This window comes from Mytilus trossulus, chromosome 9, assembly GCF_036588685.1.
Source record: "Mytilus trossulus isolate FHL-02 chromosome 9, PNRI_Mtr1.1.1.hap1, whole genome shotgun sequence".
Lineage (NCBI taxonomy): Eukaryota > Metazoa > Mollusca > Bivalvia > Mytilida > Mytilidae > Mytilus > Mytilus trossulus.
The window spans coordinates 3,546,720-3,618,808 of record NC_086381.1 but is presented as its reverse complement, the minus strand read 5'-3'; the positions used below and the strand labels follow the sequence as shown (position 1 = coordinate 3,618,808).

Sequence of the window (72,089 nt, the reverse complement as noted above, 5' to 3'; positions counted from 1 at the left end):
ATTTTACGGGGAAATAAAAATGTTAAGAAACACTTACAATAAGCTAATGCTAGTTGGTGTGTTATTGGACTAGCATAAACATATACCATTATTATTCTCAATTTTATCATTATTATGGACTTAATATATCAGTCCCCTCCATCATGGTTCATTGACGTTTACATATTACCATATTTAGGTTTTTGATTATATGAGAAAATTTATTCGAGAGATAAACAAAAAGTGCGGATAAGTCAGTTTAAGAGGAAAACCTATATTAAGTTAATGATACTTTGTATGTAGTTGTATAAATATTTGTATATCATTTGGCGCTGTACTATGGTAAGGGTTATTGACTTTGAAAAGTTCCATAGTTTACATAAATTCATTATACCAGGCTTAGATTCTTGTAAGAATGATGTCAGTTTCATTTTAACATTTAGTAAAACAAAACAAAATTTAAGAAATGCATCGGTGTTACCCGTTTATAATATAAAAAAAACGGAATAGAAGTGATTGACAAATGAACACAACTAATAAAAAAATAAACGACACAAAGTACTGATCTGAAAAGACTCGGGGATTGCGGAAAGATAATCCAACTAAAATCAACCAAACAAAAGCTTGTTTCCCAAACCTATCTTTTATATTTTTTTAATCTTATTTTGTTTGAAATTCAAATATAATAACGTTATCAGACTTAATGCAGTTTATTGTTTAACTCTTTTTCTACATAACTATTAAAATATATAATAAGAAATTGCCTTACACGTAAAGTGGGAAAATAGTTACGAATACCTGATAAAATATATAAACAATATCAGACAATAGATAGTAAAAATTCCGTAATTACGTAATATGAGGAAACTGTAAAAAAAAAAATTGTCAATGTATTTATATATTATTACTATATTATAACTGTATAACTAATCAAATTTGATATATATTAATTTCATTGTATAGTCTCTCTGGTTGTTTAACTAATTTACAGGGATACCCGACTGAATGCTGTGAGTCGAGTAAGTTGTAATTAGCAGAGAAATGTGCAATAAATGATTTATTTTATTAAAAAAAAAAACGAATACCTGATAATTGATTGCTTTTAAAAATATTCAACTCACCGTTTGCTAGATATATATGAATCAACAAAAGAGTCACAATAGCCGATGTCTTCATTGTTATCTCCCAAACAACTTTACGATAATGTTAATTATTTCAACTTTTTTTCGTTTTATATCGTCATCTTCGCGCCATCGTATAGTATGACAATGAAATATTTCAATTCAATCAATAGACGTTTTTCATTGGTTAATGCATCTTAAACGTCAGGTGATATCATCATTGACAATCATCGTTTTGACAGAGGATAACTACCGTACAAATTCATCTATAATTAGCATGTAAATAATGACATATTTATGATAAATGTACGTATATTTTGTTAAGATCCAATACGTTTTTTACCTGATCATCTCCCACAAGGTATTTAATGGATAATGATATATTGTTTTTCTGTAAGACCTTTCATTAACCTTAAAGAAAACTGGGAAATTACCACAATTTTTTAAAATAGTCGTCTTAGCTTACATTTATATATAAATTATGTCTTCTCATGTCTTGTATAACAAAGTAAATTGAATGGTATAGTAATCTTTAATGCCACTCCTGTTTTCTCTAGAACTGTTCCACGAAGCTAATTATAGAAGGAGTGAGACTATTTGTCATTCGGTTTATTTGAAGTATATATATCATATTTCGGTCAACGGTTTCGGTACTAATACATCTTCGGATTTCAAATGTTTGGCTTTGAGCGTTCCTGGTGAAGGTAAATCCAGAAAAGCGCGTCAGACGCATAGCATTATTAAACGTGGTGTTTTCAGTTTTTAATAGGAAACGTGATGTTGAATAAGAACAACATGTGAATAAAAAAAATTGTGCGGTATATGTTGTAAATTTAGAATGCGTGTATTCAGTATTGCGATGTTGTCATTTTGGACTTAGGTTTGATTTTTGTTTTTGTGATTTGAACAAAAATCCAAATTTAATTAATATGAAAGGTACTAAAATGCAAATTTAAATTATTGCGATTATAATTCTGTTGCAGTTTTCGCAATAATAAAAACATCGAAATAATTTCTAAATTTACAGTATGAAAGAAACAATATCCCATACACAATCAAACTTAATACTTCTGTCTTCAGCAATAGATAGGTGTGTGTCTGTGAAATATCATAATTTTTTAATCATCCTGTGTGAATACAAAAATGTAATGTTATTGATTGGATAATTCATAAGCTTTTCCCATTTATTATTTTTATGGTATAATGGAGTTCATACTTTTGTTTATCGTGAAATATTTACTAGTAGAGTTAAACAGCATAAAGCTTGTCACAAAACAAAAAGATGATCCATGCATGTTATAAATTGTTAGCTCACCAGACGAAATAAAAGTATGCATTGCTTTGAGTGCTATTTCATGAGAAATCGCAGCTACAGAAACTACCCGTAATGCGGGCATATGATAGCCAGCGAGAGATAAACCAATTTAAATACGACATTGCTTAAATGCAAGCTCATCGGATTGAATAGGAGTATGAAGAAGTATGGACAATGCGTTACCTAAATTGTAATTGAAATTAAGGCAACAGAAGTATACCGGTGTTCAAAAGTCATAAATCGATTGAGAGAAAACAAATCGGGCTTTGGACCAAAACCGATGGAAACACATCATTTAAAAATACCAACAGGAACACCTAGGTGAAACAAAAACAATCGCCAAAAAAAACAAACATAAAAGCGAAATTTTATATAATAACTGCATATTCCTGACTTAGTACAAGAAATATTTAGAAAGAATGGTGGGTAGAATCTGGTTTAATGACATGCAATACATACCGCTTTATGACAATGTTAAAATTTATCACTAAAATATTATATACATTTATGTATCTGATGAAAATTCAGTAGATTGTATAGGAAATGAAACCAATAGCATGAAAATACTAAAATTCAATTACTAAAATAATTACAAAATATTATACAATTACTGTCTTTTGATGAGGTAAATATGTGGTTTTATTGACTTTTGAAAAACTGATATTCACTGAGGCCAACGGCCGAAGTGAATATCAGTTTTCAAAAGTCAATTAAACCACATATTTACCGAAACAAAAGACAGTAAATGTTTTATTCCATATTCCAAGAAAAATGAATGTTATGGAAAATATTTACCAAAATCAATTGTAGATCAAACGTTTTTTACCAAAATTAAACATGTAAAAGCACGCGACGTTTTGCGCGGTGAATATCCTTTTTACGCAGGTGAATATGCTTATTTATTCAAAATCACATTCATATAAAAATAAAACCTACTCAAATTTTATCAATATGGAATAATAGAAATTATTATAAATTAAGGAATGTATCTCCCTCATGCAAAGCTCTGATTCCTTTCATGGATTTGGCTATAATTTTTGGAACTTTTGGATTATAGCTCTTTATCTTTTATATAAGCTTTGGATTTTACATATTTTGGCCACGAGCATCACTGAAGAGACATGCATTGTCGAAATGCGCATCTGGTGCAGAAAAAATGGTACCGTTAATGTTCCTACATTCCCTACATTGTGAGCTAACATCATTGTCAATTTTTTCTCTGGTATGCATAGTTGTCTTGTTGGGAGGCCGTATCTTGACCAATGATAGTTTACTGTTTATAAATTGTTACTTGGATAGAAAAAAATAGGTTTGAAAAACAAACCATTACGCAATCTCCAGATCACATGTTCAAGTGTTAAATCATATGTCTACAAGCGTTATTATATTTTAGAGAGTTAAATTACATATGATAAATGCATTCTTCTGATCTCCTGATAAAGAATCATCAAAATAAACGTTTTGAGAAATGGCATGCGCTGAATGGACGTTTCTCGATTTACCAGTTGCTTACAAACCTAAACATTGGAAATACAATGATGTATTATACGTTGCACCATTGGCTTATAGATTAAACAGACAAATAATAATTTAGCGCATCCGAAAATATATATTATGAGAAATTTGTAAAAAAAAAAGCAATAATATTTGAAAGAGTCGCTAAGAGTACATGGTACATATTGGAGGAAATAGGAAATTAATCATGCAATGATTCTCATGATATTCTTCTCAAGATATTTGAAAAAAGCGTAATCGAATAGCATAATTCTCAATTCAGAACAACTTGTCTGTCAAGGTTTTGATCCTGTGACCTCTTTGTTTCAAAGCAGCCGACTTTACCGACTCAGCTAAAGCAGTTCTGGAAGAAATTGATAACGGCTGGCTATATAGATATAGGAAGATGTGGTGTGAGTGCCAATGAGACAACTCTCCATCCAAATAACAATTTAAAAAGTAAACCATTATAGGTTAAAGTACGGCCTTCAACACGGAACCTTGGCTCACACCGAACAACAAGCTATAAAAGGCCCAAAACTACTAGTGTAAAACCATTCAAACGGGAAAACCAACGGTCTACTAAATACACACTGGCCATGCGCTTTGCGGTAGAATGTACATCAGAATTCGTTTCCAATTGTATCAGCAATACTGACCACTGATAATAGGATGTGAACCAGCACGGTTTTTTTTTGTTTTTTTTTTCATTTTAATAACCTCAATCTGACATCAGAGAAGCCAGAATCACCACTCATGGTTATAGTGTATATCAAATCGATAAACAGCTGTCCCATAAAGTATAATTAAATTCCTTGACTTTTAAAAGTTCGCAAACTTTACATCAACTCATTATCATTATCGCCAGCAGCAGCAGAAGGAAAAAGAAGAGACACCATGTAAATATATTGTACAGTGTGTCCTACTACCTCTCAGTTGAATGAATTGGCAAAACAAATTATGAAATTAGAACATTATCTAGGTTAATAATAATAATTACCATGTCTGTAAATTAGACATCTTGCATGAAATTTCGTTAATAAAATGGCAACACTTTTCCCAACTGCGTTTCATGTCTGTAAGTTTTAAACTGCTAATCTCCCAATTAACCTCTAAATATCTGCATTTAATCCTTTTGAACTATTACTAACAACGTTCAACTACTACTATTTAAATATTTAGAAAATTATATAGAAAATGACAAATCAAACTACATATAAGTATATTTTTTTTTGAAGATCAGCTTTATCTTTTCTAATTCCATAGATAATTAGACAGTCATGTTCGTACATTGTGATTATTCTGTCCGGATGGATTATAGATATAATATCATTGATAAAATATTATAGGCGACTTCAGATGTTATGGGGATAGGTGCATCGGTCTGCTGCCTCATTTATCCCACATGTCCTTTTATTATATAAATTTGATAATGAAGAACAACTATCTACTTTTCATAGTTTTAAATTTCTTATAGTATTTTCATGATTTAACAGAGTCGTGCCAATGTAATAGCACAACATCTTCTAATTGTTTCATTGACTATTATATAGTAATCGTTATATAGCAAGTCATATAGCTCTTTGTGCGTTTGTTCTTATGGATGGCTTTCAAATATTTGATTTGACCGTTCCTTTGGGTACATTTTTAAATCAAGAAAAGCGTTTAGTACGCACCATTTTAAAAAGTTTATTTTCATCTGGTAAATGAAATGGCAGCAATTTAATTTTCCGAAGCTCTTATTGCAGTGCGTCATTTATAAAAATGTTATCTTTTCATTCTCAAGATTTCATGTAATTTGAAGACATTTCTAGGAATGGTATATTTGAGAACGAGGAAGCTATAGAACTGTTCTTACTGTAGAATATTATGTTACTGAATCTACGCATTGATATACAAACATTACAAACTATTTTATATAAACAATTATCATAGTCATACTAGAAATTATTTTTGTCTGTGATAACTGTTCATGTCTGTATCAAGTCAGGAATATGACAGTTGTTATCCATTCGTTTGATGTGTTTGAACTTTTGATTTTCCCATTAGATTTGGAACTTTTCTTTTTGAATTTTCCTCGGAGTTCAGTATTTTTGTGTTTTTACTTTTTTGCATATATAACAAAACATCGATATGTCGAACTACTTCCCCTAAACTTTTTATTGTGTAAAAACACTGCAATCGCTTACATAAAAATATGATTTAATTGATACATTCTTATAAAGAAATTCGTATGAAACCAAATTAATGCATTTTAAAGTGACAGAAAAACATGTCAGAAATTACAAAAAAAAATACATGTTGTTGTATCGAATTGGGAAATTAGATTTTAGATTTTCATTACAATTTGAATAAGTTCAATTTTTTGTGTGTCTGATTTTAAGAACAAGATGTTTTTATTATGTTAACCACAGTCGTGACTTTGAAATAAATATATTATAAATGACTTCATGTAATAACTCTTTTTTCTGCCTACCACAAACAATTTATCAATATCCCAAGATGGATATGTTATGGTCACCTAAGGGGTTTCCCCACATTCGGTTGGCCTACATATCAGTGGGAAAACACTCATAATAACAACAGGTGTGCATTTAATATCACGTGGCTTACTATAGAGATTTGTTTTGTTTATCATATGTATATGCTATTAATCAAAATTGAGTAGAAGTATTTGTTTCATGTGTGCATTCGCCGATTAACCTACTTCATTCTCAAATTTTCTTAAACATGTGATAACAATAGAATTGAGAAGGGAAAGGGGAATGTGACAAAGAGACAACAACCCGACCAAAGAGCGGAAAAAAGCCGTAGGCCACCAATCGGTATTCAATGCAGCGAGAAAAAACGCACTAAGAGGCGTGCTTTAGCTGAGCATCAAACAAAAAGAAAATACTAGTTCAGTGATAATGGACGTCATATATAGTATATAGACGAAACAAGAATTAATTTACAGGTAATAATCTCAAATTTACAATGAAAATAACACTTTAAAGGTTTTTGTTCGTCCGAAGCGCATTTGTGGATTTAACTTCATCAAAAATGCTGGATCCCAACCTTTTAAAGCCCAGGTAGTATACCTACACACGTGAAGAACTAATATGACCAGCATTGACATTAAAGATTAGTTAAGCCAAATTCATCTTAAATCAGCTTTGCACTTTGGCAAAATCTTTATAATTTATGCACTATGTTTCAAACTTTTGTTAGTCTATTTGTTATTTTTCTGGATGTTTTGGTTTGCCATGATTTTGTCAATCTCTCATCAGCATACGAGTTTCTATTTTTCCTATGGTCTTGTTCGTCTCTGTTTAGATTTTCTATAATTTGTTCCAAAGAATAAATACAACTTAAAATTAATCTACATATGACTTGGTATATAATTCCAAATGATTGACCTATAAAAAGTTTATTTTTCCTGATCGTCTAACAATCACATGTATATGCAACAATAATAAACTTATGACACATATTTTCATGACAGCGTTTTGGTTAAATATATTTTTGGTATTTAGTATATTTCAAGCAGGTCAGTGACACTTTTACCTAACAGGTTATGCTTTCTAGAGCTATACAGTAAAAGTGAATAATGGAAAAAAAATATTTCGTGGTTATTAGTTTCCTTCATATAGAAACACATCTTCGAGGGTAAAAGGTAAAAGGTCTGTTAACCATATACACACACTTTTAGCAATAATGTAGTAAAGGTCCGGAAAGTTATTGCCATAACCAGATTTGTTACCGGAACTTTAATTAGTATTTACTGCGGAACCTCGCAGAATATATCCGGAGCTCAGACGACCCACTTGTGGTGATCTCCAGTCCTGGGATTCCTGCCCTATAAGGGTATTCTACCAAGACGACATCTTATATTAGGAAAGGTATATCAAATTATTGCACCTTTACAACATTGGTGTCAGAAGTCGGTTTGAATTTACTTTAAATCGACTCGAGACATTCATTGTTTCCTGACATTTTGGCGGCAAAACTGAAAAATCACAACAAAGAAAACAAATAGTTATTGTACCTACAGAAAAGAACATTACATATTTCATGAGTATAAAAATCATGGAAATTTAATGTCAGAATTTCTGACAACCGTTTGCCCTTACATCCATTTGTTTTCATAGAAATACCTACTTTGATAATATTTGAAAATTTTGAAAAATTCCTGGTGTCAGTTTTACTGACACTCCGCAATATGGCTAATCATTGAACAATTATCTTATCGTTATAAATCAGTGTCAGTGTTACTGACAATCCGCTATTTTGTTATTCAGTAAATGATAAACTGCATATTTATATAATTGTGTCAGTGTGACTGACAGATTGCGACAAACCGCTACACGGTTATTTAGTAAATAATAAATCGCATAATTATAAACATTGCGTAAAATAAAATGGCGAAACCGATAAATATAAACAAAGCTAACTTTACGCAGTTAAAAGCGATTAAAAGGATAGGTGAAACTAGAGCCTTAGCAATAATTGCAAAGAGAGAAGAAGAGGGATTACTTAATTTAGATAAACTTAAAGAGATTTCAGAAGCACCCCAATCATTGTGGACTGCACCCAGAGGAGTCTGATGAAGGTCAAGAGGTTCTAAAAAACACTATTGAGTCATTACGTCATAAGATTTTGTCGGTAGAAAAGTCGAGAGATGATATGGCAGAGACTTTTCAAACAAAAATTGAGAAAATTTCTGAACAGAGTAAAGCACAGATAGAAGAACAGAGGCTTACTTTTGAACAACAAAGAGACATTTATGCAAAACAGAAAGAGGAACAAATTGAACAAATGAAATAAATGATTAAATCACAGAATGATGAAATTAAAGATATACATGAATATTCAAAGAAAATCAACTACAGCAGAAAGAAACTGTGCTTAAGGTAGAAAAAGTAATAGCCGAAAAAGAGGAAAAAAGTAGTCCTGGTCAATTATTGGAAGGAAAAAATACAGGTCAAGGTCACCACAAGGAACAGATCGAGCTTTTTCGCCACAAAGAAGGTACAATAGTCCTGCAAGAGGTAATTGCTACAATTGCGGGGAAGAAGGTCATTTTAGTAGGGATTGCAAGAAACCCAGAAACAGTTCTCCCTATCGTAATAGATCTCCATCACCAAAAGCTTTAAACGATTCAGGGCCAAGGATGTAGGCCAATCCTTGACCTTTTCAGATGATACAGGCCAACCGCCAACAGAAATGTCTGGTCAAGAACAGAAGTTTTCGATTCAAGAAATTTTTTCACTTGATAAAAGCAAAAAATCAAAAACCTTGTTCATTGAGATGAAAATTTTAGGCAGAACATTTAAGGCTGTAATAGATAGTGCAGCACAAATATTTGTTTTGAGTACTTCAATTTTACCACTTTTGCATTCAACAATTAAACTAAAGGAACATTTAGTTTTGAGAGGAGCTGGAAAAAATTCTAAAATTGATGCTAGATATACAGAGGAGATTCCTATTGAAATAGGGAAGTTAAAATCAAAATGGAGGTTTGTAACTGCTAACATAAATGATAATATCATTCTGGGTATTGATTTTTTGGAGAAATTTGGAGCAGTTATTGATATGGCAAACTACACAGTCCACGCAAACAATGAGGCTATACCAGCGGTCTGTTTTGTTGGGAACGAGGGAGAAGAAATAAACTTATACAGGATTAGTATAAAAAAGAAAACATTTGTGCCACCTCATAGTTTAAAAATAGTTGATATGGAAATTGATCACCCCCCAGCTGATGATATAATCATTCAGCCGAAATCCAATTTAAAAGGTCTTCTGTCCCCAAATGCTTTAATTGCTAAGGATGAAACCGTGAAGGATGTATTTCGAAACGACACAGACACTTTTATCACATTGAAAGGTGGCCATAAATTTGGTATTGGTATGGAGATATACAACGTTGTAACTGCTCAGGGTGATTTGGCTGAAGACCCTGAAGTACATAGTGACAGAGTTTCTGTCAATGTCGATAATCCAAATTCGTGTAAAACATTAGAAACCATAAGTGACAGACTTTCTGTCAGTTCGCCAACTGGTAATTTCGAGACAATGGAAAAGGTACGTGTAGGTGACAGGGTTTCTGCTGGTCCATCCCAAGGTGACAGATTTTCTGTCAGTCCGCCTCAAGGTGAAAGATTTTCTGTCAGTCCGTCCCAAGGTGACATATTATCTGTCAGTCCGCCCCAAGGTGATAGATTTTCTGTCAGTCCGCCCCAAGGTGACAGATTTTCTCTCAACCCGTCCACAACAATTTGTACTATACTAAAAGATGAGAATTCTGTAAATAAACTCAACAAATTAAAAGAACTCAATTCTAAGATTCCAGAACACCTAAAAGATTTGTATACTCGAACAGTAAAAGATTTTGACATAGATCATAGCATAAAGATTGCTGAAGTACTCATTGAATTTCAAAATATTTTTTCTAAAGGCGACATGGATCTGGGATTGTTTAATGGGGATATTAAACATCGAATTCACACAGGGGAGGCAGCTGCAGTTAAACAACAAATGCGTAGAACTCCACTGAAATTTGAAAATGAAGAAGAAAAACATCTTAGTCAAATGTTAGATAAGGGGGTTATTAAACCTTTTATTTCAGATTGGTGTTCCTGTCCTGTTTTAGTAAGAAAGAAGGACGGCAGTCTGCGGTACTGTATTGATTTTCGTCCCCTTAATAAAGTGACAACTAAGGACGTTTTTCTTTTGCCAAAGATTGAGTCTTGTATGGATACTTTGAGAGGAAGTGCCTACATGAGTACGTTGGACATGGCTGCAGGATATTGGCAAATAGAGATCGATGAGAAAGATCGACATAAAACGGCTTTCGTCACGAAATATGGACTTTTCGAGCATGTCCGACTGCCTTTTGGGTTATATAACTCACCAGCTACTTTCAGCCGAGTCATTCAGTTGGTTTTGAAAGGTCTGACATGGAGAGAATGCCTTGCATATTTGGATGATGTCATCGTTTTAGGTCACAGTTTTGATGATCATTTAAGCTTCTGCACATCTTAAAAAGATTTCAGTACTACAATTTAAAACTTAAACCGTCCAAATGATTCTCATTTCAAAAAGAAGTCAAGTTTTTGGGAAAAATTGTAAACAACGATGGTATGTCAGTAAATCCGGAGAATATGCAGACTGTAAAAAGTTGGCCAAGATCAAAGAAAAAAAAGGAGCTGGAATCTTTTCTCGGGTTCACAAACTACCACAGGGAACACATAAAGAATTATACTGAAATTGCTGTGTCTCTGCATAAATTAATAGGAGGAAAATCGGAGTTTGTATGGACTGAAGAACAGGAAAATGCTTTTGAACAACTAAAAATAGCACTAGTAAATTCTTCTGTGTTAGCCTATCCTGATCCAGAAGCTACCTTCATACTTGATACTGATGCCTCAGACAAAACCATTGGTGCTGAACTTAGCCAACTACAAGATGGAAAAGAAAGAACTATAAGCTTTTCAAGTAAAGGTTTTAACGCCAGCTCAGAAAAAGTATTGTACAACTCGAAAGGAGTTATTGGCTATTGTCACTTTTACAAGGCGGTATAGACATTATTTACTAGGTAACCAGTTTGTTGTCCGTACAGATCATAATAGTCTTACTTGGCTGTTAAATTTCAAGAATATTGAAGGTCAACTAGCTCGGTGGATTGAGGAACTATCACAATACAACATGTTAGTTCAACATAGACCAGGTAAAAAACATGTAAACGCAGATGCTCTTTCACGAATCCCAGATACACTTAATGAATGCAATTCGTACTTGTCAAGTATTCCACTTAATAATCTTCCATGTGGAGGTTGTAAATACTGTATAAGAGCCCGGAATCAGTGGTCCACATTTGAAGAAGAAGTAGACTTAGTTAAACCACTAACAGTACGTGCTGTAAGCATTAAAGATGTCACATCCACAAAAGGGAAGATATTACAGCCTTATACTGAAACTGAATTAAGAGACGCACAAAAGAATGACATAGATCTGAGTACTATTATTGCCTGGTTATCTACTGATTTCTCTCCTTCAAAACAAGACTTACAGATGAGTAGCCCATTGGTAAGGCATTTGTGGCAGTCAAAATCTCAACTTGAATTTAGAAATGGTATACTCTACTATTTTTGGGATGTAGATGCCATGTAAAGCCATGTTTCCAAACGGTAAATTTGGTATCTCTCCGTTCCTACTCATGGATAACAAGTATACAGGTTATAGAGCAACCGTTTGTGAGATGAAGTTGGAGGATCTAGTTTCGGAGACTGACTCACCCTATCTTAAACCTCAAGGACACCACGATGCATCCCCTGGACTACTTAAGGAAATCATCTGGAAGCTCGCATCCATGTTTGACGTACACTCCGAGGAAATAGCTAGCGTGACAACTCGGAATGCCAGACAACTGTATAATATAGATTAAATGCAGGAGGAGGGAATTTGTATATATGCTTTTAACCTGATGATTGATTGGTTGACAGTTATGAATTTGTTTTTTGGTTCGGTGAAGGATTTTAGCATATCGTTTATTAGTGTCCGCATTGATGGCTGACGTTTTAATACAACGGGGAGGAATGTAGTAAAGGTCCGAAAAGTTATTGCCATAACCAGATTTGTTACCGGAACTTTAATTAGTATTTACTGCCCAACCTCGCAGAATATATCCGGAGCTCAGACGACCCACTTGTAGTGATCTCCAGTCCTGGGATTCCTGCCCTATTAGTCTATTCTACCAAGACGACATCTTATACTAGTAGTAAGAAAGGTATATCAAATTATTGCACCTTTACAACAATACTTGTTAAAAATAAAATTATATCATGAGTTAAGATTGTTTTTCGTTTTGTTTAAGTCCGTTTATATATAGGAATTCTTAAGAAACTAAGATCTCAACACTCTCAGAAAAAGTTGACCTAAGATGGATTTAACTTGTATGTCTGGTCTTGTCATATAGATTCTGAATTGTTTCGGTTCTCAAACATCCTTGGTTTCAAATATTCGGCTTTGGTTGTTTTTAATTGAAGTTAGAAACAGGCTTCAAACGCATAATATGTTCATGTGTTATTTTCATTATTTTACCATTACGACGGTTATTATAACTGTACATGTCAATTTGCTTCTTAAATATCAATATGAATGTCTCTCTATGTAATGTCATATAAACATGTAAATATAATCTATGTTTTTGTTTTCCTTTCAATGTAACATGTTTGTAGTATCGTTTTTTAATTAATATGCCACTGTCTTTTTGTTTGGTGTTTTTGTTGTGTATTTTAGTAACAATCCTATTGTTTGGATTTTAAACTAATAAAATTCTTATTCTTATTCGTATTCTTATTCTTATAAATATAACTATACATTGAAAATTATATTCAATTTCAACTCTTGAGTATTTGTTGCATCCTTAGATCCATGAACAATAATAATCAACTCACTGGCTTCTCATAAATACTATCCATTTAAAATCAATTTAGGAACCACCATGAAACAAGTAAGTTCTTAAAGAAGCTTGTCGTCCGTAAATTTTAAATTTGCGGACAACATTTAAATGATGATGATGGATGTAATGTTATCTTATATCTATTATGTGATTCCCATATGCCGAAGACATCATCTTTCAAACAGTCTAATTGTGGTCTGGAGCTGGCATGTCAGTAACTGTTAGTAGTCCTTCTTTAATTTATGGATCATGTCATTTTGCTTAGTTTTTTTTTTACATATTCTGCCAGTGGACTTGTTTTAAACTGGGTTTACTAAGCGTATTGATTCGTGTTTGTTTATTTTACATTATTTTACATTGGTTATGTGTAGTTGGGGGAGGAGATATCACTTAACATGTTTATTCTTAGATGCATGATCTGTTTTCATTACTTTTCAGTGGCTTTGAATCAGCAGTCATCAACTGTGAGTACACTCAGATCTGTACTTAGGGACTTGTTGTTGTTAAGATGTATATGTACCCGGCCACGTCCTCTCTGTTTGTTGTGTTATGTTTGCTAGTTAATTTCTATTTGTATCTATGTGATGAGTTCAGCCTTTTTCAACTGATTTTTATAGTTCGTTCTTATGTTGTACTAGTACACAGTGTCTTATATTACGGGAGGATAGGGATCCTGCTAACATGCGCAACTCCGACACATTCTGTATGTATGAGCATGTCCTATGTTAAGACCACATAATTCAGTGCCAGTTTGTTGATGCGTTACATATTTGTTTGCGCTCATTTTTTTGTACATTACTGAACCGTTATTATTCCCGTCTGAATTGTTTTACAGTTGTCATTTTGAATTCGTGGACTTTTATAGTTGACTATGTACCTTTGATAAATATTTACACCACTTGATCGATGTCACTGCTGGTGGACGTTTCGTCCCGATGTTATTACCAGCCCAGTAGGCAGCACTTTGATGTTGAAATGAATATCAATTCTATGGTAATTTTTATGAATTTCATGTTACAAAACTTTGAATTGTTCGAAGACTAAATGATTGCATTATCCCAGGAACATATTACCGTAGCAGTTTTTGAGACAACTTTTTTTAAAATTTGAGTCCTCAATGCTCTTCAACTTTGTACTTTTTTGGCTCTTTAACTATTTTGATCTGAGCGTCACTGATAAGGTATTCTGTAGACGAAAAGCGTGTCTGGTGTATTAAATTATAATCCTGGTACCTTTGATAACTATTTTGGCACATTGTTGAAGGCCGAACGGTGAATTATAGTTGTTAATATCTGTGTCATTTCTTTGTGCCATCCGACCACATGTTCTATTTATGTTCAACCCCGCCGCACTTTTGCACCTGTCCGAGGTCAGGGGTCTGGCCATTTTTAGTCTTGTAGAATTGTTTTTATTATTTGTTCCTTTATATGTTTTGGAGTTTAGTATGACGTTCATTTACACTTAAATAGTATACACTACTTTATTCGTCAGCTGAAATCCGCTTCCACATATAATATGTTCTCGCGTGTTGGATTTCAGTTGAAAGTCTTCGGCTTTCTTCTGCTTTTTGGTCGGGTTGTTTTCTTTTAAAACATTCCAGACTTCCATTCTAAATTTCATGTTTCTCATGTAAAAAAAAGAAATTAGTATATGGTGTAGAGGCTTGCAATCAGTTGTACACAAGACGTAGGACAAAATGCAGACCACATCTGCTACAGCATCTACAAATTAAAACCAAAGATAATTACTTCCAAACTGAACCCCGTCAATCTGGTATAAAATTATGGCAACTTCGAACAACGACAAAACTTAAGTAAGCCACCAATAATCAACGTACGGCTTTCAATTTTGGCAAATTTTACATTGAAAGGAAACTAAAAGAGGCCCCTATATATATACCACATTTGAAAAGTGGCATTTAAAATATCATAATATTGAATAGCTTGTTTGATATATGCACCAAATAAATGTTATATAAAACAGCTTCATAATTCGATATGCATCTAACTTTTATCAAACAGGTTAACTAGAAGGTTACAAGAGCGCAATTATTTGTTTACATTTAACCGGCAAGTTTTTTACCCCAAGATGGTACTCAGAATAGAATCATATACGGCTTCTGATTGGTTGATACAGGATTGGAATTACATTTAATCGAAAGCTTATCCAATTAGGTTTAAAAATTGCCGAAAATCATATTCACATTTTACGAAGTATAGAAAATATCTTCAATTTCTGCACGTCGGAGCCATTAAAAATATGCCTTTTTCATTAAGCGAAAAAAGTAGACGATTTTTTTCAACTGCATTTTAAGGCAATTTGAGCCGCATGACCCTATATTTGTTTTTGGTTATAATGCAACACTGGCATTGCTAGTAACAGGAACTGCCACCCGTTTTTCGCTAGTTTGTGTAGTCTTCGAGAAAAAAAATACGGAACACTAGTGGTACCCTATGGAAAATGCATTACGAATAATTGCGCTCTTGTAACCAGAAATAATCAAAAAATCAGATAAATTGAGTTATCTAACTTTGTTTACAATGCACATTATATAGTTTGTCATATTATTACTAATCATGATAATAATTCTTGACAAGAACTAAAGTAACACTGATAGATACAAAAATAGGATGCTCATGTTTGATATGATACATGTTATATCATCATATCTTCCTTTGTTTAACCTAACTTATCGTATATTTTTTTTAAGTTGTTTAAAAAAAACTACATGCAGATCAGATTTATCGTCTTTCAGAGAAAAAAGTCTATTATTTTTTAATTGATTAAAGTTTTGTCACTGTGTAATAACTGGAGTGGATAAACATCAGACAGCCTAGCTGAACACCAGATGTTAAAGGAAACATACATCTAACATGCCACAACCTTATTTTATTTTACTCATTTATAAGATCGTAAAAAGCGAAGTATCGTCTAGTTTGTTGTTCCTATACACTACTAGTGAAACAGAAACTGCTATATATTATGACAAACCTGTATTCTCTCTCCCTATTTTCTGTTTTTGTTTTAACTAAAGTTTTGATTACTGTAATCAACTATTTGAGCCAAGGCTCCGTGTTGAAGGCCGTACTTTAACCTATAATGGTTTACTTTTTAAATTGTTATTTGGATGGAGAGTTGTCTCATTGGCACTCACACCACATCTTCCTATATCTATATAGAAGTAATAATAGATATATTGAGTTATCCTACTTTGGTTACAAGTTATTCAAATTGTCATGGATATACATTTTTTTTCTCGATAAAATGAAAAAAGTGTAAAAGAGGAACTTAAGATACCAGAGGAACAGAAAACTCATAAATCGAAAATAAACCTACAACGCCATGGCTGAAAATGAAAAAACAAAGAGACAAACAATAGTACAAATGACACAACATAGAAAACTACAAAATAAACAACACGAACCCCAACAAAAACTAGGAGTGTTCGCAGGTGCTCCGGAAGGTTAAGCAGATCCTGCTACACATGTGACACCCGTCGTGTTGCTTATGTGATAACAAATCCGGTAAATAGTCTACTTCGGTAGGTCACATACATCCATGAAAGGGAAGGGGATTGTAGTTACGACATGAGGAAAATATCCGATATCATTTGTGAAACGGTTATTCCATAACGGTCAACCAACTCGTTATGGTGTCCGTATAATTTTCGAAGGGATGATTTCAACTTCACTATCTGGTAGTCTTGGTTTTAAACTCTTCCTTGTAAGCAGCAACCCTCTTTCAAGAAAATCATAGGAAATGCAAGCACGGAAATATCGTATCAATTGCGAGACATCTATCCCGTATGCAGGGACTGCTGGAATGTTGCTACTTAGAAATGGAAAATCACAATTGGAAAACTGCAATCATCTCTTTTGTAGTAAAGTTTTGTTTTCAACCGACCCTCATTGTCAATTTCTTATAGATGTAGGTCAAGATATGAGGCCGACTTAACTGCATCTGTAGTATCCTTTATCTCTAGTTTGATCGGATAGATGCGTTCAACATAGTCATCAAATTTTGAATTATTTACTGAAAGAACAAAAGTGTATGACTGTCAGTTTTACGAATTTCCGAATTATTTAACATAACGTAATTGAAGCTAGAACAGCTCCATCCTCAGTGTTGTAAAGCACTGTATCTTTTTAATCATACTTCAAAGGAATACTCTATCTACCAGTTATTTGTAAATTTGTACCCGTCACGAGCATTAAAAAAGTACTACCAATTATATAAAAGAATTGCAATTCTATCTCATCACGTTTAAAACAATGGAGTTTGTGTTCATAAAAATTATTAGTCTTATTTGATAATGAAAATAACACATTATAAATTCCGTGCGTTCTTATCCTTTTTTTAATTACCAACCGCCAGCCACGCCCAAGCCTAATCATTTGACAGCCCTTGGAAGTATTTTTACTAGAATACGCAAGGAACGCAACAATCAAACTAAATGTTATTTGTTTTATACATATGCACATGCATGGCTCTTCAATCGATCGATACCTGTATCTTGGCTTTGGTCAAGGTCGTGTTTTCCCCTGACTGATTATAATGTCTTTACAAATAAACTTATCATAGATACCAGGGCTATTTTATTTTTTTTACGCCAGACGCGCGTTTCGTCTACATAAGACTCGTCAGTGACGCTCAAATCCAAAAAAAGTTTTAAAAGAAAAGCCAAATAAAGTACGAAGTTGAAGAGCATTGAGTACCAAAATTCCTAAAAGTGTTGCCAAATTCAGATACGGTAAACTATGCCTGAAGTAGAAAAGCCTAAGTTTTCCAAAAAAATCAAAATTTGTAAACAGTAAATTTATAAATATAACCATATCAATGACTATTCATGTCAGCACCATAAAGTGCTGACAACTGGGCTTGTGATACCCTCGGGGAAATATATCTCAACCAGCAGTGGCATCGACCCAGTGGTTGTAAATAAACTCATTATAGATACAAGGACTAAATTTTGTATATACAAAGAGAGGCATAACTTAAACTAAATCCAATCAATCAATTATTTCTGATCTGGTTTTAATCTATGAGATATGAAATACATAAGTAACTGTGAGCATTGCTTTATATAATATTATTGTTTGAATGTACTTGACAATGTGTTTATAAGTAATGTTGTTAAAAATACAATAGTATCATTTTCCTTATGTTAATTCATAGCTAAGTGATTTTCCTGTACTTTATAAATGTGTGTCCATTTATAAATCTACAATTCGTTTAGCTGTTTTGTTGTTCATTTCAAACTAACATCCTCATTATGATCTTAAAATTGTACGAAGCACACAGCTACATGTAATGTTACTGAGAACTGCCCATTACATCCAATTGCATGTTTCATATTTTACTATTGCATATAAATCTTACGATTTCCTGCTTATTTAGGTACACATGTTATCTCATATTCCGTTTATTTGATATCGCAATAACAAAACTGCATAGTAGGTTCAACTTTGTTTTAAAAAGGCATGTCAGTAGAGTTTGATTAAGTAATTAACTGGTTGTTTTTTTTAAATATACAACCGTTACAGATGAGACAAGAAGTATATGAAAATAATTTTAATTTTCAACAAGTATCCTTATATCATGTTTATTGATGAAAATGAGAAATGAACTCAAAATTACAAGGATTACACACCTATATTTTTCAATCAACAACTTGTTTTTGTATCATCAAATATACATATGAAGAAATAAGTGTTATAAAATATGAACAAGAATTAAAAATGCTATGCATGGTGCATATTGATTAAACATTGAAAGACTTGGGTGTAGTCTTTTCCCTCTTCGTGTTGGGCCTGATAGACCTGTATATTATCCAGCCGTGTAGCCTTTAATAACAGGATATTGTCAGATTAAAATTTTATTCAATTGAAGATAAAAGATATGTTACACTGAAATGTGTTTTTGAGCAAGAGTATCTGGACATTTCTATTGTGACAGTCGTAAAAACATCCATCTAAAACCAAAAGCTGTTATACTACGGAATCGAATTTCGTCGACTGGTCCTGGTATTTTTTTAAGATTGGTTTCATTCAGCATAGTTGTTTTTCTTGTGAATTTTAAATCTGAATTCGAGCGGTTTCTCCTTAAAGATGAATTAAGTGACTGGTGAAAATTTTGACGTTCTTGAATACGTATAAGTCGATACGATTTTTTGTTTATTTTAATGTTCCTCTATAGATATACGTGTATACGGTTTTATGTTTATTTTGACTTTCCTGTATAGGAACAAGTCGATACGATTATATGCTTATTTTGATGTTCCTGTAGACTTATATGTGAATACGATTTTATATATATAAAAAATCAAGATGTGGTATGATTGTAAATGAGACAACTCTCCACAAGAGACCAAAAATAACACATCAATTTGTATTGAGATGTTGCTGTATAGTTATATATGTCAATACGATTTACAGAATTTCGATGGTGTTTCAAACATAGGGTTATCTCATTAACAATCACATTGAAGGCGTTTGTTTGTTGTTGGCTTTTTTTTGTTAATTGTTTATTCTTATATCACTTCCTGGTTCCTTTCCATTAAATTTTTTCAAGTGAAATGTTGATATTTCATTTTATTTATTTATACTCTGACAAATTGTATATTCAATATATTTATAGAAATAACTAAATATGAACACAAATTCATTCAGGTATAGTATTGTTTTTAAAAATTCATTATTGTGATTCAATTTTAAATTTTACTTGATAACTGAACAGTTGGCAATTCGACGTTATATTAACTAATAATGAAAATGTTACTATATACTTAAGATTGTTATGTCATACTAGACTGGTTGTATTTAACTTCATGGATTGATTTATCAGGTTTCCTTCATTGTTATTTATGACTGTAATACCGATCCTGCGTTTTCAGTCTCTAATTATGGAGACCAATTTCACAAATTCTAATGCAGTTTCGGTGTGGAACTCTAAGTTATCGAAAATCTTGATTCCAAACATCATCGTATTATCACTATACATATTTTTGGGAATTATTGGGAACACCACTGTTATAATAGTTTATAGATTTCGAATGAGGAAAAAATCCGAGGACAGATATTTTATTCCGATATTGGCTGTTTCGGATTTGGCAGGAGCTACAGTTTGTGGTTCGTTCGGAATTGCACTGAATATGATGCAGACAGAATTTACCAGCACACGTTTATGCAAGGCCTGGTGGTTTTTTGCAGCTTTTACGCAATATATGTCTGTTTTATTGTTACTTATTATCGCCACACAAAGATATCTTAAAGTATGTAAACCTCAACGTCATCAAATGAAACAATTCCATAAACGTTTGGCGGTAGGATTGTCTTTTGGTGTCGCCTTTGTATCAGCGGCACCGATAACCGCGCTGTATGGATCCGTTGATTTTCCGAATTCAGATGGAAGTATAATAGGTACACGATGTAGCAAGTTAAAGGAAGTTAACAAAACGTTGACGCTCCTGTATGGTATTGTTATTATCATTATGCTTTTGACTTCTATGACAATTATGATTTTTTTCTATATACGAATTGGGCATAAGGTATACGTTCATTTCAAAAACAAGAACAATTCATTCTCATCTGGTAAAGAACAAACAAGTTCAAATATTGACACAGAAATGCACACTATCACGTCTGTTATTTCCTGTGGTGACGGACCTGCGACGGAACATAAGGAATCAAATCCAGAAATAGAAAAATATGAACCGGAAGGAATAACACCAAAAACTAAGTCAAAGGTCAAAAATTCAACAGGAAGTGCTGATATAAATAAGAGGCTTGTACATAAATTTACAATAATGTTCATGATGATTACAATACTATTTCTTATAAGTTATATTCCTAAAGTGATACTGATAGTAATTGAAGGTCTTAATCCATATTTCTGGCAGAACTTCTCCGACAATGAACGACCCGGAATTCTATTTATTTATAGAATGTATATTGTAAACAATATCGTCAATCCGTTTATCTATGCTTTTATGGATTTGGATTTCAGAAAAGAAACAAGACAATTGTTAACGTTCAAAAGTATAGCCTCGGTTTGGAAGTAGGGTTATCATTGTTTCAGTAAAATAGTATAGCCTCGTTTTGGAAGTAGGGTATACCATTGTTTCAGTAAAATAGTACAGCTCGTGTTTAAAGTTGGGAATACCTGTCGGAGCGTTCAGTGTAACCTTTGTTTTCCTAATAGTTTCTGGTTGTACGTCGATTTAAAAAAAAACAACGTAAGTTTTAAATTATGTCAGTACCGAAACACGGACTACTATAGTACTGATCAGCATGCGAGGATTTACACGGGAAAATTTTGTTCGCCAGCAGCGATATCGATCGAGGGATAATAAATGAAAATACTATTGCATCAGATATATGGCCTTTTCTGGATTATACTTCGTCAGGTACGCTCAAAACTGGGCAAATATTTAAAAGCCCAGTACACATTAGCAATTGAATACGTGTGGAGTAATATTTCCGAGATGCAATAAAGTATTTCGTGTACAACTTTGTGGGTTTTTTTTCCTCGTTTTAGTCATGGTGTTGTACGAGATATCTTGATGCTTCTTTTGACTAGTAACTTAACATAGTGCATGTTACAGGCGTAGGACATTTAGTATGCTAACGTTAGTTATTTTACCATCTCTGTGAATGTTAAAGTGGGTGTTGAAGTCGTGATCCTCTCAGTCGAATTTGACGATCTCGGATTGATGGCGGCTATTAAAGCACAGCTCCTTTAATTGAAATCTTCCCTACCTGTGTCAATAAATTAACCTTACAAAATTAGAATTGTAAAGCTTTTTTGTTGTCTTTATCATAAAGTATTATAAAGATATGAACTGATATGTTGTTTGTAGACCTCTTCTAGCTTTTCCCCTTATTATTTTGCAATTTAATTTAATCGGATATAGCCAATCTTGATACTTTCTTCGATAAGCCTACAAATTAAAAGTACAAATGGATTCCGACACAAAAAACAATAGGTAGGTGTTAATATATAAACATTATATCATATTTTGACGCTTTTTTGTGTCACATTTACCATGCTGTCAATTTTGTATTTTTGTGATTTTTCTCAGTTCTAAGAACAAAATGCATATTATTTCATCTTTTTTTATAATGATTGAAAAAGTACATATCTAAGAAATTTGAAAAGACCAAAATGATATTGGATGTACATGATTCTTGTAAAATAATTTTTGTATCCCTCTACGGGGCGCCGAATGGGACTCTTGTGGTTTTGTACAAAATTCAATTCTGTCATAACAAAATCATTTTTGTCTTACAAAACTATGTGCTACAGACTTGTTTTGTGAGAACTTCAATTTTGTGATGACAAAATTCATTTGTGTAGACAAAATTCATTTTTGTCATGACAAAATTCATTTTTGTAGACAAAATTCATATTTGTCATGACAAAAGTCAATTTTGTCTAAAAGGTATGCAAATATAAACATATTTGCATACAAAATTGACTTTTGTGACCTGATATGGAAATTAAATCACAAAAGTCAATTGTGTGAGGTTAGATTCAATTTTGTAAGACAAAATTGACTTTTGCATGTGAGACAAAATTGACTTTTGTGAGACAAATTTGACTTTTGTGAGACAAAATTGACTTTTGTGAGACAAAATTGACTTTTGTGAGACAAAATTCAATTTTGTCAATTTTGTTGAGACAAAAGTCAATTTTGTTAATTTTGTTTAGACAAAAGTTAATTTTGTCAATTTTGTTGAGACAAAAGTCAATTCTGTCAATTTTGTTCAGACAAAAATCAATTTTGTCAACTTTGTTGAGACAAAAGTAAATTTTGTCAATTTTGTTGAGACAAAAGTCAATTTTGTCAATTTTGTTGAGACAAAAGTCCATTTTGTGACGACAAAATTCAATTTTGTAACAACAAAATTAACTTTTATGAGACAAAATTGACTTTCGTGAGACAAAATTGACTTTCGTGAGACAAAAATCAATTTTGTTGAGACAAAATTCAATTTTGTCAATTTTGTTGAGACAAAAGTCAATTTTGTCAATTTTGTTGAGACAAAAGTCAATTTTGTCAATTTTGTTTAGACAAAATTCAATTTTGTCAATTTTGTTGAGACAAAAGTTAATTTTGTGTCACATTTGTCAATTTTGTCTCACAAAAGTCAATTTTGTCAATTTTGTTGATCACATTGGTCAATTTTGTCTCACAAAAGTCAATTTTGTCAATTTTGTTGAGACAAAAGTCAATTTTGTGTAACAAAAGTCAATTTTGTGTAACAAAAGTCAATTTTGTGTAACAAAAGTCGATTTTGTATGCAAATTAGTTCACAAAAACCAAACTAAACTAATTTGAATACAAAATTGACTTTTGTCGCCCAATTTTCAAATTAGGTAACAAAATTCAAGTCTGTGTAACACAAATGAATTTTGTCATGACAAAAGTGACTTTTGTCCGCTGATAGATAATTTTGTATGACAAAATTTTAAATTTGTAGTATGATACAAATTTTGTTAAACTGAACTTATTTTTGTTAAACAAAAGTCACTTTTGTCCGTACAAAATTGAATTTTGAGTACAAAACCACAAGAGTCCCATTCGGCGCCCCGTACCCTCACCCATTTTCTCAAAATTTCACTAAAAATACAGACTTGATTGGTCTGAAATTTGAAACTGAATTACTCAAATTCCATTCATTGCAAATACACAATTTTTTCACAGAGTTATGTTTGATTATAATCTTTTTAAAATTCATTGATATTTTCCATTTGTATCACATGTAAATAATTCAAGAACGAAATTTCAACTAGACTGAACGAGACTGAAAAGTCAGAAGAATACATCCTTAATTAAGTGGCTGTGAACGTACATTGTATCTTTAAATAGTATTATTACTTGAATGTACTTGAGTTTAGAAATTCATATTTATACTGTTTAAATGTGTTTATAAAACAATTTGTATTAATTTCCTTATGATAATTTAGAGAAGTGCTTTTCCTGTACTTTTTAATTGTAATTATAAATCTACAATACATTGCTCTAAGTATTCATTTCTCATTTCAAACTAACATCATCAATTTGCTCCATTATCCTATCAGCCTGATGAAATCGAGAATGGAAATGGGGGAAATAACAAAGAGACAATAACCCAAACCAAAGAGCAGACAACAGCAGAAGACCACCAATGGGTCTTCAACGCAGTGACAAATCACTCACCCGGAAGTGGGCCTCAGCTGGCCCCTAAATAAAATTGGGTACTAGTTCAATGAAAATGAACTCTAAGCATGCAGCTGAAGACAGTAAAAGGGGATATTATAAAAATGTATTATACACAGAGTTTAAATAAATGTAAACTGCTCAGTATATTCTTACACAAGTGCTGTAATATTATGTTGTACTATTGTATATAATTCTGATAAATTTGGGTTTACATCATATCTAACTGATTGCGCAGTAACACAACTGCACGGCAAGTTCGACATTGTTTTAAGAAGAAATAACGGACGATTTAAGTTAAGAACCTACTGTTGTCCTTGTACATTATTATACAGAAATGAGAGAAAAGACATATATACTAATCATTATAATTATAAACAAGTTTCCTTATATCTATGCAAATGCGAAATGAACTCGAAATTACAAGGAATACACACTGATATGTTTCAATCATAACAACTTGTTTTTGTATCATCAAATATATATATGAAGAAATAAATGTTATAACATATGAACAATCAAGAATTTAAAATACGCTGATGCATATTGATTAAACATTGAAAGACTTGGATGTAGTCTTGTCCTTGTTCGTGTTGAGCCTGATAGACCCGGATATTGGCCAGCCGTGTAGCCTCGGTGAACAGGGTATTGTCATACTAAAGACTATAAATGACTACAAAACAAAATATTGGAATTTTCATTGTTCTCCGTATGTTGCACATGTTCTGCAGGTAAAACTTCTTTAACTGGCGATTTATTTTCTGTGTTACTAAATTGTCTATTTTGAGCGGTAGTATCTGGTAACTTTATATTTGTCGTAAAAGACGTCCTCCCAAAACCAAAAGCTGTTGTAACATCAAATCGCCTTTCGTCACTATGGCCTGCTATTTGTTTATAAGTTGCCCTTCTATCTGATTTTATATCTGAATACGAATTGGCTGTCCTTGGTGATGAGTTGTCTGTCCTTGGCGATGAATTGTCTGTCCTTGGCGATGAGTTAAGTGACTGATGAAAATCTTGTAAATCCTCTATTATATCGTCTAAATTATCTCCTTCATCAATATGAGGAATGTAGCCATTTTCAGTGAATGTATTTGGTCGTGGATCCCTATGATAAATTCCACTTCCAGAAAATGGAATATTCCTTTCCGGTGCAGACATGCGCTTTAATGATTTATGAATACCGGAAATCCAGAGACGTCCACTTGATTTTGATATTCGGCTTTTTCCAACTACAACGTCATTTTTATGTTCAATTCCAATAACATTGTTATTGTCTGTAATATCGGATTCGGATTTTGATTTGCGGTCGAGCGGAAAATTGCCATTCTGAGCTGTGATTTTTGTAGTAAATAACTTAACAGTTCTTGCACTGAGATGTGCCTGAAATACAAATAAAAATAGTCAAAAACAACGCCGATTTAATCATGTTTTTTTTTCTAAAAACGTTATTACTTTTTCGAAGTTAAAAAAGGTGTATACATGTAAAATAATAGCTTGTGTCGAGGTATGTATTATTTCAATATGTGACATCACTGTGACTCTCATCGTCAGACATTGTTCATGAATTTAGTTGTACTCTACATAAGAACATGCCTGTACTAAGACAGGAATATGACAGTTGGAATCCATTAGTATGTTGTGTTTTGTGCTTATGATGTTTCCATTCGATTAAGGACTTATCGTTTTGAATTTTCCTCGGAGTACGGTATTTTTTTGTAATTTTACTTTCTACTCGTGAGTCATGGTTTATCATTGTTATTTCATTCTAATCGTTAGTCATGTTTCATCATTGTTATTTTAATCTAATCGTTAGTCATGGTTTATCATTTTTAATTTCATCTAATCGTTAGTGATGGTTTATCATTGTCAATTTAATCTAATCGTGAGTCATGGTTTATCATTGTTATTTTAATCTAAACGTTAGTCAAGGTTTATCATTGTCAATTTAATTTAATCATAAGTCATGGTTTATCATTGTTAATTCATTCCAATCGTTAGTCATAGTTTATCATGGTTATTTTAATCTAATCGTTAGTCATGGTTTATCATTGTCAATTTATTCCAATCGTTTCATGGTTTATCATTGTTATTTTAATCTAATCGTGAGTCATGGTTTATCATTGTCAATTTAATTTAATCGTTAGTCATGGTTTATCATTGTTAATTCATTCCAATCGTTAGTCATGGTTTATCATTGTTATTTTAATCTTATCATTAGTCATGTTTATCATTGTTATTTTAATCTAATCGTTAGTCATGGTTTATCATTGTTAATTTATTCCAATCGTTAGTCATGGTTTATCATTGTTATTTTAATGTAACCGTTAGTCATGGTTTACAATTGTTAATTTAATCTAATCGTTAGTCATGGTTTATCATTGTTAATTTATTCCAATCGTTAGTCATGGTTTATCACTGTTATTTTAATCTAATCGTTAGTCATGGTTTATCATTGTTAATTTATTCCAATCGTTAGTCATGGTTTATCATTGTTATTTTAATCTAATCGTGAGTCATGGTATATCATTGTCAATTAAATTTAATCGTTAGTCATGATTTATCATTGTTAATTCATTCCAATCGTTAGTCATGGTTTATCATTGTTATTTTAATCTTATCATTAGTCATGGTTTATCATTGTTATTTTAATCTGATCGTTAGTCATGGTTTATCATTGTTATTTAATTCCAATCGTTAGTCATGGTTTATCATTGTTATTTTTTTATCATCGTGAGTCATGGTTTATCACTGTTATTTTAATCTAATCGTAAGTCATAGTTTATCATTGTTATTTTATTCCAATCGTTAGTCATGGTTTATCATTGTTATTTTTTTATCATCGTGAGTCATGGTTTATCACTGTTATTTTAATCTTATCGTTAGTCATGGTTTATCATTGTTATTTGTTTATCATCGCGAGTCTTGGAAATATTTGTAACGACTATTTACCTGATGTTTGAGTCTTGTACCATTAAGTTTGTGTCTTTGGTGATATCTGACGATAGAATCTAGGTAAGGATACGGCTGATTGTCCATATAATACAAGTTATCCTCGTAGTTTATCCTGTGATGCTCAACGTAGTTCTCTGATCTGTAATAAAAAAAAAAAACAATAAAATCTGTTTTCGGATGAAAAGGCAAAACCCGAAGTAGAAGTTGCCCACATATGTTTAAGACTCGGGACAGTTTGAGCTGTTTTAGTTGGTCCTTAATATACCTGATGACTAAGTGGACCGTTTTATAACAGTTAAGATAATATCAAAATGCATTTCATACAACACTGCATGGGTCTAACTTAGGCAGTTTTATTAGTTTTGGTACTTCCCTATTATAAGTTTAAAAGCTATCAAACGTTTTCTATTGTTTTCTTTCAAAACTTTTGGTCCAATGCGAAATTGACGATACTTATTCCAGAAACACTTATATATCAAAAGTTTTTATATAGCATAATGAATTTCCTTGATTTCAACTGTCACACGGTATATGGACCTATAATAATAAGTTTAATTTGTTGACATTATTGTACGTTATTTTAATATTCCTGTATACCTATATATGTCTATACAATGTATAATTTTTATTTTAGTTAAATGTAAACTCTCACATGACTTCCTGGTTCCAAATCCATTCAAAATTACTCAAGTGAAATATTGATGTTTACTTTGTATAGATATATACACTCAGTCAAATTTGTATATTTTAGATTTAGATATTTATAGTAATAACCACATGTGTTCACAAATCTGTGTGGGTATAATATTGTTCTTGTTTTGTTTACTTAAATTTTAAATTTCGAATTTTAGTTCGTAAAACAGTTATCCATTGAACATTATAATTCAAATAAAATAAAAATGAGATACTTAAGGTTTTTCTTTAATTGTTAGTTATTACACTTGACGGGTTGTATTTAACTTGATGGATCGCTTTAACATATTCCTCTTGCGGAACTAAATTCATTGTGAACTCTGATTGTCATCCCGATTCTGTGTGTTTTCAGCCTCTAATTATGGAGAACAATGCCACATATTATAACGCAATTTCGGTGTGGAACTCGAAGTTATCAAAAATCTTGATTCCAAACAACATCATATTATCACTATACATATGTTTTGGAATCATTGGGAATACCACTGTTATAATAGTTTACAGATTTCGAATGAAGAAAAAGTCCGAGGACAGATATTTTATTCCAATATTGGCTGTTTCGGATTTAGCGGGAGCTACGGTTTGTGGTTCGTTCGGAATTGCACTGAATATGATGCAGACAGAATTTTACAACAAACATTTATGCAAGGCATGGTGGTTTTTTGCAGCTTTTACGACATATATGTCTATTCTATTGTTACTGATTATCGCAACACAAAGGTATCTTAAAGTATGTAGACCTAAAGGACACCAAATGAAACAATTCCATAAACGTTTGGCGGTAGGGTTGTCTTTATGTCTCGCCTGTGTATTAGCCGCACCGACAACCGCTTTGTATGGATCAGTTGATTTTCCGAATGCGGACGGGAGTGTAGTAGGTGTGCGCTGTAGCAAGTTGAAGGAAGTTAACAAAACGTTGACGCTACTGTATGGCGTAATTATTATTGTTATTCTCTTGACTTCAATGACCGTCATGATTTTTTTCTACAGTAGAATTGGGCATAAGGTATACGTTCATTTCAAATACAAAAAAAGTTCACATTCATCTGATAAAGAACAAACAAGTTCAAATATTGACACAGAAATGAACACTGTCTCGTCTGTCATTGTCAGTGACGAACACAACACAGAACACAAGGAATCAGAAAGAGAAAAACATGAACCGGAAGAAATAACAACTAAACCTAAGTCAAAGGTCAAACATTCAACAGGAAGTTCTGATATAAATAAGAGGCTTGTACATAAATTTACAATAATGTTTATGATGATTACGATAGTATTTCTAATTTGCTATATTCCTAAGGTAATCCTGATAGTGATTGAAGGTCTTAATCCATATTTCTGGCAGAACTTCTCCGACAATGAACTACCCGGAATTCTATTTATATATAGAATGTATATTGTAAACAACGTCATCAATCCGTTTATTTATGCTTTTATGGATATCGATTTCCGAAAAGAGACCAAAACATTGTTCAGCTTCACAACTTTAACCTCGTGTCTAAAATAAACAAAAACGTTGTTCACATGTCATGTCTCTGAAGAAGACAAATCGTTGTTTACACGTCATGTCTGAAGTAGACAAAACGTTGTTCACATGTCATGTCTCTGAAGAAGACAAATCATTGTTCACACGTCATGTCTGAAGTAGACAAAACGTTGTTCACATGTCATGTCTGAAGTAGACAAAACGTTGTTCACATGTCATGTCTGAAGTAGACAAAACATTGTTCACGTCATGTCTAGTTAAAAATGTCTGGGTTTTTTTTCATGTCATGCTTTAAGTGAAACCATGCTATGCACATACGTCCAAAGTAGATAAACCATTGTCTTCATGTTGTGACACACAAGTTGTCTTACATGTCATACGTTGTAAAGACAAAACTTGTTTATTCCACGGTGTGTCTATACTAGACAAACACTTTGTTTACACGCTATGCCTATGATGACAAATATTTTTTTTATATGATATGCCTGAAATAAACATACACTTTGTTTAAATGCTACTGGTATGCGCCTTTTAGACAAAAATGTTTCGGTAAATGTTATGCCTATAAAAGACAAAAATTTATTTACACGTTATGCCTGAAGTAAACAAAAACTTTGTGCATACATGTTATGCCTATAAAAGACGAGCACGTTTACTTTCTATGTCTGAAGTAAACATAAATGTTTTGTACATGTTATGCCTAAAATAGACAAACACTTTGTTTACATGCTATCTTGCCTGAAGTAATAAACACTTTGTTTACATGCTATCTTGCCTGAAGTAAATAAACACTTTGTTTACATGCTATCTTGCCTGAAGTAAATAAACACTTTGTTTACATGCTATCTTGCCTGAAGTAAACAAACACTTTGTTTACATGCTATCTTGCCTGAAGTAAACACTTTGTTTACATGCTATCTTGCCTGAAGTAAATAAACACTTTGTTTACATGCTATCTTGCCTGAAGTAAATAAACACTTTGTTTACATGCTATCTTGCCTGAAGTAAACAAACACTTTGTTTACATGCTATCTTGCCTGAAGTAAACAAACACTTTGTTTACATGCTATCTTGCCTGAAGTAAACAAACACTTTGTTTACATGCTATCTTGCCTGAAGTAAATAAACACTTTGTTTACATGCTATCTTGCCTGAAGTAAATAAACACTTTGTTTACATGCTATCTTGCTGAAGTAAATAAACACTTTGTTTATATGATATGACTGAAGAAGAAGAGAACCACTTTGTTTCAGTACATGAAACCTGAAGTACACACAAACGTTTTAATCATGCCTAAATTTGAAGTAGACGAAAAGTAGCTGTAATGCTAATGAAAGAGCATTGAAAGTTTTTATAGCTTGAATGCTTCTAATGACATTATTAAAATTATAGATCTCTACATAGTAGATTGAAGACAAAAGAACATTTGTTATTTCAATGTCCCCTTCATAATCACTTGAGAAAAGAATTGTTTGATAAAAAATTTATAAGTTGTTAAAATTTCGAAAAGTCAAGCACAAGTGCCAAATTTAATTGGCTTTTTATTCAAGAAAACGTAGAGTTATTGAAAATTGTTGTTATTTATATTAATAAATGTTTCGAATTCAGAGAGCTGTCAAAATAGTACAGATATGTTTTATGTAACCCTTTGAGAATATAATATTGTTATGGGTTTTTGACTAATATGTTTATGGTAGTTTAACATCTTAGAATTATATATGATGTATATCAACATGATTATGTCAATTATCAAAATCATCGTAATAAATTTCTTTGCTCTTCATGGGCCCTTTAATTGGAATAGTATTTATCTTTTCTTGTCATTGTACGAAAGTTTTAGAAACTCACTCATCGAAGGCGGATTTAGGGAGGCCAGGGGTGTGGAGGTCTACCTTTTGAGGGTAAAATTTGGATATTATATAGAAAATCACTGAAGCGTGACCGCCAATGGGTCTCCACTTATGACAATTTCTAAATCCAACAATATTGGTAATTTTCATATTTGACTTTTTTGTGCTCTATCTGTTATTTAACATTTTGATTACAGTCCAACTGATTTATGCAGGAAACTGAATACATATAACGGGAAGTAATCCAAACAAAATCAATTAAACTCATTTAAAGCCAATAAATATGTTTATGATGATATGCATTTCAATTTATTGTGATAATGTCAACTATAATTCAGCATCCTTTCAAAAAAAGGGCGGAATACACAATGTATCTTATCCCACAATATCAAATAACTGATTTAATTACGGAATACACAATGTATCTTATCCCACAATATCAAATAACTGATTTAATGAACTCTTCAAACATGACAGTTATGTGTTAATTTTACATAAACTTAACAAAAGCGTGCATATTATGTAAAGCTACAGTGTTCTCTCCTCAGACGTGAACAATTCCAACCAACATTTGGAATATCAAAAATTTATCAATGATCAGACATTGATTTTATTATGATTAAACATAAAACCAAGTGTTGGAGACAATAATATAACAAATGTATGTCCCATTTATGTGCATTATGTTTTCTGGTCTGTGCGTCCGCTCGTCTGTTCGTCCGTTCGTCCATTTGTCCGTCCGTCTGTTCCGCTTCATGTTAAAGTTTATGGTCAAGGTAGTTTTTGATGAAGTTGAAGTTCAATCAACTAGAAACTAAGTACAAATGTTCCCTATGATATGATTTTTCTAAATTGATGCCAAATTAGAGTTTTAACCCAAATTGTAACACATAGAAAATGAGAGTGCGAGTGGGACATTCGTGTACTATGGACACATTGTTGTTTGTATATACTTCTATTATGCTGTACCATGGTTGACATCTGGTGTTATATCAAAATGTAAATAAGCAACAAACATCATTCATATATGAACAGCTGTTCACTAAAAAAAAATATACTGAAAGGTTGTTAATGCCTTTTCTTGTGTCGATGAGACAAAAACTTAGTTGAACTTTATTGCTGATATGAAATTAGAAAAAAACCCATACAAAGACAGTAGAGGTCTTTGATAAAATATTTATAAAAGAGAAGGAGAAAAACTTTAGTCGGAAATCTGTATGTATCAATACTGTGTATCAATATAGGATTAATGTGTTTTAAAGGCTGTATTTAATTAACTGGTAGCAAATATCTCGGTTTCGCTACTTATTTTGTTGGAAATCTGCTGCACTAAACCTTTTCCCATCCTTTCCAGTATAGCGTATACAATTTTCTATAGTAAAACATTATACTTTCAAGTTACAACATGCCGTTTCGTACACGTGCTGTCAAGAGATATATATCCTGGGACCAGTGATAAACTTGATCATATAAAACAGTTGTCACCCAACATGTAATAATGTTATCTGATGTTATTGATATAATGTCTACTGATAATAAATCTTCGTCCTGTGTAAATACTGTAAGACCTTGTATTAGGTTTATTTCATTTTTATATTCAAAGTGAGTGTACCCGATATTTCAAGTGATCTTATGTTTTATAGCTATTACATTTTTTGTCAGGTATTTCAGACGTTTTGTTGCAACCTCAAGACATTTTTCATCGAAAAAAATAGCAACGGTTTCTCGTTTGAATTGTTTTACATTTGTCATTTCGAGGAGTTTTATAGCTGATTATGCGGGTTGGATTTGCTCATTGTTCAAGGCTGTACGGTGACCTATAGTTGTTAATTTCTATGTTATTTGGTTTCTGGTGCAGAGTTGTCTAATTGGAAATCATACCACATCTTTTCTTTTTCTTTTAAAAAATAAAGGGAACAAAAAAAGTACTAAATACACAAGAACCCTAAATATAAAACGATGAAAAGCGAAATGTATTATTTTTTATGAGTCGTACGGGTTTATCGTTTAAAATACACTTTTTGGAACTGTCCTTGTATGCAGTTTTGCAATGTCAATTTACAGTAGATGGGTCGTTTCAGTTTTCTCCTTTTTTTAAGATTTTGACTACAATACCACTTCAGCATGTTACGTTCGAATTGTGATTAGAAAATATAATTCAATTGGTCTCTTTTGTCGTGAGTTTTGCACGTTATTGAAGGCCTTTCAGTGATCATAGTTGCTTTCATATACGTCATTTTGGTCTCTGGTGGGTAGATGTTTCATTGGCAATCATACCACATCTTTCTATTTTTATGCCGTTTAAGGATATTTCCTTGTTTATTCACCACAAAATTGAAATAAATAATTCTGTAATTTGAAAATGTCAAGAGTAACCAGATATTTTCCGCTAGGAACTTATTACAATAAATCATACCGTAAACATAGACTCCCGCATGTACGAAGGTAGTTTACTTGACAGAGTTTCAAGCATTCTCATTTACTTTTGGGTTTAAGTGCAGACTAATTCCTATCTTAAGGAACGATAGAGTTTTGAAAGACAGACTAAATAAAAATGATATGAGAATTGTTTTAATGAAGATAACATGTGCTTTTAAGTTAGATACAATTTCTTAACTTGAATAAAACAAATAACTTTTGCAATTGAAATACTTCATCAAAGATAGTTGTTAATATCTGTGTCATTTGGTCTTATTGACTTCTTGTATGTTTCCAAAATCATATGGTGATGACTTCCTGGCTATTCAATTTCTACAAATTATTTTTTTGAAGGGACGGATTTTGGTTTTAATATTCAGTTGAAAGACAGATTTTTGTGATCATGAAACTGACTAACGTTAAGAATATAAAAACTGTTACAAACACTTGAAAAAAATATTCATACATGATAGTTTAATTTCTTTTAGCAATCAACGTTTTCTAAATATGATTTGAATATTTGGTTTAAGAAAATAATATATATGAACTAAGATTTTGTTATCCCTAATCATAAGTTTGATATGGTCGGTCGTATTGATAATCAACATACAATTAAGTATGTTCGCTCATTTTGTTTTGATTTTTTGTCAGATGTTTGGAATCCTCTGGATTTAACCATGTAGTTCCATTAAGAAAATATCCCCACTAACCCCTACTTTTCTTTTCATAATAGTTTTAAAGAAAACATATTTGAAAATCCTATAAAATCCTTGTTATGTTTTGTATTCCTTTTGAAAGAAAAAAAGTGACAATGTAAAAATGAGAATTATTTCCCGCCAAATTTCCAATGGCTTATATATCGAAAACAATGACACGGACCCCCTAATTGTTTTCTGATTTTTGAGCTCCTTTAATTATATACTATCAATTCATAACAGTCTTTTGAAAAGTTTGTTATTTGGAAACAGAGAAGCGAACATCCTTAATACTATAAAGATACATTATATTTGCTTCATTGATCCTTTATCAGATTCATAATCACAGATATAAGAGGTACATTTTTATTGGTTCTTACCTTAATGAAAGATACATCCTATCAGATTCATAATCACGATATAAAAGGTACGTTCCCATTGGTTCAAATCTTAATACTGATTCAGCGTCGTCCTTACTAAACAATATAGCGCTTAATCTGCAAAGAGAAAGAGACATTTATAATTAGATAACGAAGAAATTATTCACAAGCATGACATGTTGCTATTTGGTAAAACATTTTCAAACGTCAAACATTCGGCGTGTATTTTTTTCGTTTTATATGACTTTGAGCAACACAATTGCATATAAAATGAAAATTATACTATCATCCGCTATCCTGAACGCATCTCCACAAAATGTCAACTTTAAATTGTGATAGTCGGCGATATCACGATGCATTTTCTGACAAATACAACAACTGGGATATAACGTTGACTTGATAACTTAAAAATTTGTGCAAAAGACAATCCGAATAACAGATTGATGCAAATCATGAGACGACAAAGAGTTGACCGATTTATAATTAAATGCTTAATCCCCAGTCGCATTCGTTTAAGTCGGTCACCGAACAATCTTTAGTGGTATGTTGTATCCGCCGTATTACGAATTGTACAGTGCACCATACACTTGCCCATGTGCACAATAGTTTAAGTGTAATATAAATAAATCTCTATTGTACTGAGGTAAAAGTACATTTACTTATATTCTTTGGGTTTAGAAACTCTCAAATCAACAAGATGAGAGAACAAATTGTAAACTTTCATCGTTGCTCCATGCCAATAAAACATTATGATATAAAATACAATATGTACATCAGATGATGTCTGATAGTATAGGTCAAAACTAGTCAGCCAGTTAAGGAAGACAATTTACATAATTAACATAATCGTTAGGTCAAAATGTCCAAATATCGTCGGGTCACTGCTTATATTATAATAATAATATGATGTTTCGCGTGAGCAGCTAAAGAATCATATGGAACATTGGAGCGGAGAAGTAGGTACATGTATATTACAAAATGATATTAACTCTGCCAATCGAAAGGCTGGTCTGTTTAAATACCTACCCTATCCTAATATTTATTCACTTAAAAAATTATTAAACCGAGCATGATACTGTCTAATGCAGTTTTGGAAAAAAAAAGGTTCGGTTAACGAGAGGCGAAAGATACCAGAGGGGCTTCAAAATCACAATTAAGGGCAGTTTGGAGTCCGAAAGTGAAAAAGTGAAGAAAGTTGCCTGTTCTTTAGACTTGTATAACTTGTAGTTTGTCAAGTATGAAGTTTACCGTACAAGACACGTGTGTTCACTTGTAGGGTATCAAAATGCATTTTAAAGAAAAGTCGAGCCTTGAAGGGCACCAACATGAATAGGACAAACGTGAGTCTGTGTTATAAACTTCTAAGGTACATAATTGTACAAGAGACTAATTTTTTCCTGACCCAGGACAAATTCGTAATGGTAAAAATTTGTAAGCTAGTATATTTATTTGAATTAGAATAGTCATATATCATGTATATAGAATATTAGAGAACGCAAAGAGCAGCTATACATATTTTGGTTCATTGACGTTAATTTATGAATAAAGTTTACTTGTTATATATTTTGTAAATAAAACAATTTTGGATCAAGTATTAAACTGGTAACAAACTCATTCTAAAATAGAAATAGACACGCTACCCTGTGTACATGTTAAACAGAATTTTGAACTTAATTTTTCAAAATTTTCTTTGGGGCATGACATCAACCCCCCTAGCAAGTTGTTGCTCACTTTCTTTTAGATGTATTTGCTTTCCTTTCTCCGGCAAAAAAACTCAAGACAATTAACAGAGCACTTCTATCTACAAAATATAAAATGGATGTTGACCATTAACCATGACCACAATTTCCTGTAAATGCATGGCCCAAGGACTCCGTATCAAAAGACTATACATATATATAATAAAATTGAGAATAGAAATGGGGAATGTGTCAAAGAGACAACAACCCGACAAGAGAAAAAAACAACATCAGAAGGTCACCAACAGTTTTTCAATGTAGCGAGAAATTCCCGCACCCGGAGGCGTCCTTCAGCTGGCCCCTAAAATGGGCTTTGAGAATTATGTATATATATAAAGGTCTTTATGATTTGCAGCGTATTGGTTTACCTCACAAAGCACTCATGTCAAATGCCAAAAAAAAAAGAAATAATTCATATAAAGATGAAGACCGATGAATATTATAATTTTCAAAATAAGGTTCGGTGGGCATATACACATTAGAAATATGATCCTTCGTAATATGCACATTTTTTAAAAATGCCATTCGTATGATAAATCAAAATATAGTTAAAAATACTAAACCATGTTGAAGGGTGACATGGTTAATGTGGTTCATATAAGCGTTTATCGTTTCTCGTATTTTATATAGATTGGACCGTTGGTTAACCTATATGAATTAGTTTTCACTAGTAATTGGGTGGGGGAGGGGGCTTTAAAGCTTGCTGATCGGTGTGAGCCAGGGCTCGGTGTTGAAGGCCGTACTTTGACATATTAAAATAAATAAAATTGATAATAGAAACGTGCAATGCGTCAAAGAGACCAAAGAGCAAAACACAACCAAAATCCACCAATGGCCATTGGGTCTTCTTCACAGTGAGAAAATCCCGCACCCGGTTGCAGACTCAAGATGGCCCAGTCCAATTCAGTAAAAATGGACGTCATACTAAACTCCAAAAATTATAAATGAACTAAAATTTGACCTATAATTGTTTGTTTTTTACACATTTGGTGAAATTGTGACTTGGATTTGAGCGTTATTCCATTGACACTTATACCACATCTTCTAATTTCTATATATGTATATTAAGTTACTTTATATCAAGGTTCAACTTGTTATAAAAAGAAAATAGATATATTTTTTACGCTCTCAGAGAAGACGTGTGGTACTGGGGAGATCAGTCCGTCATAGGAAAACATGCTCGATTAGACATGGTCAATAATAAAACCGTTTACGCTGTATATATCAGAGTATTATTTTCAAAATATATTTTCGATATATAAATTATATGTCGCGAAACATCTAATTCGTCCATTTCGACGGAAGAAAAAAACATCAGAACAAAATCAAAATTGCTTTCCACAAGAATGCAGGAATATGGAAAGACATATTTGTTTGTATTACTGTTATTATACCTATTAAATAATTATAGTATGAACAAATACAAATTTATAAAGTTTACACTTTCGATGGTAGAGGCGACTATGTAAGGTTATATGGTAGTGTATACTACCACATGTTTAAAGAATTTTAGGAACTTGCAATGTAAAAAGTAAAATCACTAAAAAACACTGAACTCTGAGGAAAATTCAAAACGGAATTTCCATGATCGAATGGCAAAATATAAAAAAAAACACACATCAACCGAATGGATAACAACTGATATATACCTGACATGGTATAGTCATTTTCTTATGAAGAAAATTTGGTAAATAAATCTGGGGGAATAAAGTAACACTAAATATACTGAACATATAGTAAAATAACGAGAACTAGACCAAATATGATGAACTCATACAAGAGTGCCAAGGATATATTGGTATTTCTTCAAGCTCCATCGTTTGCCTTTATACCAGAAATAATATTATCAGTATACAAGATATGTAGTTACATTGATCGAGCGTGGGATGATAGTATTGATTAATTTGATTTAGTTGTTACTTTTAACATACGTAAGTGTGTCACAGATGTCTTCTTATATATATATTAGTCAGGACTCTCAAGGGGTATACGCCCTGCAATCCCCACAAAATGAAAGAAATGTATATGTTCATATTTCCTTAAATGTGATAGAAAATAGACATGATCAGACATAGGTATTTCTTGAAAAAAGTGATGTTGTATTCATGTGTCATTTCACCAAAACAATATATTTAAAACTTTGGTTTTCCATTTTATTATGTTTACAATATAACGCGAACGCCTTGTAAAAAATCTATGTTTCCAATGTTGTCTTTGCGGTCTTAGCTACTTCCAACAAATAACATGTAAACATTTTCTTAGTAATAAACACGTATATCTTTGGGGAGTTTTAAACTTTCAATTTAAAAATGAGTTGGACGACAATAAACCCCATGAAAATAACAGGTCCAACACGATCACTTACAAACTTAATATGAAAAGACTGAAGAATTGTTTGTGAGTAAAACGTTGAGTTTACACACCAATATTATCCATAAAATTCACCATTATCATACTTATCATTCAAATAAAATGCGTTAAAATAAAAAATTTGAAATATTTCGTCACTTTATTAATATAATTAAAACTATTTAGACTGTGTAGAAATTCAGATAATCCATTGAAAAATTCAGTAAGAACACTATCGTTTATATTTGTTAGAACAGTAATATACGAGGAGAAGTTTTAAAAACAAATGGAACAGCTCTGTTTCCAAAACAGCTATCTATTCCACATTAAACAACAAGTGAACATATCAATCTGTATATATGACGATGACGATGTATATATTTTTTTGTTTCCAATCAATTTTTAACACTCAAGAAACTTACCGTGTAGTTATTGAATTAAATTTCATTATATTCCAGTTTATTTTAAATCCACATTACTAACGTTAATTCCTAACCGTACAACTGTATATCAGAATACCATAAGACCATATAAATTCCACAGATGACAACAATGGTCATTTGTCATCACATTCCCAAATCTTTATTGATTTTTGATCATAGGGAATACATATTCTGTGACACACAGGGATCAAATACCTGAGTAACATGTGCCAGGGTGATAATGGGTCGTAAAGAATAATAAAACACATGTACTTGATCTTGTTCTTGTGAATGGTCAACACCTACTGACATAGTGACCGGACGTTCTGACGTTTGGATATAAATTAAAACACATAAACAGTCATTGTTTTATGCGGATATAGCTTTTTAATGTGTGATGGACATTTGGTATTTTTATTGGAGAGTATATATAAAGATAGGTGGAACTAATCTCTAGGAAAATCGAATGATACTCGTACGACATTCTGATATTTAATGTAAAATTTCAATTACAACCACACAAACGTAAATTGGAAAAAAAAGTCGTAACGGGATTGTAACAGTTTGCTTAAAAAGATTTATTGTTTTGTAATAAACACATATTCCTTAGATTTGTTGATAACTCGTTGATCAACAGTAAGCCACGAAATGGTTGACAGCGATAAATCAATAGATCGTATTAAGAACTATTAAGTCAGAATGGTTGTCACTCTATTCAGAAACAGAACTGAACAATTATTAACAAGATAATTTTTAACTGCAAATACTTTCCTTTTGTTTGTTTGGTTTTGTTTCGTACCAGACATACTAGCCGTGGTGTAGTAGTTAGTGCATCGGAGTACTCACACAAAGATTCCTGTTTCGATTCCCGTTTCAGGACTGAATTTTCGGTTCTCCCTTGACAACATTTGCGAGATTTGTCTTAAGGAAATGATGCTAGTCCATCGGAAGGGGATGATAAATGGCTGACTCGTGTTAAGAGAGAGCCATATATCTTGCACGTTAATGACACCCTTGTAGATTTTTAAAAAGAAGTCAGGCTAGTGCCGCTTAAAGGTCGCACTCGCACCCGCAAAGTGGAAAGGGATTAATATAAGTTGCAAAACTATAGATAAATATGTTTAAACTAAACTAACATACTAGTTTTTCTAGTACTGATGTAAATTAAAATTTAATTGTACAGAAAAAGTACAAAATAAGATTTCTTCCGGTTTCTCTCTAATTTGTCAAAGAGACAACAACTCGACCATAGAACATAACACAACCCCAAACCACCAATTAGTCTTCAGCACAGCAAGAAACTACAGCACCCAGTAAACTCCCTAACTTGGGACAGCCGCAAAAATGCGGTGGGGTCAAACATGTTTTGTGATATCTCAACCCTCTCTCCACACCTTTAACAAATATAGAATAGACAAACACAGTAATACGCACAGTCAAACTCAGTCAAAGAAGTACGAGTCCTAGAATAGTTAACAGAAGAAACTAAGCAAAATGGCAATGATCAACATAAATTAATAAAGGATTACTAGCTGTTACCAGACCCCAATTAAACAGATTGAAAGCTTGTGCCCTCATCACATAAAAATCAAGCACAATCCCTCACGTTGGGAGTATCATACATCTTAAAACATACAAGAAGAACATAACCCGTATCATGCCAACTACTGGATTAAGAATAAATGTGTTTATTTCCAATGCAAAGGTCTATGAGTGAATCACTACTAAAAATGCCTTTTTTAAATTAGCTGACAGCAGTATCGTAACGACCATATCAAGTCCAACATTGCATTTTTTCAATATTTTTTATTTTTAATAAATATCCTTACCCTTCAACATTTTTTTCGTTTTGAATTCTTGTTTTGACGATGGACCTTTGATAAGACGTCAACAAACTATAATTAATTGTCTACGTTTGATCAATATGTACAATTTTTATGTAGAATTAGACTTGAAATGCAATGGTTTGCACACACAAAATGCAAGAAATGCCAATACACTAACACCAAATAATGACAGATTCATCAATAAACGGCAAAATAAACATACTAACGGACAGTTCTTATAACCTGAGGTAAAATACACAAAAATGCATTAATTGTTGTCATATATATATTAATATACAGATAAAAATCTAAACATGATGATGGACAGCCGGAAGCCATATGTTTATATCTGTTTGTTCTCTATGTACCTTAACATAATGTCAAACTGTTCAATGATCGAATATACAAGTTCTGTACCTGCAACACTTACATTGGTCAGTGGTGGACCCGGGAAAGGGGGAAGGGGATTCCCCTTATTTGAAATCTCAATGCATTTGAAGAGGTACATATGATTAGAACCCCACCAACCCCTCCGTATCCTGGGATTGGACCCCCCTTTTTAAAAAAAATTGCTGGATCCGCACCTGTTTGTGACTGAGATCTCTTATTAGACCCCAAGAAATTTAGTATTTTTTAAAGTGAATATATGTAAAATTATTTTCAATTTACTGTGATGATTTGAATCCTTCTAATGCAAAACTATGAGAATTTGACATTTAGCGATAAAGCTGATTAATATTTGTATAAATCAGCAACCTTTTGATTAAATGTCAAGACCTATAGTCGTCTTAAGTCTGGTTTGACATTGATAAAGCCTAAAAATATATTGAAATGTTATCAGGGCACTCATATGTTAATATATTTATTATTATTTAATTATAAAACTTTTGCCAATTATTTTTAAATACTATTTTGAAAAGACACGTGCCACAGTTATAGTTTTGGTGTTCTGTTCAAAAACGTTCCCGCTTATCTGCCATTTTACAACAAACAGTTATCTTTTAACTTGAATAGAATAGAATATCATATATGCAACAAACAGTTAACTCAAATCGAATACAATAAGATATTAACAATAAGTTATAAGGTAATAAATATGAGGAGACTGAAATCAAGGTAAAACCAAAACTAAGGGAATTGCATGCACTCCAAAAGGAGCGAGATAGGCAATAGAGCGTCGGCGTGGTGAGCGTCTCGTGCTATGTTTACACCGCTCGCCATGTGTAAAAAAAAATTATACAAAATGAATACTTAGTGATAACCGAATTTTAAAGCATTCCCAATTGATCTCATGGATTTCTTTAACAAACATTTTTTTCGAAACTTTTCGCAATATGGTATGATCAATTTAAAGTTACCTATTTGGGTTACCAGGGACTTTTCGGCTTGCATAAATGCAATCCAAAACACATTTTTGCATGTGATTTTGGTAAGTACCAGCTCAATAATGCCATAGTTTGTAACATTGGATGGAAGCCCTTATGCCTTAAACAATGGACAAATGTTTTGAGACATCGGAAAAGGTATACCATAATGGACCGAAAAAGAATACATTTTTAGCTCAGCTGGCCCGAAGGGCCAAGTGAGCTTATGCAATCACTTGACGTCCGTCGTCGTCCGTCGTCCGTCGTCTATCGTCTGTCGTCGTCGTCTGTCGTCGTAAACTATTTCAAGAATCTTCTCATCTGAAACGACTAGGCCAAATAGTTCCAAACTCTAACTGAATGTTCCATAGGGTATCTTGTTTATAAATTGTATCCGAAGTTTTGATCTATCAACAAACATGGTCGCCATTGCTAAAAATAGAACATAGGGGTCAAATGCAGTTTTTGGCTTATATCTCAAAAACGAAAGCATTTAGAGCAATCTGACATGGGGGTAAAAATGTTCATTAGGTCAAGATCTATCAGCCCTTTCATATGAATCAAACAAACCATTGTTGGGTTGCTGCCACTTAATTGGTAATTTTAAGGAAATTTTGCAGTTTTTGGTCATTATCTAGAATATTATTAAAGATAAAGATAAACTGTAAACAGCAAAAATGATCAGCAAAGTAAGATCTACAAATAAGTTAATATGACCAAAATTGTCAATTGACCCCTCAAGGGGTTATTGTCCTTTAATGACAATTTTTCACAATTTGTTCATCATATTTGGTAACTTTAAAAAATCTTCTCCTCTAAAACTACTCAACCAAATTCAACCAAACTGAATGATCAGTAGGGTGTAAAAACTAAAGTTTGTGTTTTATTTTCTATTTCGTAAAAAAAACTGGCCATCATGGCTAAACATAGAACACAGGTTACAATGCAGTTTTTGGCTTATATCTAAAAAAAATCCAGCATTTAGAGCAAATAAGACAAGAAGTGAAAGTATTTATTAGACCAAGGTCTACCTGTCCTGAAATTGTCAGCCGAATTGGGTAACTGGTTTTCAGGTATAATGCCCCTGAATTGATGATTTTAAAGAAATTTTGCAGTTTTTGGTTATTATCTTGAATATTATTATAGATACAGATAAACTGTTAATAGAAAAAATGTTTAACAAAGTAAGATCTACAAATAAGTCAATTTGACCAAAATTGTCAATTGACCCCTTAAGGAGTTATTGCCCTTTAAAGACTTTTTTTACAATTTGTTCATCATGTTGACTTACTTTAAAAAATCGTCTCCTTTGAAACTGCTGTATCAATTTCAGCCAAACTTGTGCTAAATGAGTTTCAGAGTATCTAGCATAAATTTTATATTTTATTTCCTTGTATGTCAAGAAACATAGCTCCTATGGCTAAAATAGAACATAGGAAAAAATGATTTTTTTTTGGTTTTAAAGAAAATAGGACGATTCAAAGAACATTTAAATAAATTGAAAAGCCAAAATAATCATTGATGAGAGATTTAACCAAAAAAAAATAAGGTGAGCGATTCAGGCTCTTGCGAGCCTCTTGTTTCATCAGATGATCGTGAGGGCATTTCGGTGAATGTCTGTCAGTTTGTCTCTGTTTGTATACCTTGTCGACTCTAAATAAAGCTAATTAATCATTATTATTATTATTATTATTATTATTATTATTATTATTATTATTATTATTATTGCTGTCGCCTAAATTTCCATTACGTAACTTTCGTGTTGGGATTGTAACCGATCTATAAACATGATAAATACGCAGACATTATAGAATGCAAATAATGATCCTTATCGCTTTTATAAACTCATTGTTCAATGGATACTCCTAAAAATATCTATTTAGTACATAAATTAATAATATGAAAATGTTTTGTCGTTAGAAATATATATAAGTAAAAAAATATATGCATAAGCACAGAAAAAGTTTGTTAACTCATGAAGAAGAATTATATCTCAAGAACGTTTGCAGTCTCCAATGCAGAGTTATCAGTCTTTGCTCTCTCTCATGTACCGATAACTCTGCATGGGACATTGTACGTTTTGCGGGAAAATATTAATACCTACTGAAATCCAATCTATTAGAAAAAAAATCGAATTATTACAGAAAAAAGTAAAATCACAAAAATACTGAACTTAGAGGAAAATCAATTCGGAAAGTCCATAACCACACGGCAAAATCAAATAATAAAACGCATCAAAAACGAATGGACAAGAACTGTCATATTCCTGACTTGGTACAGGCATTTTCAAATGTAAAAAAATGGTGGATTAAACCTGGTTCTATAGCGCTAACCCCCTCACTTTAATGACAGTCTCATCAAATTCCGTTATATTTACATTGGTGCGTGCTTGTTTCTACCATGCACCTGCACCTGCACTATTATTACTATAGTGGAATATAATGATATACAAATGGCTGAAAATTATATATATAGAGAGATTATTACATTGATACAAGTGGATTATCGGATTTATCCAATCGAGATAGTTATATTATCAATTTTAAAGTCCGAGCCCCGGCGAGGACTTTAAAATTTATAATTTAACTTTCGAGATTGGATAAATCGGACAATCCACGCGTTACTATGTAATAATCTGTTTCTCTAATGATTATAAGATAGATTTTCCTTTATTCTAAAATAAAATCCCCTTCGAATACCTTCCACTTTCCACGAAGTTGTCAATTTCATTAATTAAGAAATAATTCCTTCGTGTCATGCTCTATGCTCATTTAAACATGGGTAGGCATTATATTTGTCGATTTTTTACACTGAGCGTTAGCGAGGTGTAAAATGTGGTCAAATATAATGCCTACCCATGTTAAAATGAGCATAGAGCATGACACGAAAAAAATATTTCGATTCTAATAGGAAAACACAGTATTTTTATAGGTCGAAGCGTACGAAAATACCGTAAAAATGTTTGGCTTTTCCCGTTTCCTCCCCGAGGAGTTTGTGCATTATATTTCATATTTGATAAGTTTAAAAACTACGAGCAGGGTAAATATATATTGTTTCTATAAAAATATATAATAAAATTTTATGCTAGCTGCTTTTAATGTATAGATTTAAAAGGATAACGATGGAAATAACGTTAATATACACAGTAAGTTCGTGCGCATGTGTCAAACCTATTTGTTATGCTCATTAGAACACGGCTTTGTTTACAACGTGTAATAAGGACGTCATAATAGAACACCTGTTAGAATATTTTGATCATTTCAGGGAGCTGAGAAAGGTTATGACCTTTGACTCAGCCAATTATCTTCTGAGATCACCGGCAACCACACGTTGATTAATTTTTTTTTATACAATGGGTTCGGAAAGGGATATATGTCCATAGAGTTAGAGAAATATATATATATATATGTAACTGTAACTGTAATATACATATATTAATATAATATCATTATAACAATAAACCAGAGTACACACTTTTGTATCACTACAATATAATAGTCATTACAATGAGGTTGAATTTATCATCCACGCACGAACTTGTCTCAGAAAAACATATGTCTGTACTTTAACCTCAATTAAAGGTAAAGGGATGTGATTTTTTTCTGAGACAAGTGCTTGTGACCATCCACAAGAACTTGCGGTCATCCGATGTTCAGTACTTTAGTACTTTGATTTTTAATAGACGATACGAAAGATAAAAATAAATAGTTTAGAGTAATTCTGTTATTTTCAGTTTTGTGTATTGAACAAAAAACAGGTCGAAGTAAGAAGTGTTTAAACATTACTGGTGTACTGAAATTTATTTGAAAAAAGAGGAACTTTCTCACGATTTATATGTGGGTTGACTCTCCTTTAGATACACGTAGACACTGGATGTTTTATCTGAAGTTTTATTACTTAATGTAAACTCCATGTTATTTAAAACCGCGTTTTTTATGGTGAATTGAGACAAATCATTCTACATAACGTATTGTGGCTTAAAATGCTACGGTTTTCCATAAATCTTTTTAAAATAGGTGCATACATTTCAAATAGTTTAATTGTTTTATATGTTATCCTTGAAGTCTTTTAAAATATGTTTGATGTGGAGAGATTTTAATAAAAAAATTAAAATTGTAGATCTCACACTCATTCAAAATGTCACAATAATGGATACATACGACTCGATCGGTTGAATATCGTAGGATTACAGATGTACATGTAATACGATTATTCTTGAGTTGATACACAGAAACACCAAAACGGTCAACTAATTCGTCAAATGCACCGTGAAGGTTACATATAGTGTATATTTCTGTTGTACTCAGTACTTGCGTTTCTGTTTGAGCAGGGTTTTTTTTTTGTGTGTGTCAGGAGCAAACCCTTGGTAATGTAGTCCGTATAGTGTGAATTTGCAAGTGACAAATGTAATAATTGAGCCTTTTGATGACATGCATGCGTTGTGGCAAAGTGTACATGTATGTTTACTGCTTAGAAAGGGGAAGTTAAGGTGGTACCCAACACCTTGACTAAAATTAATTTGGCTCGTTTAATTTTCATTAAATTTTGACAAAGTATTTACTTTGACCCTTTAACAAAAATACAAAATTTTCAAAAAATTTGAACCAACCGTTTAATCAGAAAAATTACACTGGTTATATAGCAAATTGACAAACACTTATTTTGATCATTGAGAAGCTTAATATTCCCTTATGAACATAACGTTATTAAAACGTTCTGCTGATTTTACAGAGTTATTTCCCTGTAGTGTTAGGTACCACCTTAACAATAAGAAAATTAACAGAACATGAAATGACGTCACAGAGTTTTAAAAATAGGTTCTTTGATATTCGAGGATACCTCCTAACATACGGTATCACAACAAAAAATGGCATAACAGAGCATCAGTTTAGGATGTACTCTTTGATATTCAATAGATCGATTGGTGTTTGATTTACGCCGCATGCGCACAAAAACGCCATATACAAGAGACACCAGCTAAGACTTCGCAAAAACAAATAACAACAAAAGAGGGGCAAAAGATACCAGAGGGACATCCAAACTCATAAATTAAATATAAGTTGACGAATGACGTTCTTGTATGAAGTCAGTCTCGTAAGAATAAATGAACAAGTCGACAAAATGGGACACAGTTGGTTCCCATGGGAAGGTGATAGTTTGATTGCTTTTATCTTTGAATCAGAGTGATTTTTACAAAGTAGGAGTTATTCCTCTCTAAGACAAAATACTTGTTTCTACGATGTATGCAGTAAGAGTTATGATCAGCGTTCTCTGTTTGTGGTGAGAGTAACTGTATGTGCCTGTCCCAAGTCAGGAGCCTGTAATTCAGAGTATATCGTTTGTTTAATGTGTAACATATTTTGTTTCGTTCATTTTTCAAATAAATAAGGCCGTTAGTTTACGCGTTTGAATTGTTTTACATTATCATTTCGGGGCCTCTTATAGTTGACTATGCAGTATGGGCTTTGTTCATTGTTGAAGGCCGTTCAGTGACATATAGTTGTTAATTTCTGTGTCATTTTGGTCTCTTGTGGAGAGTAACGTTGTCTCATTGGCAAGCATATACCAACTTCTTTTTTATAGTTATATAGAAGAGGGACGAAAGATACCTAAGGGACAGTCAAACTCATAAATCTAAAACAAACTGACAACGCCATGGCTAAAAATGAAAAAGACAAACAGAAAAACAATAGTATACATGACACAACATAGAAAACTAAAGAATAAACAACACGAACCCCACCAAAATCTATAGGGGTGATCTCAGGTGCTCCGGAAGGGTAAGCAGATCCTGCTCCACATGCGGCACCCGTCGTGTTGCCTATGTGATTACAAATCCGGTAAATAGTCTAATTCGGTAGGTCAAATTCACGAAAGGGAAGGGGATTGTAGTTACGACGTAAGGAACATATCCGATATCATTTGTGAAATGGTTATTCCATAACGGTCAACCAACTCGTGATGGTGTCCGCAGAATTTACGAAGGGATGATTTATTGTGTAATCCCATTTGGCCCTTAATTCTGAAAGACAGATAAATAAATCAGCATGCCTTCAGCATTTACATTTTATTTTAAGGTTATTGTTTTGATCAATTAACTGCTAAAACTGTTAACACATTAGCACATATGTGCAATACTAATTCTTTATTTTAGTACGTATGTAAATGTTAGATCTAAATTACCACTTCGTAGCCTCAACCGAATATGCAAGTACATTTATCAAATACTTCGAATGGTTTGAGATTTATCATTCTACAATTCGTCATAAATCTTCGAATGAAAGGTATTTAGTATTCAACATCCCATAAAATGTCTTCGAATGGTAGGATATTCTAGGAGGAACGACAGATACCAAAGGGACATTCAAACTCGTAGACCGAAAACAAACTGACAACGCCATGGCTAAAAATGAAACAGACAAGACAAACAGACAAATACCAGTACACATGACACAACATAGAAAAAAACAAAAACTAAGCAACATGAGCCCTACCAAAAAAAAGGGATGATGTCAGGTGCTTCGGAAGGGTAAGCAGATCCTGCTCCACATGTGGCACCCGTCGTGTTGCTTATGTTATTAAAATTCGAATAATAGTCTTATTCGGTAGGTCACATTCGTAAAAAGGGAAGGGGATTGTAGTTCCGACATAAGGAACATATCCGATATCATCTGTGAAACGGTTATTCCATAACGGTCAAACATCTCGTGATGGAGTCCGTAAAATTAACGAAGGTGTGTTTTCAACTGCACCATTTGGAACTCTTGGCTTAATAGCTTCCTTGTGAGCCGCAACCTTCTATCAAGGAAATCATGATAGGAAATACAAGCCAAGTATTTATCGTATCAATTGGGAAATATATACTCCGTATGCAGGCGCTGCTGGAATTTTGCTACACAGAAATGGAAAGTTCACAATTGGTAAACTGAAATCATCTCTTTTGTCGTAAAGTTTTGTTTTCAACCGACCCTCATTGTCAATTTCTAGATGCAAGTCAAGATATGAGGCATACTTAACTGTATTTGCAGCATCCTTTAACTGTAGTTCTCTGGGATAGGTTCGTTCAACATATTTACCAAATCTTGAATTATGTAGTGAGAGAACATCATCTATATAGCGGAAAAAAAATTCAAGGATTGCTTTCCTCCTAAGAAGTTCCTGTATGAAGTCAGCATCATAATAATAAAGAAATAATCGGCAAGAAGGGGACGCAATTGGTTTCCGGGCCATTGGAATTGCGACAGTCTGCTGAAAAACATGTCCTCCAAACGTAACAAATATGTTGTCAATCAAGAAATCAAGCATCATGATAATGTCAGTTTCAGAGATTTTTTTGTTTGAATTAGAGTGGTTCTTTACAAAGTAGGATTTTTCCCTCCCTAAGACAAGATAATTGTATCTACTTTAGAGGACTTCTAATATTCGATATCTCATTATTAGTCTCCAAATGTTAGGAGATTCAGAATTCGATCATAAGTCTCTTTTATTATCTGAAGTTAAGAACACCTAAAGACAAACATCAAAAGAGAACTGCCAGTTTTGAGCTGCTACCAATTCATATGTGTCCTATCTGTTCGCGATACGTCAAGAAACCGGAAACTCCAGCTGTATAAATATTTTTTGTATGTGCATGGGTGTTGTGATTAAATGGATTAAAAGGTGCACATTGAATAAACAAAAAACATATATGTTTGATAAGGTGTCAAATATTGATGCAAAATGTATGTAACTCACCTAGCGACATTTTCGTTAGCTGCTGCACTGATTACGACCTGTTTGCTGGCTCCAAATCCCATACGAAAATATTGATATACAAAGAAATATGATTGTCGATCAGCTGTCTTTCGATATATTTTCATTCAGAAATGGATTTCATCACTATTGAAACATGCTTGTTTACTTGATATCCATATTTATAAATGTTTCACATCAAATGATGGGTAGGGTACATGTTCTTCTGACCACAATTCTTAGTTTCGTTCCTCACCATGTATAGCTGAAAACATCGTACTTTTTACAAACAACTATCAAAGAATTATTCAAAGTTTTTTTCAAACAAGATTAAGCTGCTTCTTTGAATTCCACAGGTTCATAAATCATGCCTCGATTTAGAAGTCCTCTAACCGCACCTTGTCTGTTCTGGAAACCTTCCATAATTTACCTCGCAACGCAAGCTTTAATAACAGAAGGGGGTATCACAGAATTATTGACATTAGATTTACATACAATATATATCTCGTAGTTTATCGTTTTTTCTCCTTCACGTTTAGTTATGTAAACATATTGACCGATTTGTTGTACGGTTCTAAATCACTTTGATTCAATATTAAATCGTTCCTTTATTCACTATCAATACACATTTGTATTTTTCTACACATTTAGTTGATGATGATGCATCTTTGTCCACGTGTTTTAATTTAATTGTCAATTTTAACATTTATGTAAACTTCTATGTGATTAAGACGTTTCAAAATGTCGACATCTGTTGCGCTTTGAAAGATCGAAAATCAATATTTACCTGAATTTTGTAGATAAGTTAATCAAAATATCCATTGTATGATTCGGATAACACTAAAGATGTCCCATACATGAATAATACATTTACCTGATCTTACCTTGTGTGTATAGATATTGATTAGCACTGTCCAGAACGTGCAACTATATTATTGATGTATTTACGGCCAATGTGTCAAAATATCACATTCCTGTAGGTGCGAATAATATCTAACTGGAATAATAGAAAGCAAACCCTCCAATACAGATTTATATTTAGCTTAATATTAATTGATACATTAACAGCTTTAAGTCATAGTTTTCTGCACTTCAATACCCTGTACGTAAAGAAACTTTACTTAATAATCTTAATTGGCTTTCCGAAAACTTTGATTTATATTCTAGCGAAACTGGTAATTTGCGGAAACTTGGAACGTTCGAATGAATAAAATATCAGAATGTTCAAATATGTTCAAGATTTAATTTTAAGTCAGCATCACAGAATAATATTATTTTTCAATCTTTGCTTTTTATTTTTTCCCATTTCCTCTATATATTCATAGTTTGTACTTTATATGGGTTTTGCTCATTGCTGTAGGCTGAACATATAGCTGCTTACTTTTACGTCATTTTGTCACTGGTGATAAAAAGCCTCAACCGCGAACACACCGCACGTTATTTTTATAATTAAAATGGTCGTCATAATATTTTGTTGTCGATATTAATAATAAAAAGGGAGAAATTAACACGTAATATATCAAAGTCTGAAATGAAACTATGCATAAATGTAACATTCCCAGTTCCCATCCTTTTTCTCTATTTCCATGACTGACAGTGCGCTAGAGTTATCTTTCTTGATATAAATAAACTCATCATAGATACCAGGACTAAATTTAGTATGTATACGCCAGATGCGCGTTTCGTCTACAAAAGACTCATCATCCAGTATCATGTACTGTTATATTTTCTATAACAAATATATAGGATGAGAACTGTTGATTTACTGCTACCGGCAAAGAAAAAAGGAATCTAGAATAAACTGATAAGGTGGGGGTTGTGGTTTTTTACTGAGTCAGAATTTGCCCTATGCTTATTTTTATTTTCGCTCAAATATCCGCAAATTTCGGTGTTCAAATGTCCCATACTTTGGCGCTCGAACGTGTTTTTTTATCATTGCTCAAATGCCCGTTGCTGGCTGGTTCATTTGGGGACTAACAGTCTAACAGCAGAGGTATCAAGCTAAACAAACAGTATATTGTTCTTCAAAATAGAAATTACATACAAAATTCACGTTAGCTTATAGATATCAAAGTCTGAAATGAATTTATGAATAAATTTCACATTTTTTGGTGATATTTGAATGACATTTTTTGGCATTAAAACTCATCTGCCATTTGTTTTCCAAGTCTTCCAATGCTGTTAAATCCCTTTGAAGAAGTTCAATGTCAGCTTGGTTGGTGATGGGTCGGAAGAGTAGGCTGTCATCCGCGAATAATCTGGTCACTGATGAAGATGCTGTTTCTGACATGTTAATGTAGGCCAGTAACAGTAATGGACAAAGGACTGTGCCTTGGGGTACACCAGCTGAGAGTACTGGTACTTACTAAGTTAATCTTATTACTGGTACTTGTGAGGAGACGGCACCCTCTAACACATGCTGTCCTTTCTGTTATGTAGAAAGGAGCGATTCCATTTGTTGGTTTTGGGGTTAGTATTCCGGCTAGTGTTGGAGGCGGTGATGTGGTACCTTGCCAAATACTTTTGCAAAGTCTAGCAGGATGATGTCTTCCTGGCCGCTGCTTTTCAATTTTGATGCAGTGTTGTTAAAGGTTACGATTAGTTGGGATTCACATTGTGGAATCCTTGTTGTGCATCAGTTAGTATTCTATTTTTGTCAAAATGGTCCATGATGTTGCTTTGTACAATATGTTCTAAGACCTTACATGTGATGGAAGTTAGAGATACTGGTCTGTAGTTAGATGCTAGGTGCCTTCCGCCTTTTTAAAAAGTGGAACTAAATTGGTATCTCCCCAATCTTGCGGGACCTCACCAGTGTTAAATGATGTTTGATATAGGTCTGTGAGTATAGGATCGGAGCAAGTTGTTCTGCTGCTGCTTTCAGTATGAAGGATGGTATTGAGTCGGGACCAGTAGCTTTATGAGGTTTCAGATTTATTAACCTTTTGTGGACTCCGTTGATGCTAATTTTTATGTCCTTCATGGTGGAGTATGGACTTTTTCCTTTATCTGGGAAGTTATTTAGGTTTTCTTTGGTATATACTGCCTGGAATTGGTCGTTTTGCTTTGCTCTTGTTGTCACTTTGCAGAAATCCCATTTAGTTTTTAAACGGTGCCACTCCTGTCCATTTTTTACCTTTGCTCTTGATATAAGACCAGAATTTCTTTGCATTATCTCTATAGTCTGAACTGACCTCTTCCAAATATTCCTTGTTGGCTTGCCGGACCGCCCACTTTACTTCTTGTTGTAGTCTTTTATACTTGTTTTTGTGTCTTTTCCTTTTAGTTTTTCAAGCCTTCTTGTGTGCTGTTTGCTTTTGGTTAAGTGTGTGTCTAATAGTTGTATTGATCCATGGATCAGTGTTTTTTCCTAGACTCATTTTTGTTGTTACTCATTTCTCTATAGTGGTTTGTGCTGCTGTTTTAAATGCCTGCATAAAGACTCAACCATTCTATCTTTGATGTTTTTGAAGGAAGTTATAAAGTTTTTAAAAGTCTTCCTTTATATTATGTATTTGAACTTTTTTCCATAGAAATATTTTTCTTCTGACTGGTTAAGGTTTAAGCGGTTTACAAGCCATATCTAGGAGGACGATGTCATGTTTCCTATTGATGGTGAAGATTTGCATCTTAATTTAAATGAAGAATGAGAGGTAAGCAATAAATCTAAGGTGTTCTCTTTTCGTGTTGTAAAGTCCGCACCGCTGTCAGCTACAAGTTCTAAGAATGCCTGTTTGGTTCTGGTAGGATACTGTCGATGGTCTATATAAAAAAGAAGATGTGGTTTGATTGCCAATGAGACAACTATCCACAAAAGACCAAAATGACACAGACATTAACAACTATAGGTCACAATACGGCCTTCAACAATGAGCAAAGCCCATACCGCATAGTCAGCTATAAAAGGCCCCGATAAGACAATGTAAAACAATTCAAACGAGAAAACTAACAGCCTTATTTATGTAAAAAAAATGAACGAAAAACAAATATGTAACACATAAACAAACGACAACCACTAAATTACAGGTTCCTGACTTGCGAATTGGGACAGGCACATACATAAATAATGTGGCGGGGTTAAACATTTTAGTGGGATCCCAACCCTCCCCCTAACCTGGGACAGTGATATAACAGTACATAAGAACGAACTATAAAAATCAGTTGAAAAAGGCTTAACTCATCAGATAGACAAAACATACAAGTGGATTGTTCTGCACAGGATAAAAGTACAAAAGTAGCCATGAAAAATGTCACTGAACAAGTTAACATCCTAAATAATATAGAATGGCTGAGAAAACTCTTTAACGATCGCGGGAAAGACAATGGAAATAAACTCAGAACATACAGGCAATACAAAAGCAACTGTTCCGTGGAACCGCGTATATATCAAAAATTATTCCATGGTCGTACCGACGTGTAATGGCCCTGTTTCGTGCAGACTCGCCCCCGTTAGCGATCGAGACTAGAAGATACACCAAGCCGCCAATACCTGTTAAAGACCGTTTATGTGTTTAATGCTCTGCCAATAGTGTTGAAACTGAGAAACAATTTTAATTGAACTGTTGTCTATATAATGACTTAAAATTTGACCTTTACTCAGAATGTTCACAACAAATAAATCGTTTTGACAATTTGACTGACGATTTAACATTGATACAAATCATGAATTGCTCCGAGATTCGGTAATTTTTATGTTAAAGTATTCATAAGTTTTTTATGCGACGTAAATTATCTACATAAGTTTTAACTGTTTTTCATGCGCCATAAATTGTTAACTTAATTTTTTAACCGTGAATAATTGTTCTAATTCATTCTGTTTATTTAAATTATGCATATCAGTTGATTTTTTTCTCCCGCAATATCTTAAAGTAAATATTTTCACATATATGTGTGAAGTTTGAGATATATGTAAAGTAAGTCTTTTTTACGAAACAGTTGTAACATTTTTTACTTAAGTTGTATTCATCATGTTGAAAATACTCTTAAATCATAGTTATTAGTTTTAAAGATATAGTATTTCAAAGTATCGTTGGATTTTTAAGAACATGTTAACATATGTTGTGCAATGTGTCCCATATGCGAAATGATATGGCTGGGTATTGATTGTTCAATGTATGTTTAAATATTGTTGTATTTAATATGTATGTCAATCAATATGTGACACAATAATAAAACAGATTATTTATTATGTTGTACTATACCGACGAGCTGGCCGGATTTTAACGTTCTACTGAGATAATTATAATTTTATACGGTATTGGCGGATATAGGAGGAAGTACAGGAGTCATTATAGAAGATTTTCCCTCAAATTTGATCGTTCAAAAATTTAAAAAATACACAAAACATCATACAAAAAGGAAGATGTGGTATGATTGCCAATGAGACAACTATCCACAAAAGACCAAAATGACACAGACATTAACAACTATAGGTCACTGTACGGCCTTCAAGAATGAGCAAAGCCCATACCGCATAGTCAGCTATAAAAGGCCCCGATAAGACAATGTAAAACAATTCATACGAAAAAAACGACGGCCTTATTTATGTAAAAAAGTTTTGTTCACGATACATATCAGTTGTTAGTAGGCCTATATAACATCCGGGGCCTTATAGTTTGTTTCGCAGGCGTTGTATTCAATTATCGGGTTAAAGTGTGTTGTGCTTTATATGAGTTTTGCTAATTGTTGAATGTGATATTGTGACATATAAGATACCAGTTGCTCACATCCACGTCAGTTGGTCCCTAATTGGCAACCATACCATATCTTCTTATTTAGTATGTTTTGAAACTTTTATTGGACCGTCCTTTTATCTGTATTACATGTAATGTAAATTAAAAAAAGAAAAATTAACAGTATGAACTTAAAATTAAAATACAAAAAAATGGAAAATTCGATCCGACGAATGTTATGCTGTAGAATTTAATTAGCAGAGATAAACTGACGTGTTCTTGTTTAAGTGAAAATATAGGTCTTATCCATGGTCAAATATGGATAAAAGATAAACCCCGATAATGTAAAACACATCAGGCGAAAGTGGTTCAAAATTCTTTATGTTGTTCTGAATGTAATCTTTCCAGTTTTGAAATAAAACGGTTAGTAATGACAAAGTTTTTTATTTAATTTATAATACAATTTTATATATATTTTCTACTGTATTACTACCAATGAATGGTTTTCTCGAGCAATACCCAGCAACTGGAATTTTGTTTTGTTTAAATGTCATTGAAATGTTATGTAAAATGACAGAATAGTCCTGTGAAAAATATCATCATGGCGGAATCATGATCTCTAAATCCTTTCCAAAATAGTTCCCAACGGTTTGGGCAAATTATCAGATAACTGTAAAGATATTTTCATAATGTCATAATGGGTAACAGAAAACAAATCCTGTTCACGAATAAATCTCAAAATATCACTAAAATGTCGAAAAAATTTATATATTAAATATAAATGTGTTTTAATATTTTCTTTTGAATGGGACGGAAACATGAAAATGTGGAAGCACGAAATAAATTCATGTACGTTGACAACGGAACACAAAGAACATCTATACACATGAGAGCCTCAATGAAAATAAGACTTACCCTCTTTAGATAAATAATTTATTACAATACTATTGTTATCATGACGAGACATGAAGTTTTATACTGTGCCTTACAGTTTATATACACGAGGGCAGGAATGCCCTGTACCGTTAGGCGTCAAACAGCCATTTTCAGCTACCGTAAGGGTCGAACATGAATTTGTTAGACTATGTTTCCTAGCGGTATCTTAGTTATCAAAGGTACCAGGATATAATTTAGTACGCCAAACGCGCGTTTCGTCTACATAAGACTAATATCAAAATATTTGTAAATCTAAACAAGTACAAAGTTGAAGAGCATTGAGGATAAAAAATTCCAAAAAGTTGTGCCAAATACGGCTAAGGTAATTGTGCCTGGGATAAGAAAATATTAGTATTCGGAATATTCAAAGTTTTGTAAACAGGGAATTAACAAAAATGACCATATTATGGGTGTTCATGTCAATACCGAGTGTTGACTACTGGGCTGGTGAAACCCTCGGGGACGAAACGTCCACCATCCTTCAAATGTTAAGTAGTTCATATAAATATAAATAGACAAACCTTGCAGAAATATCAAGCTGTTACATGTCTGGCTGGCAGGATATAAAAAAGTTCAATTAAAATAACAGAAAAACCGACCTCCAAGAAAAATTCAAATAGGAAAGTCCTTTATCAAATGGAAAAATCAAAAGTTCAAACACTTCAAAATAATGGATAACAAAAAATATTGGATAACAACTGTCATATTCCTGACTTGTTACAGGCATTTCCTTATGCAAAAATGGTGAATTTAACCTGGTTTTATATTTATAACTTATATTAAGACACTCAATTACACACACATAAAATTTAAATTATAAACCGTTTCTAACTTGATCTATGTTATATATGTAAAATGATGACTACTGTCCATATAGTTGATAACATGCCTAATATATATAACCTCTGAGAAGCAATCTCTTGGGTCCCTCCTGGTTTCCATTCAGTTTTTTTATATGAAAAAAAAAAACAATAGCATAAATTTGGACAAATGAATATGGAACTCTCATTGGATAAACATCGATAGGACTGCACAATGCAATAATACAGGACATTATAGCGAACAAAATTAAATTTTGAAAACTTGACGATGAACCATGAAAAATGATATTAAGCTTAGGGAGCTACCATTTGATTTTTATGGGGGGGCTAGGATGAAATTTGAAAAAAAAGGCAGGACAGGATTTTGAGTAAAAAAAAAAGGCAGGATGAGTAACTTGGCAAAAAAAAAAAAGGCAGGATGAGTAACTTGGCAAAAAAAAAAAAGGCAGGATGACAATTGTTGTAAAAAAGTCAGGATAAGCTAAGAAAAAAAAGGCAGGACTGAATAGACTGAAAAATAAAAAGGCAGGACAGAGATTACAAATAAAAAAAAAGGCAGGAAACAATTTTTCATCCTAGCCCCCCCATAAAAATCAAATGGTAGCTCCCTTAGCCGAAATCTTTCAGATTGCATGTATGTACACCTTATTACAATCGTTCTATGCACCAACTATAGATAGTTTCTAAGAAACTGACCAAAGCACACAAAAACTTAGCATTGTCCAAAAACTGTCAGACGCACATGTACACAACTAGCAACCAGTTTATACAGCAAATAAAACAGATGTATTGCTTTATATGATATTTGAGAAACAAATTAAGCAAATCATGAAATTTGACATTGACCTTGAACATTGAAACATGAATATGGCACCAAGGTCAATTGTTTACTCGCGAAGTGGTAGTAACCATATATGGATTCTAAAAAAACTCTTAAGAACTTCTTTAAAGTCTCGATCTTTCTCTGAAATTAGTTTTATGAAAATGCATACGCTTCATATTTATACCTTTGGGATAACAAACGACATATTCTCTCAATAGTGATCAAAAAGGTAAAACATACTACACAGAGGAACAAGTGATCAGTATGCTGGACTTTCTTATTGACAATTTGTTGAATTTGGAGCTAGACTTTTTCAACAAATTGTCGGCATTCGTATGGAAAGAAACTGCCGACCTTTTCTTATTTTCGATGGGTCGGAGTTCCGACAAACACATGTCATAAACAAGAAGATCAAAGAAGCCAGATAATTTATATTCATATAAATTGATGATGTTCTTTCCATTAGCAATCCAAACTTTTCTGAGTGAATTCCATTAATATATCCTCCACAACAAAATATTAAAAAAACAACACACATGGCTTCCTCTGCCTCATTATTAGACTTTTACCTTGAATTGATAATTCAAGCGGCCATCTCAGAACCAGAATCTATGACAAATGAAACAATCTCAATTAAAAATTAGCAATGTTCCCCACCTTAGTAGCAATATACCAATTTCATCTGCATATGGGATAAACATTTCCAAACTCATTTGGTATTCAAGAGCTTGCAGCTGCTACTCAAGACTTTGAAAAACGTCAACATTTTTGTCGCAAAAAGTTGATGAACCAGGGGTATGTCAAACAACGTCTCGTCCTTTTTCTAAAAAAAAAACCCATACCAATACCTTGTTGGTAAATATTACGTATCAACTTCACAAATAAAGCACGATGATCTTTAAGTATAAATTCTAGGAACTTACGTTATTCGTCTTTGTAAATAATTTCTTTTACTGTTAAATCTATGTTTGGCAATACCCATTCGACGTGGCTTGATACTTATATACGTCCCGTCATTGCGTTATTGTGTTATGGTAATTTTTTTGTATTCTTGTCTTTCCTTTTGCTAATGTTCTTTGTCCTTATGCCTTTTTGTTTATCTTTGTTGACATATTTGCTTGTTTTTATAGTGATTAAGATTATAACATAATGTCGACATTTCTACTTATTATGTCTGTTTATTTTGTTCACACATCGTTTTCAATATAAAATGGAATGTTATGCGACTGTCATACAAGTGAGAAGTTAAGCTAGCTATGAAACCAGATTTAATCCACCATTGTCTACATAAGAAAATGCCTGTATCAAGTCAGGAATATGACAGTTGTTATCCATTTGTTTGATGGATTTGAGCTTTTGATTTTGCCATTTGCATAGTGACTACGTTTAGAATTTTACTCGGAGATTGTTTTTTTTTTGTTTGTTATTCTACTTTTTGTTTTATGCCAGTTAGATATGTAACAATTTGATACTTCTGCAATGTGTGTCTATTTATATTAAAATTATCGTTTATAGCTGTCAAAAAATAATTCCTTTTAAAACTTTAACAGCAGACTGTATGTAGTGTTAAATGGAAGAAAAAGTCCATATATAAGTGAATTACAGATAAACAGGTACACAATTTTAATAACATTTCCTTCTAGATTCTAGCTTTTGAGCACACACAAGCTTCTGTTATAGTTTAGTACAAATCCAAGATAGAATAAGAAGCGTATTCAAATTTTGAAAACTTTAAGCAGAGTGAATATTTGTGGATTCCGCCGACAACGACGACGACGCCGACGCTGACAGAATTTAGGATCGTTAGGATCGCCTGTCAAAAATTATCAATTTACGATGCATAGAATAGATTAGGTGTATCAGTATTGCGTGTGTAACGTAGTCTAGACGCCATCTAATTAATCATCTAGGTGACATCTGAAGACTTTCGACGGTACTGTAACCCGATATATTAAAACAAATCGTAAGATTTCTGCTAAACACAGACAGTGTCGCTCCTTCTTTGTGAATCTAATAAATGATTTTAAAATTTAGCTGCAGAATGTATGTCATGTTTACTTGAAGAAAAACTAAATCCATTTATAAGTTATATACAGAAAACCAGGAAATAAATGTGTACAAGCTTTTCTTCGGGATACTAGCTTTGGATTATAACAAGCTTCTGTTCAAATTTGGTAGAAATCCAGGATAGTTTAAGAAAGTTATAAAAATTGCAAAAACTTCAACCACAGAGTGAACGACGAAGCCGACGACAGAATGTTGGATCGCTAAGTCTCACCTTTGCGACAAAAGTTGCAGGTTCGACAAAAATATAGATATGAATAGATAGCGAACATGTCCTATTGGATTTGTCGAGGCTTCTTTATTTTCCTGTTAATTGCTGAATATGCGTTGTTTATACGTAATCCATCTCTATCTGAAGGGTTCAATTGAAGGTCCCATTAATACGGATCTGATAAGGTAAAATCATTCACTTGCAGGCGAATAATTCAATAGCGATAATTTTTAGCTTATTTGACAAAATTGAGCATAACTGGCCACTATTATGGGGAATTATTATTTCACTATTTCACTTTCATTAATGATTGAAAAAAAATATAAAATATTTTAATTCATTTTTATATCTAGTAGTTTATGCCCCTTTAAACCTGACCTATCGTGTATATTTTGTTATGTATAGACCTTATCCAGATCAAATGTCAAAGATTATAACATAAATCTTATTCTGAAGCTATGTTCTTTGTTTAATATTAGAAATCTTAAGCAGTGATGAAATCAGCATTTCCAATAGATTTAAACAACAATGCAGCAAAACACAATTAAAAAAGTGTATTTGCCTATTTTTAACAAACCATTATCAAATCATATCGAAACAATGAATATTATACTGCTGAAAAAGCACACTGAAAACAAACTAATAAGCAAAAAGACAATCTTGAGAAATACATTCTTTAGATTTTATCTCCCATGAAAGTGTAAAAGAGGGACGAAAGATACCAAAGGGACAGTCAAACTCATAAATCTAAAACAAACTGACAACGCCATGGCTAAAAATGAAAAAGACAAACAGAAAAACAATAGTACACATGACACAACATAGAAAACTAAAGAATAAACAACACGAACCCCACCAAAAACTAGGGGTGATCTCAGGTGCTCCGGAAGGGTAAGCAAATCCTGCTCCACATGCGGCACCCGTCGTGTTGCTTATGTGATTACAAATCCGGTAAATAGTCTAATTCGGTACGTCAAATTCATGAAAGGGAAGGGGATTGTAGTTACGACGTGAGGAACATATCCGATATCATTTGTGAAACGGTTATTGGGCGGTTTACTTTTCCTTTCAATCAGGTATCGATTTGCCGGTTGTTCCGTTTATCGAAAATTTCATCTCAGGTATTCGGTAGTTCATTGCTTCTTGAATCGTACTCATAATTGTAAATCATTAATAATGCAGCTGGCTCTTAATCATTCTAGCTTATACAGTTCAGTCTCATTTGAACGATGGTTTGCTGTTTCCTCTATCGGGACCAATTCTATCTCATATGTACAATGGTTTTCGGTTCTTATTACTTGATTCATTTCTATCTCATCAATACATGTATTTCCCGTATCATTTATCATACTTTCGATTTGCTTTGAATAGATGTTTGCAGTTTTGTTTATCGACTTCATTTCTCGTTTATGTGTACATAAGTGACACATTTTCTTGAAGAACAAAACTATTTCCTTCCTCATTTTGGTTGACATAACGATATATATGAGAAAGTTCGACAAACATCCAACAATCGTAAATATTTTAATGCTGGTTATTAGTATAAGAAAGCTAAATAGCCTGTTGGCTGCATTACCAATCAATATATCCTTTATATGAAGTTCCAGGAGCCATGACATTGTGTTATCATAGTTGGTTATCAGTTTTATAGAATACACCTCATTAGGCATGTACTTAAAATGACCAGCGATATACTTATAACACCACCACACGTAAAGAAAAACTTTTGGAATTTCTGTGATGAGAAAGACCACCAGAACTATGATTACCATTATAACTGATCTTTTTTCCTGTCTTCTCTGTTCCGTCATCCGTCCCCGGAACTTGTTAGTTAGTAATTTGTACAGGATATACACTGTAGACATCAGCATAACAAGGCAGCAACATGTGACTAGAACGGTCTGGATCATCAGGTAATATACAGTGGAATATTGTAGTATTCCTTCTCCTTTGAAATAAAAATTACATTGATCTGGCAAATATTCTCGCTTAGACCATTTGGAACAAATGCTAAAATGTCGTGGTATACTTATTGTAATTGACAATAAGAAGCAAACCACACAACAGATGACAGCTTTTTTGTTGGTCAGTTGATTTCTTGTCCAGATTGGACACCTGATGGCTATGACTTTCTGTATTCCTAGACATGTAGTGATCAGGTATGACACGTTGTGGAACGTAAAGGATGATAATGGCATATGATTAGACATTACACAATACGGATGAGACAAATAACACACGTAAAAATCAGTATCCATCCACCTTTCTTTTTTACAACTATAGTTTGATTGAAAGAGGAGTTCAAGTCCATAGTAGAAAAATGCCGTTAGGAAATCAGCTACAGCTAAACCTTGCATTAGTATTGTGGCAGGCGAAAACAAAGTTTTACGACAGAGGATAGCAAATACACCAATGTTCATTAACATTGATACATATGCTATTACAGTACCGACTTTGGATATGTCTAATAAATACTTATCTCTATCGATAAAAAGTAGGATACATCCATAGTTTATATTAAATAACTAAGCATAACTAGATATAGGAAGATGTGGTGTGAGTGCCAATGAGACAACTCTCCATCCAAATAACAATTTAAAAATTAAACCATTATAGGTTAAAGTACGGCCTTCAACACGGAGCCTTGGCTCACACCGAACAACAAGCTATAAAGGGCCCCAAAATTACTAGTGTAAAATCATTCAAACGGGAAAACCAACGGTCTAATCTATATAAACAAAACGAGAAACAAGAAACACGTATATATTACATAAACAAACGACAACTACTGTACATCAGATTCCTGACTTAGGACAGGTGCAAACATTTGCAGCGGGATTAAACGTTTTAATGGGCCCAAACCTTCTCCCTTTTTCCGAAACAATAGCATAACATCACAACATAGAACAACATACGATAAAATATCAATTGGCAGACTTAACTCAATCAAAAAACGTATGATTACACAATGAACGAATAAATTTGATCTGCGATATCTGAATACAAATGCACAGTTAATTAAATATTAGAGACAAACATTCATGACCAAAAGGCTAACAAACAAATTCAAACACACTGAGAAATATTTAACCAATCAATGTTCACTTTAGAAAAAAACCGGTTTTTTATAATCTTGAAGTTTATACAAATGTTGTAAGAATAAGTGAAAAATTGAAGATATTACAAATAATCCAAGCTGGTATACAGACAAGATCCATATAAATAAAAAATGACAAAAAGGCATTATAAACAGTATCAAAAGGTCGAATTAACAAGAAAATACGATTTGAGAGTACTCGCAGTTACTGACAGCTAGTTAAAAGCCAAAACCAATTAATAGTAAAAAATCATGCATCAGAGACTAAAATCGACTAAAACACATCACAGGGATTTAGTATTTTAACGTCATTAATAGTCAAAGAAGACACGAATTGTGCAATGCCAAAAATAAATGTATCGACAGGTAGTAGTATAGTGAAGAGCGACTTCTATAGAAATAAAAGTTAACGTGGCTGTGTCCCCTATACATCTCGCCTCAAAAGATAATGAAATTTAGTTATGTTTTAATTTGCTAATGACAAAATCAATATTTGTGCCAATGTGAACTATATTCAGAGATCTAATTACAATATTGGTACGATAACCCTTACTTATAAGTTTGTTTAAAGGTTCGATGAGTTTACAAGGATCACATAGTGATTTCCTCGCTTTAAGTACAATATAACTGTTCCGGACCATATGAGTATTTGGACCATACGCGTATGGTCATGACCATATGGGTATATACTCATATGGTCCGACCATACGCGTATGGTCGGACAATACGCGTATGGTCGGGGTAATTAACACTCTGTTACAGTTTACTTTTCATACTTCTAAACTCTTCATATGGTATGACCGTTCATTCAAAATACGCTATCATAAAGGTAATTTTATCATTATATTATAATAAAAAGATAAAGCTAAATAATAATAAAAAGTTTCACATAGTTACTTAATTTTACTTAATTGTCAAATTTAAAGTAAACACATTTTATACCGATGGTCATTACCGATTTGTTATTACGAGTAATGGCAATATGTCGACTTAAAAATTAAATTCCAAAAATTTCTTAATGAACTGTTACATAAGAAGACACGGGAAAGAAGCATACTATTAATTTATTTAAGTTGTGTTGTGAAGATGGTGTATTGCAGTCATTTGACGATATTTGAGATCTAGAGCTTCTTAAAAACACCGTAGACATCAGAATTGCCAAAGACCTCGGTATCACTGAACGCAGCTGCAAAAAAGGCTTGTTTTTCACTCGCAAACAAAATGTGTAAATGAAAAAGATCGTGCACAAATTTCTTGCAAATTCAAAAAAGCTATGATACCGTGTGGAAGTGAATGTTATCCAAACCTAAATGCAGGAATGTAACTAGCGATGAAAACTAACTATGGCATCAATATTAAATTTTACGTATTTTTTTTATTATAAAATTACAAAAAATGTCATGTTTTAAACCATCACTGTTTTTTTTAGATAAAGTTTTTGTATTATTGAAACGTTTATAATGTAATTTGAAAAAAATATATATACCTATATGGTCCAAATACTCATATGGTCCGGCCCGTTAATAACCAAACGAGTATTATACTCATATGGTCCGACCATACGCGTACGGTCGGACCATATGAGTATACGCATATGGTCATGACCATACGCGTATGGTCCACATACTCATATGGTCCGGAACATAACCATAAAATTTAGGATGAGAAATACCATTTTTAATAAGCTTTCTACAGGTATAGCCAAATTTACTAATCAAATCTTTGTATCTATGAAAGAATTTAGTAAAAGTTTTAAGTAATTTATGGTATCGAAATCCCTGACACAACAATTTACCAGTGATGCATTGATTACGTTCGTTAAAATCTATGACATCAGAACACACACGGGCAAACCGAACGAGTTGTGATATATAAACACCGTATGATGGAGCCAAAGGCACATCGCCGTTTAAAAAAGGAAAATTAACAATAGGAAATGAAAAATCGTCTCTTTTGTCGTAAATTTTAGTGTGAAGTTTCCCGTTTGAAATTGAAATGTCTAAATCTAGAAAAGGACAACTGCTGCTGTTTATGTTAGATTTAGTTAAAGTAAGTTCGTTTGGGTAAATTTCTGAAGTATATTTAGAGAACTCTGGATTATTCAACGAAAAAATATCATCCAGATAACGGTAGGTATTTTTGAATGTATCAACCAAATGTAACAATGATGGGTCTTTACTGAGTTTGGTCATAAACTGAGAGTCATAGCAATATAGAAATAAATCTGCTATTAAAGGGGCACAGTTGGTGCCCATAGGAATACCTACTACCTGACGATACACTTTATCGCCGAAACGTACATAAATGTTATCAAGCAGAAAGTTTAAAGCTTCAATCATATCCTCACATTTCCAGTAAGTGTATCTAGCATACTTTCCTTTTTCGTTACAGAAAAAGGCCTTAAACGAGTTACAGCAAATAAAATTACAATGAGATTTTTCGAAAGACCATTTTATCAAATACAAAAACTTTTTCTTTATAAGATTGTGTGGAAGTGTAGTGTACAGAGTAGAAAAATCATAACTAGCAACAGAATTGTAAGGACCATTGAAAGCATGTATTTTATCTAAAACCTCTAAAGAATTTTTAACACTCCAAAAATAACTAATACCATTATTTTCATAAGCTTTATTAAAAAAGTTAATAACCAGTTCTTTGATAGTAGTAAGGGAGGTGGTTAGAAGCACTGATAGATTAGTAGTAGAACACTTACTCGAAGCGGAGATGAAACAGAATTTAAATGTTTTTTTGTGTAATTTCGGTAACCAGTACATGGTAGGGACTTTCAAATGTTCGGAATATGCTTTAAGCTGGGCAGTGGCAGTGGTATGCTTGTTAACGATTTGACTCTCTGTGGTGCGCACTGACCTGAATGTAGAGTTCAGATAATTTCGAGACGATTGCTGATTCTACAGTTTTACAAGCACAATCAACTTCTCAAATTTGTTTTTTCTGACGTTTTGTAGTCAATTTTAAAGGCTTCATATATATGGTTTTTTAATGCATAAAGATGTCGATATATGTTATAACGCGTCTGTTTATTAATTTACAAATTACTTTGTCCTTTGATAAAATGTCATGATATAATTTTCATGTATTGCTGAACACTTGGATTATAGTGGTCAAATTCATTTTGGTTATCGATGTATAATTTCATTGCGACGTGACATTTTCATCGCTTGGATATTTATCTTCTTTATGTTTCACCAAAACATGAAAATGACATTCAGAGTTCACTTTGCATTACAAAAAATCCCGGTTGCGTTATGTCGAAGCACATATCCTTTAAATATAATATAGAGTATACAATACCAATATTTCTTGTATATTGGTTGACCTGTTGATACTGTTAATAATACTTTTTGTTATTTTATATTTATATTGATCTTGTCTATATACCAGCTTTGATTATTTGGAATATTCTAATTTTCACTCACTTCGTCTAACTACATTTGTATAACTACAAGATTTACCTGATATTTTTAAACTGTTTTTTTGTCTAAAGTGAATATTTTCGAAGGGTTGAATATTTCGGAGTATTATCTTGCCATGGCTTTGCATTCAGATATCGCAGATCAAATTTATTCCATATAGTGTAATAATTTACGTTTTTTGATTGAGTTAAGCCTGCCAATTGATATATTACCATATGTTTTTCTATGTTGTGATGTAATGCTATTGTTTCAGAAAAAGGGTAAAGGTTTGGATCCATTAAAACGTGTAATCCCGCTGCAAATGTTTGCACCTGTCCTAAGTCAAGAATCTGATGTACAGTAGTTGTCGTTTGTTTATGTAATTTATACGTGTTTCTCGTTTCTCGTGTTTTTTTAAATATATAAAGGTTAGACCGTTGGTTTTCCCGTTTGAATGGTTTTACACTAGTAATTTTGGGGCACTTTATAGCTTGTTGTTCGGTGTGAACCAAGGCTCCGTGTTGAAGGCCGTACATTGACCTATAATGGTTTACTTTTTTTAAAATTCTTATTTGGATTGAGAGTTGTCTCATTGGCACTCACACCACATCTTCCTATATCCATATATCGCTTTGTAGACATAGGTATATCCTAGGCCAAAATCCTTAGCCGTAGTTGATACAATTTTTTGGAACTTTTGGTTCCCAAGCTCTTCAGCTTTGTACTTGTTTTGGCTTTCAAACTTTTTATATCTGGGTGCAGGCGTATTAAATTGGAAGCCTGGTGCCTTTTGATAACTATTATATGTGGTTTTCTCTGTCCTGTATGTTCTCCCATTTATTTGTCTGGTAGACCTGTCATGTAATGGTGTCATTTGAATATTGCCATAAAAGTGAGAGGTTTGGCTAGCCACAAAACCAGGTTCAACCAACCATTTTTTCTAAATTAAAACTTTCCTGTACCAAGTTAGGAAAATGGCAAATTTTGTCGCTTAGTTTGTTTCTGTGTGTGTTGCATATTTTTTTCACTTCAGTGTTTCTGTTGTCTCTTTGTTGAAATGTACTGTATTTTATTGTTTATTTGCGTAATTCTGTCCTGAATGTTCTTGCATGTATGTGTACTGTATCTCTGTCATGTAATGATGTCGTTATAGAGTTATATTTAATATTGTCATTAAATGGCGATGTTTGGCTAGCCACAAAACCCGGTTCAACCCACCATTTTTTCTTTAAGTGTCATGTATCAAGTCAGGAAAATGGTCATTGCTAGATCATTGTTCGTTTCTGTGTGTGCTGCATTTTAGTGTTGTGTTTCTGTTGTGTTGTAGTTCCCCTGTTATATTTGATGAGTTTCCCTCAGGTTTGGTTTTTAACCCGGATCTGTTTATTTTTAATCGATTTATGAAATTTGAACAGCGGTATACTACTGTTGCCTTTTTTTACATACTGATCCTAATGTTGTATGTAAACGTAACTATAATATTTTCAAACTTTTGCTTATGATACTGACATGTGATCCTGAACAAGTTTCTGTCCAAATGTCATAACAGGTTTGATAAGTCTTTACAAAAATCTTTAACCACACACATTTTCTTCACGGAACTGACGACACTGGCTTGATCACTGCCTCACGGGCTCGACGATAAGGAAAGTAATTGCAAATGAAACCAATTTCAAAGTACGATTGCAAGTTAGACATCTACCGATATATGGTATGAGGAATTACATATCACTGTTCACCTTTCAACAATTAGCAACATTCGTACCATATAGTATTAACACTAACGGTCCAAATCGAACTGCCTTAAATGCACATTTTGATAATTAAAGTATTTAAAGTCAGTGATGGTCGAGACTAAAACTAATTACACACATTGAAAAGCTGATAAATTAAGAGATCCAAAATTATGGCCAAAATGAAAATAAATGGACAATGATCAGGGCTATGCATGAGGGAGATACATTCCACAAACACATACTAGTAACAGCACAGTTTAATAATAAAAAAAAAATGTCCGTATTTTCAAACAATTATACCCCAGTCCTAGGTACAAATTTTACAGCATCAAACGGGCATTTCAGCTATAAAGTCCCCTTATGCAAACAATATTCGAAAGGGAAAACCAATGGTTTATTTCGTTGTTACTCAATTGGGCTGAAGGATTTTGGTTCAGCAAAAATAGCAAAGAAAAATTCGCGGGGGTTCCGCAGAACCCAGTGTCTCACCTATTTTTGCTAATAGTCGCAGGCTCAACAAAAAAGGGGAATCATTATTAAATTTCCTCTAGGTACTATCTTTTGATTGTAAGAAGCTCCTATCCAAGTTTGGAACAAATCCAGGATGTTTTATTAATCTAATAAAGGTTTTTAAAAACTTTCACTGCAGACTGTTTGTTATATTAGCTGGAAGAAAAAAGTGCATGTATAAGTCATAACCGGAAAAACGGAAAATATTTGTTTACAAAATTTCCTTCTGGATACTACCTTTTGATCATAATTATAACAAGCTTTTGTTCAAGTTTAGTTTAAACATATTTATTTATAGTGGTTTGGGAAACAAGTTTTGCAACTTATATTAATCCCTTTCCACATGATCAGGAACAAGCTTCTGTCCAAGTACGGCACAAATCCAGGATATTTTTTTTAAGTTATTAGAATTTCAAAAAACTTTAATCACAGAGTGAATATTTTAAAAGAAATGGTGGAAAGGTGTTTTCCGACTTCTTAGCATAATGGTTGACAAGGTAACATTCCAATTAAGACCATTCAAACATTGTATTAAATCGATATATAACCAAACGGACTTCTTGGTGTGGTGGGTAACAATGTCACTGTCAAAGAGATTTACTTCATTTGAACTTTGGTGGGTAGTAGTCTCATTGGCAATTACTCCACATTATATTGTCAAACATTCATTGTGTAATCATACGTTTTTTGATTGAGTTAAGTCTTCCAATTGATATTTTATCGTGTGTTTTTCTATGTTGTGCTATTGTTCAGAAAAAGGGAGAAGGTTTGGATCCATTAAAATATTTAATCCCGCTGCAAATGTTTGCACCTGTCCTAAGTCAGGAATCTGATGTACAGTAGTTGTCGTTTGTTTATGTAATATATACGTGTTTCTCGTTTCTCGTTTTGTTTATATAGATTATACCGTTGGTTTTTCCGTTTGAATGATTTTACACTAGTAATTTTGGGGCCCTTTACAGCTTGTTGTTCGGTGTGAGCCAAGGCTCCGTGTTGAAGGCCGTACTTTAACCTATAATGGTTTAATTTTTAAATTGTGTCTTGGATGGAGAGTTGTCTCATTGGCACTCACACCACATCTTCCTATATCTATTGTACTAAATCGATATGACGGACCAGACATTGATAGTTAACAAGGTGATATTTCAAGACGGATCAAACATATTACTAAATAGAAATAACGAACTTCTGGGTTTGATGGTTAATAAGGTAGCAGTCCAAGACAACTCAAACACTTTTCGAACTCCCGAGTCTTATTCAATAACCTCTTGTGTATCTAAGCGGAGACGCAAAATTTTTATTTTTAACCTTTGGTTTTAGCCGGCAGAGGATCACTCACCCTAACAATATCGATGCGGTTAAAAATGAAAGAGAAAATTAGGCAAATAAAGCCTTTACGAAAAAATTAAATATTACATTGCTATACACCCTCTTCGGTGACATTAATTAAAGCACTTTCAAATATTTGTTTTCTTGCTAAATCAGCTCGAAAAGATAGTAGACTTTTAACTAACTTCATTTGAAAAACATAATTACTACCAATTATTCAAACTGCAATGAAACCAAACTTCAGAGCATAAAAAAGAGGCAACAATAGTGTTCTGATGTTCAAAACCTGTATCGTCCTGAACATGCATGACTATTTGCAAATGGATGTTAAGTAACCATCAAATCAAAACCAGTCAATTCATTTTGAGTAGAAACTGGTGCGTCAATGGATGATTGTCTTTTGAGGAAAATGCATTTTAATCTTAATATAATTATCCAGCTCTTTAGTTAAAGGTATTGACTATCTTATTCACAATTTAGAGTCCAAATCAGGTATTTTACTCGGACAAAAAAATGCTTAGTACATCCATTTCATTTGAACTTTGGTGGATAATTGTCTCATTGGCAATGATGACATGTCGCTTTATTTGTATGTAAGACTGAGTTAAACTAATAACAGTAGTTAACTCATAAGATCTAAAAACTCATATAGGTTTTTTAGTACGTGTGGTATAGAGCTTAGCAGTTTTGAAATATCTTTTAGCTGCCAAAAAAAAACTTCCATCTTTGAAAGTCCGTGTGTAATGCTGCACAGTTGATAATGATGTTCAACACAAGAACATCTATACGTTTTGCTATCTATTGATGAGTATATGTGTAAAATATAATTTGATGTATTATTAGTTACACCCGAACCGATATGAATATTTTGGACCAGATAAATTCGGTATTAGGACAATTGAACGCTGTGTAACGAATTTATCCTGATTTTGTTATATTACATATCATTATATTCAAATTCAATATAAGGACAATATCAACCAATTTAATCCAAAACTGTGAATAATTTAAA

At 32.7% G+C, this 72,089-nt stretch overlaps 4 protein-coding genes across 5 annotated transcripts in view; 2 read left to right on the top strand and 2 right to left on the bottom strand.

Annotated features, from left to right (window-relative positions):
- LOC134683501 (R3H domain-containing protein 2-like) overlaps positions 1 to 1,215 on the bottom strand; it is a 3,826-nt gene extending 2,611 nt beyond the window's left edge. The window contains exon 1 of the mRNA XM_063542812.1: positions 1,101 to 1,215. Within this exon, the coding sequence (XP_063398882.1) occupies positions 1,101 to 1,155 (55 nt within the window). The 5' untranslated portion in view covers positions 1,156 to 1,215. The remainder of the gene's footprint in view (positions 1 to 1,100) is intronic.
- An 18,956-nt stretch (positions 1,216 to 20,171) lies between these two features.
- On the top strand, positions 20,172 to 21,816 carry LOC134683500 (cholecystokinin receptor-like). The gene has a single exon (XM_063542811.1). The coding sequence runs from the start codon at positions 20,217 to 20,219 to the stop codon at positions 21,411 to 21,413; it is 1,197 nt and encodes a 398-aa protein (XP_063398881.1). The 5' UTR covers positions 20,172 to 20,216; the 3' UTR covers positions 21,414 to 21,816.
- A 2,963-nt stretch (positions 21,817 to 24,779) lies between these two features.
- LOC134684983 (uncharacterized) lies at positions 24,780 to 51,326 on the bottom strand. 2 transcript variants are annotated; one of them, XM_063544309.1, is made up of 4 exons: positions 39,545 to 39,832; positions 35,035 to 35,151; positions 27,507 to 27,648; positions 24,780 to 25,937 (listed from the first exon to the last, which is right to left on the bottom strand). In XM_063544309.1, exons 1-4 carry the CDS (start codon positions 39,568 to 39,570, stop codon positions 25,218 to 25,220), a joined length of 1,005 nt encoding a protein of 334 aa, XP_063400379.1. In that variant the 5' UTR covers positions 39,571 to 39,832; the 3' UTR covers positions 24,780 to 25,217. The 2 variants fall into 2 exon arrangements, with proteins under 2 accessions (XP_063400379.1, XP_063400378.1); XM_063544308.1 differs by lacking the exon at positions 39,545 to 39,832 and adding an exon at positions 50,469 to 51,326 and having other exon boundaries at positions 24,782 to 25,937.
- LOC134684982 (cholecystokinin receptor-like) lies at positions 27,852 to 30,573 on the top strand. The gene has a single exon (XM_063544307.1). The coding sequence runs from the start codon at positions 28,564 to 28,566 to the stop codon at positions 29,710 to 29,712; it is 1,149 nt and encodes a 382-aa protein (XP_063400377.1). The 5' UTR covers positions 27,852 to 28,563; the 3' UTR covers positions 29,713 to 30,573.
- Positions 51,327 to 72,089: the final 20,763 nt, after the last annotated feature.

Coding starts and splice junctions, on each gene's coding strand:
- LOC134684982 (XM_063544307.1), top strand. CDS start 28,564: ATGGAGAACAATGCCACATATTATAACGCAATTTCGGTGTGGAACTCG.
- LOC134684983 (XM_063544308.1), bottom strand. CDS start 50,593: ATGAAAATATATCGAAAGACAGCTGATCGACAATCATATTTCTTTGTA. Junction 35,152..50,468: donor GCTAACGAAAATGTCGCTAG/GTGAGTTACATA, acceptor TTCTCTTTGCAG/ATTAAGCGCTATATTGTTTA. Junction 25,938..27,506: donor GTACAAGACTCAAACATCAG/GTAAATAGTCGT, acceptor TTTGTATTTCAG/GCACATCTCAGTGCAAGAAC.
- LOC134683500 (XM_063542811.1), top strand. CDS start 20,217: ATGACTGTAATACCGATCCTGCGTTTTCAGTCTCTAATTATGGAGACC.